Source organism: Taudactylus pleione, unplaced genomic scaffold (genome assembly GCF_031769625.1).
Source record: "Taudactylus pleione unplaced genomic scaffold, aTauple2 ptg000435l, whole genome shotgun sequence".
Classification (NCBI taxonomy): Eukaryota; Metazoa; Chordata; class Amphibia; order Anura; family Myobatrachidae; genus Taudactylus; species Taudactylus pleione.
The window spans coordinates 1,625,529-1,697,617 of NW_028284837.1; the positions used below are offsets into that span (position 1 = coordinate 1,625,529).

The following is a 72,089-nucleotide window of genomic DNA, read 5'->3' on the forward strand; positions in this document are numbered from 1 at the left end:
TGATACAAATACAGGATATTGATATCAGTAGCCAACAACACTTGCAAACTGCTTGATATTGGCTTTTTTGTGAGTGCTCTCCTTACACTGATTGGTCCACTCCTCATCACTTGTGCGTAGAATATGATACTAAGAGAATATTTAAGTTATTTCTGCTGTATTAAAGAAGGTTTATCACTTTAAATTATGCTTAATAACAAACTTGTTTGTTTCATGTACAAGAAAAGACAAGCTGGCCACACACATGGCGATCTGCACACGATCAGCCGATGTGTACGATTTCCCTTGAAACTCTCCCCGGCAGCTCTGCACACGATCTCCACACGATCTGCACACAATTTGGTGTCCAATCTTCATACGATCTCTCCTGCATCCAGAATTTCACAGTGCATCGCCTCCTAGATTGTCAGATCTGCCCTACTGCATGGCAGATCTGACGATGCGATGTGCGACCAGCGGGGATGCGCATCACATCGTGATCATGAGTGGGGACTCGCGATTTACTTAGGATTTGACCATATTTTACACGATCTGTAACTCCAATGTGTCGGAATCGGCCAGATCGGGTAAAATATCGCTATGTGTGTGGCCAGCATTAGAGCTTGGTCCCACGTGTATATAACATGAAGCTAGCATAAAGCAGACCAGAATTTATATTTGTTGGGGGGCCTTCTTTCTTTTTAAAATTTTAATACTATATAAATAAATACAGAATTTCAGAAGCAAACCAGTTTAATACAAATCTAGTCTTTGAAAACTATTTACTGTAAGGTAAACTGGATTTCTCAGTCCACTTTTTAATTAGACACTTTCCTTTCAAAGTGCATCAGAGAAATGATACAATACAAAGCATATTTTTATTACATGACAGTTTAACTGATAGCAGTAATATCTAATTATTGACAATAATTATATCTATATCTGATCTTGGGCTCTTCTCATAAGATGCACTCTGGAGTTCATGTCAGGCCTGAACACTATGATGAAACATTTAGGAAGAAACATAGAGATCACCAGACCCCAACTGGATGCCAGGATGGCGAATATTTCCATGGCCACAGTGTATTTTCCCTGAGCACTAAGGGAGGCTGGGATAAAGGAGACCCAGACACTGAGGAAAGCCAACATGCTGAAAGTGATAAACTGGGCCTCATTGAAGCTGTCAGGGAGTCTCTGAGCCAGGAAGGCAACAATGAAGCTAATGGTGGCCAGAAGAAACAGATAACCCAGCATGGTCCAGAATGCAATGGCGGAGCCCTCATTACACTCAACAATAATGAGTCCTGGTTTAGTTTGAGTGTTGTATTGTGGGAAAGGAGGGGCGAGTGACAGCCAAGTGACACACAAGAGGAACTGTAAAAGAAAACAAGTACAAATGATCATGTAGGACACTTGAGGTGTGGTCCATCTCCTCAGGCTGCTGCCTGGTCTGGTGGCCATGAAAGCGAACACTACCATGATAGTTTTTGCCAAAATGCAAGAGATGCAAATAGAAAACAACAGGCCAAAAGCGACTTGGCGTAGGAGACAATTCTCTGGTTGGGGATACCCAATGAAAACTAAGGAGCAGAGGAAACACATAGACAGGGACACCAGCAGAAGGCAGCTTAGAGAATAATTGTTAGCTTTCACTATGGGAGTATACTTATAGTGGACAAAAAGTCTTAAAATAAATGCAGGAATGGAGGAGGACAGTATGCTTGATGCTGCCAATGCTGCTCCTAATGGATCTTCATAGTACAGGTACTCTATAGGCTTCTGTAGACATTCTGTTTTCTGGAGATTTGGCCACTGGTCCCATGGACACTTCTGGCAACCAATAGAATCTAAAATAATGACATTACATAATGTTTTTTAGATTTTGTATGGAAGGGAGAAAGTAAATAAAACTATTATACAAAGAGACTATTTACATGGAAACATTTACAGTATCTCTATTCATGCAGAAAAATTAGCTAACAAATATTATTAAAAATCTTATTGGAAAAGTCAAATATCACTTTTTGCCTCACATACAGTATTTTATGAGAAAGGGACCATAATGACTTTCAGGTCAAGAAGAAAATTAAAATTATTTTAAAGTACGTGCAGAGCACAAGATATCCCAAAATAGGCTTCTCAAACTTTGCAGGGAAGCGAGTTCGAAAGAGTAGGAACCACAAAGCTGAAATAGGAGTACTGTACAGCAAAGTCATGTATCTATTCTGATTTTCTACATTACTGGAGTAAGAAAATTCAGAACAATCAATCTCTCACCCTGTGTTATTAGAATATCACTTTTTATGCTATCAATTATAAGGGGAGATAAGCACAAAGAAGAATATTTTGGTAAGAAACCATATTTTTCACTCCGTCAGCCCTTTGATATAGTACTCTAATGCACATCCTAATATCTGTTCAATCACTGTGTCTCATCCTTGACTCCACCCTCCCTTTCACCACTCTTGAGTGTATTACTCAATATTCTTGCATTCACCTCCAATACATCTGCAAACTCAGACACTTTCTCTCTCTGGAAGCCACTAAGACTATCTTGGTTATCCCATGCTTGCCTTGCTCATCTTTATTCCATTCTCCACTCCATTGCCTGCTTCATTTTCTCTATCAGCACTCCACCTCTACTTCCCCACTCTGTCAGTCCCTCCACTGAGTCCCTATGCTTTTCAAAATTAAATTCAAAGTCATCTCACTAATCAATGAAGCCCTCAACCACTCTTCCCACCACAATATCTCCAACCTCATTAAACGCTCTCCATCTCATCCACTTTGCCAATGACCCCCTTCTTTCCTCCTCCCTTATATCCTACTTACACTCCATCTTCAGAACTTCTTTCACACTCCTATCAAACTCTGGAATATACCCTCATACTCTACTGTATGTGATTTTCACCTTGCCTCACAGTCTTTAAAAATGCCTTTAAAAATTTGCATTTCATGGTACCCTATTATGCCTAATTCTACTATCTTGAATGTAAGCCTTACTGCTCCTCACAACATCTTTGTATCCACTCATTTCTCTGTGGAATGTAAACTCTTGGAGAAGTGAGTTCCATAGATTTGGAACCACAAAGCAGAAAACTTAACCCCCAAATTAAATCTGGAAGATTCTAGGTACTGTTAATAGTCCTTTGTCAATGGATAACAGTAATCAAGTGGAGCAGTAAGGGATCAGAAGCTGCTTCAAGTACCTTGGGCCCTGGTCATGTAGGTCTTTGAAAGTCAGTAAGCCAATCTTGAAAATGATTAGCCATTTTACAGGCAGCCAGTAAAGAGAATAAAGAATGGTTGCTATGTGGATGCAACAGGACTGGTTAGTTAATAGCCTGACAGCTGCATTTTGTACAATCTACAAGCAGTACAATTCTTTTGCTGGAGACCAAGGTAGAGGGCATTGCAGTAGTCTAGGTGTGAAAATATATTCTAAAATGTTTTTTTTATATGCTTGTAAAACTGTATGTTCTACAGATAAGTACATTAGTGGTAGTAATGTTAATAATAATAATAATAATAATAATAATAATAATAATAATAATTAATGCTAATAACAATAATAACAATAATAATAATAATAATAATAAAGGCTGATAATAAAGGCTGATAATAATAAAGGCTAATAATAATTATAATAATAATAATAATAATAATAATAATAATAATGGCTAAAAAAATAATAATAATAATAATAACAACTAATTATTATTATTATCATTATTACATTTTATTTGTAAGGTGCCACAAGTAGTCTGCAGCGCCATACATACAGCAACAGTAGGACAGTAGAGAGTACACAGAACATTACATTACAGTACAGTAGAAAACATGATCAGATCACAAGTAACAATTAGCACCACAATTCTCAGTACAAGGTGATGGCTGTCATTGAAGTGCTAGAGAAAAGGGCTGTGAGAAGAAGAAGAAGGGCCCTGCTCCTAGGAGCTTACAATCTAGGGTAGAATGACAGATCACATGAGGTGTGAGCATGGGATCCATGGTGCCCTATAAATAAACACTGATGATGATTACACTCCAAACATTTAATATTTTACTAATGTCTCATGTGTCTCAGGATGTCAGCAGGTCTGTAACTCACCTGTCTGGTTAGATACTTCTCCTTGTAGACAGGGGACACATTGAAAACAACACACAGGTTGTCCTCTTATAGCCGCCTTCCTCGTACCTGGGATACAGCTGTCACTGCAGACTGAGCGGGGGACCTATGGAAATAATGGAGACAGGCTTAGATTTTGTTCTTACTAGCAAATATTACAAATTATTGTATCACCAGTGTTTGCCTAGTCATTCTTTGCACCTATAAAAAAATAAAGATCTCATAAAGTATTATTTAGAACAATTCTAATACATAGCTCACTTTGGCTCCCCTGCCCCCCTCAAAAAAACCCACCTACACACACACACACCCACACACACACTAAGGATGACAGATTCACAGCTTCATTAAGTTGGACACACATCTGAATATTATCTTTCCAACCAAAATCTGGTAATTGGAGCCGCTTGCTCCCAAACAGGGACATCAGAACATTTATAGGTTTGGGGCAAGACGTAAGTTAATTTTGGCACCCCTAAATTGCTAAGTTTTTCTATAAAGCAAGTCTTTGACCCTGGGCATGAGTGCCAGACACGATGCAACTGCAGCTGCTTAATGCGAGAATGCAGCTGGAGCACCAGCGCCAGAGTAGTGACTCAAACAAATAATTTCATTAGTGGCCACATAACATGGGAGCAAATTCTCTCAATTTTCCCATAGAGGGCAGTTGTAAGATCACTATATAATAAAGTGTATTTTTGTTTAGGACACACAACATTATCCCTTCATTAGAAAACAATTAAAAATTTCCTTTCAACAAAATTATCCAATGTATAATAATTAGCTCCCTTATAACCAGCATTAATGCCGGATACACACTGTATGGTATTTCGTTCAGTGCATCTGGCCATGTGTACATACAGTATATCTGAGAATAATTTTGTTCACATATATATCGTGTTGGCCGTGCAGCATGGCAGATGCAATATATCTTGCATATATAATGTGCACATATGCCAGTGTGTACGGACGACCAATCAGTCAGTTATGCTGGCTGCAGGAATCCCGACAATGACATCACAACTAGACAGGCAAATTGAAATGCCTGCCCAGTTGTGATGTGTGTTATAATGAGAACATGAGCGCTGTAGCATAATATGAACTGAGGGAACTGTGTGGCATATTGTGAACTGGAGGCAGTGTGGCGCAATGTGAATTGGGAGAACTGTGTGGCATAATATGAACTGGGTGAACTGTTTGGTATAATGTCATCTGAGGGCAGTGTGGCAGAATATGAAATGGGCGATGTGCGTAGACTATCCCCTTCTGTATTCATTACAAGGATGATCTACCATAAAGTGCCCTGTGATCCAGAGGTTAATTGTGATTGAGGCGTTAGACATGACTATTATATAAAACATGAAATATTCTGAACTACAGGGCATTTATGTGGGTTGGGTACAGATTGCCGGCAGTCAGGATGCCACTGGTCAGAATACCGACAGCTGCATCCCGACAGTCAGAATCCCAACTTCCATCAGGAAACAAGGTAAGCCTAAACCTACCCTAACTCTCCCTCCCTGATGCCTAAGCCTAACTTCCACCTCCCCGCACCCTTACCCTCCCTCCCGGTGCCTAAACCTAATCTCCCCCTAGTACCTAAACCTAACCTCCCTCTATCCACACCCTAATTCTCTCTCCCTGGTGCCTAAACCTAATCTCCCCCCTAGTTTCTATGCCTAAACTCCCCACACCCTAACCCTCACTCCCCGGTGCCTAAAACTAATATCCCCCCTAGTACCTAAGCCTAACCTCCACCTCACCGCACCCTTACCCTCCCTTCCCGGTGCCTAAACCTAATCTCCCCCCTAGTGCTTAAGCCTAACCTCCCTCTCCCCGTTCCCTAACCCTCCTTCCCCAGTGCCTAATCCTAATCTCCCCCCTAGTGCTTAAGCCTAACCTCCCACTCCCCGCACCCTAATTCTTCCATCCCCGGTGCCTAAACCTAATCTCCCCCCTAGTTTCTATGCCTAAACTCCCCCTCCCCACACCCTAACCCTCCCTCCCTGGTGCCTAAACCTAATCTCGCCTCTAGTACCTAAGCCTAACCTCCCCCTCCCAACACCCTGGCTCTCCCTCCCCAGTGACTAAACCTAATCTCCCCCCTAGTATCTAAGCCTAACCTCCCTCTCTCTGCACCCTAACCCTCCCTCCCCAGTGCCTAAACCTAATCTCCCCCTAGTGTCTATGCCTAACCTCCCCCTCCCCACACCATAACCCTCCCTCCCCGGTATGCTGTCAGGATTTCGGAGCCAGTATTTAGACAGTAAGCATTCTGCACGCCGGTATGCCAACCACATCCCATTTATGCTACTATGTAGTAGAACACAATATTTCAGTTTGCATTACAATTTCTTCATAAATAATCTTTATATCAGTCCTTATTACACAATAGCCTATGTTAAAATGTCATGCATCTTTCCCTTAATATAACACTTTAGAATTGAATCTTACAATCTTTACAATTTCCCACCTCTTTTGCTCCCATTGACCACAACAACAGACTAGAGTTGAGGTTGAGAACTTGTCCAGAAGATGCTACATTGTCATAGCTGCCAACCTTGACCTGTCCCATAGTCCCTTCTTGGGTCAGCCTCCAGTTCACAATGTCATAGACTGCAGGGATGTCTCCATTATCATCAAAGTAAATGTCTCTTCCGCTGCTCAGGGTAACCCTGACTTTCCTTATATAGTGCAGGAGCTGTAAGATATTGGTTAGTTTTTTTTTTTTGAAAATAGGCTTTACTTTATAATTGTGTATCTTTAATTGTGTGTGCGTGTGTGTGTGTGTGTGTGTAATAAACCATAAATATTTAGTGTAGACAATCTTCAAAATATGTGTACAACAGTAATAACATAAGGTAAAAAAATAGATATAAAATATTAATGCAGTATATAATAGTGGCCACATTTAAAATATTAAGAGTACATTCTATATGACATGTAAGTGAAGAATGTTCTTTATTGAGTTAACTGGTAGTGAATAAATCTTTAAATAATATTAAAGGACAAATGTCTAATTGAGTAAAATGTTTGGAGAGCAACAAATATATGTACAGACTGTAAAAAGTATGACATGTTCACTGTCATGCTTGAGTATGTTTGATTGTGGAGCCGGACTAGAGTCGCTAGTTGGAATGGGTTCTAGAGCACGAGTCTGAAAACTGGATGGTCTTATATAGTTAAGGCACATGAGATGTAGTCCTAGGCTGAAAGAAACTGGACAGTACTAGGGATTGGCTGAGACCCAGTACAGGGGAGTGGAGTCTAACACGGTTTTCAACAGGGACTCCCACAAGCGGGTTTGGGATTAGCGGCGCCCCCGATGTGCAGGTCGCAGTCCTCTGCTTGGGTTTCCCTGTGCTGGCAGCTGACAACTGAATCTCATGGTAGGAACCGAACTGGACAACCCCGGGATGGAACCGGGTTGGACGACACTGGGAAAGAACCAATGGTAGAGGATATTGGACTGAAACCAATGGTACAGGATAACGGACTGGAACCGATGGTGCAGGATCTCAGATTGGAACCAATGGTGCAGAGTATCGGACCGGAACTGATGGTGCAGGGTATCAGACTGGAACCGATAGTAGAGGATATCAGACTGGAACTGACCATAGAGGATATCAGACTGGAACCAATGGTGGAGGAAATCGGACTTGAACTGATGGTACAGGATCACCGGGATGGAACTGGATACTGGAGCTAGCAGTGCAGCGAGATGATAATTTGTACTGAAGAGCAATTGAACTAATAAACACAGGAACTCAGATGAAATCACACAGCTAGGCTGAGGATAGCATTGCACTGGCAAGTGCTCAATGCTCAGAGAATCCTTATATACTCTTGGGAGTGCAGGGATTGGCTGGAGACATCAGGTGACAGCAAACTGGTCTCCTGTTGTAGGATGGACAGTCACCTTACACAGACTGTCATGGCCAGTGAGTATGTCGGAAGCTACAGGGAGGAGGAGTGGATACGATGGTGACCACAGGCATGCCGAGACAGCTGAGACCTCACCCGGAGAGGTAAGTGGTGGGATCTGACTCTGGTGTCTCTGGCTGGGATCGTGACACCCACTTTCCAAAGTAATAAAAATGTCAGGACTGTACAACCCATTTATCATTAAATATTTGTGGCTTATTACCCGATAACACCCATTTTTGGGGAGTAACTGCAAATATTTAGTATTGCCCAATGTATGAAGGAGGGACTACAGCAGATATCTCCTATACCTGCTGCAATCCCTCCATTCCCTCTGACAAGCGCAGCCCCCATAGTTATCTATGGGAGATGTGATGCTGCCAGATTTATCAAATTCCACAATGCATTAGCCCTTTGTAGCCTATGGGCTACACTTTTTGTAATAAGCCGACAGAGGGTTCCCCAAGGCAAAGGGCCTTTGTTTGCTGGATGATATATTCCAGTGCTATGATCGCAAATTGCAATGCAATGGTGGGCTGTAATACCAGATCATTTAGCAAATGTGATAATTAATAAATGGGCACCTATCTGTTTGTTATGTAGCCACAGTCCTGGCTGACTCTACTCCAAAAGAACCAGATGAAAAAAGCCACAATAATTCCATATATACGTTTAATCTTTACATGACTTTACAGTGGAGTAACATATTACCCTGATGAAGTTTGATATAATCAAAATGCATAAACGTCACTAACTGAGCAGCAGCTTTTCAAATACTGTAGATGCTTGTTGGCAGTTCTGGCTGTGGGATTTAAAAGGGCAATCATTTTAAATGTAAATCACACTTGGTTTTGCATTTCATATTATTGGCCTTTAAATACCATGTCCAGAACTGCCAACAATTGTTGGTTTTGAAAAGCCGCCATTGTGTAAATATTTCCATATTCTTATTAAGGTGCACAACAATCTGTGGGCATATTGAATTCGGTGCAAGTTACCAAAACATTTCGCATTAGAGGGTTTTTCCCCCAGGTGTGAGATTTTTGGTATTTAATTGGGTGAGAGAATTTTTTTTTTTTTTGGGTGCTAAAATTTTTTTGGACACCTTTAGAACAAGTCCAATTTTTCCTAAAATCTTTATTTTTAGGAAGAATTGTCTGGACTTGCTTCAGAACTGCTAAGACACCACCCAATGACTTTACAATGAGCTTACTTACCTTCTTGTAGCACTGTACGCCACCTCTGCTTCCTTGACACGCTGGAAGTCTTCCTCATCATCTTCCGCAGCATGTGTGTAAGATACCTCTCATGTGTGAGACCCCTGTCAGTATTTTTGAGTCCGCCGGTGTGTGTATGACCCCCCTTTAGTGTGTGTGGGACCGCCGGGGTGTGTGTGACGGTATGCAGTTGGGAAGCCAGCGGACCTAATCCCGACAGCCAGCTTCCCGACTGTCATATCCCGGCAAGGGTCTAAAGACAGACTTCAATATGCCGTGGCCTGTCATTAGACATACGCCGGGAGCCTGACGCCCGGCATCCCGATCAAAAGGACACAGGGTGCCGAGCGTGGATAGCCGCGGGGGGGAGGGTTAGGTTTAGGGATCCCGGGGGGGACTTAGGGCTAGGCACCCCCCTGGGAGGTTAGGTTTAGGCTAGGGGAAGAGGGGGTTAGTGTTAGGCACCCCCTCCGGGGGACTTCAGTTTAGGCGGTGGGGAAGAGGAGGTTAGGTTTAGGCACTTAGAGGGGGGATTAGGGTTAGACACTGGGGGGAAGGTTAGGTTTAGGCACCCCTAAGGGAGGGTTAGGGTTAGGGGGTAGAAATAGGTTAGTATATACTTACCTTTGACGATCGGGATTTCCTCCTCTGCCGGGATGCCGCTGTCGGGATTCCAACCGCCGTGCATGGGTTTCACGATAAATCATACCGATTCCTGTGTGACTGCTGTCAGAGTATGTGAGCCTTTTGTGACCCCTGGTGTGTGTGATACCCTACCAGCCAATGTCTACAAAGTGTGTGTGAGACCTGTCAGGAGTGTGGAGTTGGGCACACCAGACAGAGAAGCGGCCAAAACACTTTGGTGAGTGCATGTTTTTTTTTTCTTCCTCATAAGTTTTTTACTTAAAAAATGTTATGACCATTTTTTAATTGAATACCGCCATCTGGAGTCATGGTATTTGAAAATTGGTTGCGATGTCCGCATAATTATTTTGACACTATTCTACTTTATTGAACTTTATTCTGTATTTTAAATTATTGAGTTATTGAAGAAAGTCTCACTTAGCAAACATCTTTTATACAGGATGCCATCAGGATGCCAGCGAACAGGAAGCTGGATGTCAATATACCAATGCCGGAATCCCGACCCCGGGGATGGGAGGGTTAGATTTAGGGACCTTCCTGGCAATAGCAGCTTCAGACATGGGCAAGCCATGCAGGAAAAAGGGTTATGGTTAGGCTGCGGGATGTGGGTGTTAGAGTAAGGCACCACTGGGGGAAGGATAGGGTTAGGCACCACACGTGGAAGTTTAATTTTATGGTGCTGGAAGGGGGGGTTAGGTTTAGGCAACACCGGGAGGAGGTTAGGGTTAGGCACCACCAGGGGGAGGTTAGGTTTAGATACCACTGGGGGAGGGTTAGGGGGGAGAGGGGGGGTTAGGCTGCTTACTGGCTCCTGTCGGGATCCTGAACATCAGGATGCTGCTGTAGGTCTTCTGACCGCAGGCATCCTGACTGCCTGTCAGTCATATGTATTCTCTTTTATACACATATTGTATGCACTTGTTGAGCATATCATTCTAAAACATATTTTTTTGCTATGAAGGGCTCCACTTTTTTAGGAAAGCTTTTCGATATATTTTCGAACATGACTGAGGATACTGATGTTCTGTGGTAAGGCTGGCTCACAGTTTGCATTCCAATTCATTCAAAATGTGTACAACTTAGAGTCAGGGCTCTATGCAGGCCACACAAAAATAATCAAACATTTTCCAATGTAGTAGCTTTGTGCATGAGGGCTATTTTAATGCTGAAATATATATGAGCCTTCCCCAAACTGTTGCCACAAAGATGGAAGCACATAACAAGCATGTCATACAATGTCATCCTGTGCTATGGCATTAGGATTTTCCTTCAGTGGAACCAAAAGGCTCCAGCAAAACCATTATTGATCACCCCCAGACCATTTTATCTACTCCACCATAATCCACCACCACTATCTCTGATAGAAGTACATGAGCAGAGTTGCTGAGTGATCATTTTGGCCCAAATACTGGTGGAATAACAAATAAGTACTTAAAGATTCCCCATCCGGTGCCATTTAAAGAAGCAATGAATGGGGGGCTGTCTTGAAAAACCTGTACCCCCAGACATAGCCCCTTGGCACCTCTGTAGGTGGGCAGCTTGTGATAATTGTGGCCTGTGACAGTCACAAGAAATCTAGGCTGAATAATGAAAATTTTGGCATATAGATAATCACTGATGTATATATGATGCACTGCCCACATATGCTGATAATAACCAGGTACAATTTCCATTGTTTAGCTTGGCATGCAGCCAAAATACTGTATTCAAATTCCATGTAGAAACATAGAATTAAATACTAACTATTGGCTTTACATTAACCTTATGTGTTTACCTCCAACATATCCTGCACTGTTTCATTTTTGATGGCTCCACTCAATCCAGTCCTGTTTGTTTGGTTCCCCTACTATGTTGGTACTTCCTCCCTTTCTAAGTTAGCATTGGCTGCACTCACTTTCTAGAGAAAGTAGTGGAGAAAATACCATGAAGAACATTACCACTTATGTACTGTGGCAATATCAAGCTAGGTGGTGATAGTTAGCCATGTATTCTACGTGGAACTGGAAGGATCCACCCACACATGGAACAAAAAGGAGGCAGGACCACACATAAGAGCTGCCTTGTGTTCAGAGCCCAGTTGAGGCTAATAAGGCAGACCAGTCAGGCTGCATGTGGAGTCAGTCTAAGGAGGACAGAGGCAGCCAAAGAGCCCAGTTTGCCAAGCCAGGCCAGTGGGAGGACAGGAGGCCACATCCAGACCTGCAAGGTAGGGAGGGCCATGTCACTTACTGTGTATGTGAAGTTATAGCAGCCAAGCTACAAGCCAAGATGTCGTGTTCAGACATGCAAGGAGGCAAAGAGGATCACAAGAGAGACTTTGGGCCAAGTGAAATAGGGCAAGAGTTTAGAAAATGTGAGAGTTTAGCAGTAAACTCTCACAGTATTACATTGGTCTAGTTCTATCTTCAAAATAGGAAAGCATCTGGATAAGAGTGTAAATCGTGAGATTTTTTTGAGCCTGAAAAACATGCAATTATTCCTGTTCTTGGACTATATTACATTGGTCGAATGTAAAAAGTGTGAGAAAACATTTGGCCCTTTGTGTGACTTTGTGGCATACAAGCCAGGCCAGTAGGCTGTGTCTACAGTATATCTGTGAAGACAGGACAAAGACTGACTGCCCATGATAGCGAGGGGCCAAGAAATGAGGTAGTGTCCTGCTTGGAGGCTAGGTTAATTATTATTTTGTTCCTAACTATAGTAAATCACCATTTGTTTCATTTAATCCTGAAAGTTGCGTGTGGACCCTTATTGTGCACCTAGATACTGCACCACTAACCCATATACTGAGCTAAATTACCCCAGTTTATCACAGAACACACACACACGTCTCTCCTGTTTCCATATCTATTCTGTGCAATATGTCTTTACTTCATACCCCAGGGAAAAGTCTACCTTCTGGACCATTGATCATACTGCCATCATATGAGGTTACCTTCCTAAAGATACCATAGAAAGTGCTAAAGTTTTTGGTATGATTATAATAAGTTTTTGGTATGCACATTACTTTTGTCCACTTGTATCTTTAATCTACTTTCAAACCAAGATTCAAAAACATACTGTTTGGTCATGTGTGTGCTACATGAATATATAAATAACTGTTGAGCATTATGGGTAGTTACAGTAGCTTTTCATACGACATTCTGGACATAACATTACCTGCCATGGCTTAAAAGTAAAAATGTCTTTACAGATCCCATTAGACAATGTTCCTTCTTTTGATTTGCATTTGTTCATATCCTCCAAAGCTTTGGCCAAAACATGGACAGCAGCATAATAACTGTGTGTATAGTTTAATCCGCTAGTATACATAAAGCTGTTCCTGACGCTGTCTATACTCTCCGCTCCTGTGCACTCTTTCACTGTAGGACCCATAGTTATGTTTTCCTGATAGCGAAATTGGCAGTTAAAGAGTTTCTCCCAATATACGTTCACCCAGGACTCTACCAATGAAGGGCGGACCTCGTTCAGGTAGTCACTGAATCCTGGAATCACTCTATTGTTGATAAACAAACCAATGGATCCTGATAAAACCTGAGAAAAGCCTCCAGCTGAGAACAAATTAGACATTGACCAACCAGCATTGGAGACAAAAATCTTCCCTTTAATTTCCTGTTTCAACATCTCATTCATGATAGGAACCAAATCAGCATCAGATGCGAAGATAATGATGACCTTAACTGATGACTCTTTGATGACTTTGACTATGTGTGGAGCATTGCGGTCTTGTTGAGATAATCGAATATATTCAGTGAAGGCCACGCAAGTTCCAGCCTTTGTTATTTCCTCCCTGATTGGCTGAATTCCTTGTAGGCCATAATCATTTTCCGTAGCCAACATACCGACCCAGGTCCAACCAAAGTGCAGAATGAGCTTTGCCAGTCCCTTAGACTGTTCCTTATCACTGGGAACAGTCCTGACAAAGGAGGGGAACATTATTTTATTACTTAGAAGAGAGATACTTGAAAATGCACTGATCTGGAAAAAGACAGAAAATTACACATATGTACAGTAATACAATATAAAATTATGTTCTCCCTGTTTACGCAGGGGAAATCTGAATGATCTGCCACCTAACATAGAGTGTGTGTATGATTCTAATGCGGCCAGGTAGAGCAGAGTGCGCCCCAGACAACTAGATTCGAGTTATTACCTAGTCTCAAAATTAGCATGCAGGAGGACATTAACATCTGGTCTGAGCATGAGTTTGGGCCAAACCTAGACCTTGTTACATAGATGACGTCCTCTTCATCTGGCAAGGGGAAAAAAACCATCTTCTACAATTCCACACATACATAAACAGTGACAACAATAACCTCATCTTTACAACTGACTGCAATAAAAAAATATGGACATTTTCTGGACATCACCATTTTCATTGAAGATGATCAAATCTGCACCGCAAACCAGTGGGTATTAATAGCTATATCATTACAAGTAGTGGCCACCACCCTAGCTGGATGGATAATATGCCCCTAGGGGTCATGCATGTGCACAGCCACCAGGGAGACCGTTAGTAGGCAGTGGAGGGATCCCCTCGGATCCCTCTTTGCACCCCCGGAACTCCTTCCCATAGGAAGAAGCGGGGCTGTGAGAGAAAACATCGTCTGAAGATGGCGCTTGTTCTCGGCAGCAAGCTACAAAAACTTTCAGTTTTTGGAGTTTGCAGGATACTACGGGGGTACTATTGGACCCCTGATGATGAATGGCCTGGTAACTAAAATATGCGGAAACTATGATATCTGCATGGTTACCGGGCCATTTATCGTTTGATGAACAGGCCCCATAGTCTCTCACATCACTTCAAAGAGAAACATAATAAAGACTCAAAGGGCCTACAGTTCATAAGAATTCAAGTCTTAACAAACAGCTGGAAAGGGGGAAATGACATTAGAAAGATCACCAAGGAAGAACTGAAGTGGTTGGTGACCCATAAAACCATAACACCTTATGGATTGAACCTGGATAATGAGGTGAAGTCTGATATCACAGATTAATTCCAACACATAACACGTAACTTAGTACCTCCATATCCCATCCTTTCCTCTGAGTAATGACAATCACCAATTGTCAACCCTCTTTCCTTCATATTTTTCATAATTTATTTATATTGTTTCTGCTTTTTGGTTCACCGACACCCCTCCTTATCTTATTCTCATTTGCAGTCATTCATTCTATTTGTTTATTTAAATTTTATTTTTATTCAAATCTCATTTTATTTTTTACAACTTCGTCAGTATAAAAGATATCTGAGTATTCCCATTACTCTCTCAGGTTTTATTCCCTATGCCCTTTCAATCTTTAAGAGTTAAGGTGCCTACACACTTAGCGATATTTTACATGATTTGCCCAATTCCGACGCATTGTGACGACAAATCATGTAAAATATGCCCAAATTGTGTGTCCACTCATGATCACGATGCCGATGCACATCCACGCAGGTCGCACATCGCATCTTCAGATCTGCCGTCCTGTAGGGCAGATCTGACAATCTCAGTCATGGTGCACTGGAATAGTTAGGAGGCACGATAGATCGTTTGTCATATTGGACAGTTTTTAACACCAACTCATGCCCACAACTGTCGGGGAGCTGCTGGGGAAAGTTCAAGGGGAAATCAGACACAATGTCGGATCGTGAGCACATCGCCAAGTGTTTAGGCACCTTAAGCATACACTGATACACGTCCCCCATCTAAGGTATAATCAGCTCCCTGTTATCACCCAACTCACTACAATATGTTGTCAGATTACACCAGTATCACTGCACCATGGAAACATCAATCACCAACTTTGAGAACCGGACCCACCCAAACATAACGGTCCAAGCTGGATCTGAGTCGGGCTTGGGTCTTTCCGCCTGACTGGAATCCAAAAATGAGGCAAAACATCATCAATCCCAAGTCAAATTCTTGCTGGTTTCGTATTGCATTTAAGTGCTGCAATACTCTGTTGTGTGGGGCTGTGCTGTGTCTGTCTGAGGGTTGTGTTCTGTCCATCCAGGGGGGCTGTCTCCATCCACAGAGGCCATTCTGTGTCCATCCAGGGGGCTGTGCTGTGTCCATACAGGGGCTAAGCTGTGTCCATCTATGGATGTGCTGAGTCCTTCCAGGGGCTGTACTGTTCCATCCAGGGGCTGTACTGTTCCATCCAGGGGCTGCACTGTTCCATCCAGGGGCTGTGTCCATCTAGGGCTGTGCTGAGTCCATCCGGGGCTGTGTCCATCTAGCTGTGCTGCTGTGTCCATCCAGGGCTGTGTCCATCCACTCAATGTCCTCTGTCGCACACTGGTACTGCAGTGAATCCACAGGCCATAAACCATTGCATTCAAAAGCTTCAAATAAGCAGCTCTGTGACTCCAAGCAGAGTCGGTTGGTTGTAAAAAAACCACCAGTTTAAATTAAAAGAAAGTGTAAAAAAACTGTTTTAATAAACGTTTTACCAAATATATATATTTGCTGGTTTGGTGTTGTACTATTCCTTCCATAAGTACTGTGTCCATCCAGCTATTTTGTGTCCAAACACTCCCTGTGCTGTCACATTGAGTCTGCAGGCCATAGCCCACTGCATTCAACAACTTCAAATAGGCACTGTGACTCCGAGCAGTGCAAGATAATTGTAAATAAAAGTAGCTTGTAATGCAGCTATGGCTCCTCTTTCAGTTTCTCTGGCAAGTGCGGCTGCCAGAAAAAAACTCAGCTGTCCTTGGTGACCCACTGGTGATGCAGATGAGTCAAAACAAACTTTTGACATCTGGCCAGGTCTAAAAGAATTGCCTTCAATTAATGAGACCTCTACATGACTCCATCTGATACGGTCACCATTAAAATAATGGTTGAGGATTATTTTAATCATAGCATCCAAATAGGCATGTCAGACAGTCTGTTTGCTACTGTCAGGGGAAAAAAAAGGCAATTTGGAGGCACTTGCACAAACTGGCTTTGCTCTACTTGAGCTGCCCACCCTCCAGTGTGTACTCAGAAAGAGTTTTCAGTGCAGCCAGGAACCTTGACAGCGAACAGCATGGGAGGCTACTTCCATAAAATGTGGAAAAGGTGATTTTCATCAAAATGAACTACAAATTATAAGAGGAAGACCTTTACTGCCAATTACATAACAAAATACAGAGGCACCTGTAATGGTGGATTCCAGCGGGGACAAATTAATATTGTGTGAAGATGATGTACACACTGATGAGGATGAGGAATTAGATAATGATGGTGGCAAGTTCAACATCGTCACATGTCACAATCGATGTAAGGAAATTGGGTATCCTCTCTGACCTTCGAACGGTGTTCTTGCACATTTCAACTCGTTATTGCATCTGTGAGATTTCTGGGTAACCACCTGGCACACACGTGTTGTATTTTTAGTTCCTTTGTCACAATATGCTGAACCCGTTCGAATGTGATGCCAAGTCAAGCCAAGAGTTTGTGTAAAGTTAACCTTCTGTCATTTTGCAACATATCTGCAGCTTTAGCAATGCTGACATCTGTAACCATGGTGGATGGTCTCCCAGAACGCGATTCGTCAATCACTCGCATATTACCCTCTTTGAAGTGCTTCCACTACTGAAACACTTTTATTCACAAATGACGCACTTAGCTGACACAAGTTGTCATATTTAACAGTTTAAACTAGAGATGTGCGCCGACCCCCGTGTTTTGGTGTTGGTTTTGGATCTGGATATACACTGATTTTGGATCTGGAGGATTTTGCCAAAACCTCACCTCCGTGTTTTGTTTTCATGTTTTGGTTTTGGATCTGGATTTTTTCTTAAAAAATCATAAAAACAGCTAAAATCACATAAAATGGGCCTGTTTTGCTCCTACAGTATAATAAACCTCAATAACATTTATTTCCGGTAATTTCCTATCAATTTTGACAACCTCACAATATTATTTGCTTCATCTAGTGAAGGCCAAAAGGTTGCATCCAGCTAGCTGGCTGACTAAGCTAAGTGACACAGTGGGCGGCACTAACATGTGGCAGTTCAGTTTCTAATTTCCAGCATGGATACAGTGTGTTATACAGTGTGGGTTGGATACACCAATAGTGCACTTACTGTGACAGCAGTGTTGGCAGAGTGGGGTTGCTGACGGTGTCCTCAATACATGGAATGGCAGTGCTGCGGTGCTGGCAGTGTCCTCAGTGCTGCCGGTGGGGGTGCTGGGCGTGTCGGCAGTGGGGGGTGCTGGCAGTGTCAGGTGGTGGGGGATGGTGGGCGCAATTTTCTTTTCCTCTTTTGTGCTGTTTTCAATGGGCTTAACGCTGATTGGCTGAGAGTTGTGACAGACGGCTCTCTCAGCCAATCAGCTTTAAGCCCACTCAAAACAAAACCTTGTGACTCGACAGAGGGGTCACGAGGTTTTGCCTTGGGTCAGGGTTCCGGGGCAGGCAGGAGATCCGAGCTGCACTCGGATCGCCCAGGAGCCCCGAAATTCGGGTGGGTTCGGATCTCAGAGATCCGAACCCGCTCATCTCTAGTTTAAACCATGAGCATCACTAGTTCATATTGTTATATATAGTGTAAGCTGGTGAGCAGGACCCTCTTACCATTATGTCTGTCTGTTATCACTTGGTTTTGTTCTACTACTGTTTGTTCCAAATTGTAAAGCGCAAAAGAATATGCTGGAATTATATAAGTAAGTGATAATAAATAAGTAAAATAAAGTTAATGTAAGGAACAATCTTCATTAAAAAAGTACTCTTCTAGGGACTACATAATAAAAAAACTATTCTTACCTGAGGGTATCTCAAGACGCCCAAAATATTTGCCAACATCATTGAGTTTGTGGAAAAGAATGATCCTATGACAGCACTGAAGGCTGATTGCCCACGACACCTGTAGTTGGGGATGACCATGCTGGATTCAGATAACAAGTGTAAAGCTCCTTGTACCTCATAGTGAGGCACATTACACGTCTTATACACCTGTAATCCTAACGTCATGTTACCGAGGACACTGGGGTTCATGTTAATCTCTTTTACTGCAAACATAATGGTTAGAAGTTGTTGGTAGGAGTCCAACCGGAATCTTCAGGATGGAAAGAAATATAAGACAGGGTTAGTAAATGCAGTTACAGTAGCTGCATAGAACACAATATAGAAATAGTAAATTAGTAGCACAGTGTAAATATAACTAGAAAAGCAGATAGAAATTTGAGCTGCACATTAACAGTCTGACAAGAGTCCAAACAATTTTGGTTTCCCTGTCCTGATGGAATCCTACACTGAGGGGCTTATTTCTGTAGACCCCTACACTAACTGAAAATCTATATTGCAGAAATACTGATCTCTCTATTACTGCAGTTCTTCGTTTGCAGCCCCGGTAGAAACCCAACACCGCTTTGGGGGGTTTTATCTACTTAACAATCAGCTTAGCACTGCCTGTGGAGAGTCTCTGTGAATGTGTATGTGAGGCCAGCACAGAAGTTTCTTTTAGCAGGAATCAAGTAATGTATTTCCTTCTTCACAGGTCTCCCATTGCCAGGGATAGATAAAGTTTTCTGACCCTTGTTAAAATGATCAGTCAATGCAGTCACCATAGCAGGGTGTGGGGACATTGTAAACTGTGGAAATACAGGGACTGCAGGAGAACACAATGACTAATCTACAAAGAAGGATGAAGAGATGATTAACTGGTAACAAATACTGGAGAAATGGGTTATCCCTGCTTCATAAATATAACCTGGTATCTTGCTTATAGAAATCTTTGTTTGCCTTCAGCCTCTTCCCTGGAGGCCAAGTATTATTATGTGGTCTATGTACTAAGGTAAATGTGTAGTACACAGATATGCAATGCATTACCATTCTATTATCCATATATGCTGAAGCGAGTGAAGGGAGCCAGTCTGGTATGTATTATGTATTTACAGTTTGTAGTATTGTTAAAATGTTGCCGTGTGGTTTTCTGGGTTCTACTGTAATTATTAGCAAGAACATTAAGGGGTCTATTTACTAAGCAGTGTTAGGAGACAGTGAAAAGTGATAAGGAAGTGATAAGGTGCCAGCCAATCAGCTCCCAACTGTCATTTTTCAAAAACAGCCTGTGAGATGACAGTTGGGAGCTGATTGGCTGGCACCTTATCACTTTCTTATCACTTTTCACTTTGTCTACTAACACTGCTTAGTAAATAGACCCCTTAAAGACAAAATACTTACAGGGTATTTTCCTAGTTACTAGTGCATGGTAGTCCTATGAGCATGCAAAATATTTTTGCTGGGAAAGGTGATAATTTATATGAAAATTAAATTAAATCTAAAATAAAATTAATTTAGCTCAATCAGGTCAGGTTTTTTTGCTTTCTCAAGTTTAAAAAAAATCATATTTTGTAAATAAATAATATACTATGTATTATCGACCCATTTTTGATAACAGTGTGACAATATGTGATGATAGTCAACTCAAACAGATTGTTATTTTGGAATATTGATATACCGCCGCACATGCTTGCAGGAGACCGGCATCTTCACCAAAAGAATAGCATTAACTAATATGATATAATATTACTGCCATTATTATTATTATTATTATTATTATTACTATTGTCGTTTATATGGTGCCACAAGGGTTCCGCAGCGTCTAACAAAGAACATTATTATTATTTTTATTATCATTATTATTATTATTATTATTATTATTATTATTATTATTATTATTATTATTATTATTATCCTTTATATGGTGCCACAAGGGTTCCGCAGCGCCTAACAGAGCACATTATTATTATTATTATTATTAATAACCTTTATTTATATGGCGCTACAAATGTTTTGCAGCGCTTTACAAAGTACAAAGTACTAAAAGTACAAGAGTGAGCAAGAAACCAGTGACTTACAGTACAGTAAAATGCAGGACAAGGTTTATATACATTGCTGCATAAGCGATCATAACACTCAAATAAGTAACAAGACATAAGCAACCGAGTGTAAAGTGCCCAAATGGGGAGTGAGGAGTAGATGAAGATATAAGTAAGGAGAAGCACAAGAGGGTAAAGGGACTGCTCGTGAGAGCTAACAATCTAATGGGGAGGGGAAGACAAATAGGTGTGACACAGATGGAGTAGACATGGAGGAGGGAGCAGGTAGCAGCAGAACAAGAGAACAGTGTTTATAATACAAGACAATACAGGATAAATACATGATATATAAACATTGCTGTAACAACTGTTGAAAGGAGTATAGAGTAGATAGTAGTGTAATTCATACTTACCAACATTCTTGCAGCCCCCTCCGGGAGGGGGCTGCCAGGTCGGTGCATCAGGGGGGGTCAAGCAGCTTAAGTTGGTGGTGTTTGGGCGTGCATTGTAAAGCAGGGGTCAGGGCTACGATGACGCAATTCAGCAAGAATCAGTTCATCGCCCCTCTTCCCCGGGCCGCCCACTTTCACATGGGGGCACGGGGGGAGGCAGCCATTCCTGGAAACTTGTCTACGCTTACAGCGGGCAGGGGACAGCACCTGATTTTCAGGAGGCTCCTGGCCTTGTGAAACACCTACCATTGGTGGAAGAGGAGGGGGAAAGGAGAAGGGACAGAGAGGTAGGAGCACAGCCAGGAGAGGGCAGTATAGTATATATACTGTATATATATATATATATATATATATAGATGTATATATATATATATATATATATACATATACATATATACAAATTATATTCTATATATGTATATATATATATATATATATATATATTTATATATATATATATATATTCAAACAAACGTCATAATCATGGCAAATACATGTTTCGACGTTTCAAGGCACATAGGCCTTTTTATCAGGACATAAACAGAAGTGTTTAATTCATAAAAAATATTGTGACACTGTTCAGTAGGTCATTGATATCGCAGTGTAATATTTAAAATTGGTACAAATTGACATATAATTGCTGTACCCACTTCGTTTGTGTCTGTTGATATGGAGAATGATCAGTTGAGAGGAGAGCAGGAGCCACATACTAATGATAGTGCTGCTGCCATTGCCACCAGTCATGATGATGCTAGTCCATCTACGTAATCTACTAAAGCTGATGCTCAAGGGTATACATGCCTTGGCTTTTAGTTATGACTGGTGATTCTGCCTCTTATGATGATATAAGCCCTTCTTCCTGTAGACATTTCAAAAAAATTAAAAAGAAAAAGGCACAGGAACCAACTGTGCGCTCAGAAATGTCACAAATCCCTGAGGAGAGTCTAAGGGGTAAATTTACTAAGATTCGTATTGGTCCCGATTTGCATTTTCAGGTGATAATATAACTTTTTTGTAAATCGGGAATTTACTATGATTAAAGTCGGGTGATTTATTCAGTTTTTCAGGTTGAAATCAGGTAGTTTAATGTCGCAAATTCGGCCGTTTTGAACAATAGAAATGATATCACCATTGGCTCAATTCAGAAGTACTTTTCACTTTTTTAATACAAATCGTGAATTTACTAATATTTGTTTTGCTAAAGTCGCCCGTTTTACACTCAAATTGGGGACTGAATAGAAGTTTTAAATGCACCACTTCCTGAGCTGTGAGTTTCCATCGAACATACACAAATCAGTGCGATTTGTGTATGTTTCTGAATGGCAAGTGTGTTCTAAGGGTTAATTTAAAAAAGAAATGACATGAGGCCCCCCAAAAGGCTGATCAGCCCCGGACTTGCCAGCCTGTCCTGGTACCTAAAATTACGGGGAACAAAACATGTAGGGTTCCACCGTAAATAAGGTACCAGCACCTGGCTGGAGAGCCAGTCCTGGTTTTAATTATAGGGGGAAACAATTTGCGTAGGGGTCCCCCTATGATTAAAACCAGCACCGGACCCTTTCTAGCGAGGGGCTGATGCCACAACCAGGGGGGCCATTTCACCGGACCACCTAGCCCATTCTGGTCACAGAAGGTTATTTTTCTTGTTCCTGTGTGGCCTCATTGGTTTTTGGTGTTGTCTCCTCTTTAGGCTTTTGTTCCTTCACCAACTACAAATTTTTTTTTCTCCTGTTGCTCCACAGACTGTACCTGTGGGGGATGTGTTGGAATGGCAGGTGATAGACCTGACAAGACAAGCAAATGGACAGTATTACACTGCCCCATGTAAATTTGTTTGGTGGAAAAATACATATTAGAGAGCTTAGTTTCCATTATTAATGAAAAGCATTCATATTGGTTTGTCATCCTTAACAACCAGGGCAAAAAAGACTAAAATTTTGAGTTACTATATAACACTTAAGTAGGATATGTAAGGAAAATCCCCCCTAAAAATAAAAATAAACACCATGGCATTGGATTCTATTGTGATGTAATATGTCTAAACTAGAGATGTGCGCCGACCCCCGTGTTTTGGTTTTGGTTTTGGAACTGTATCTCCTTCAAGGTTTTGGATCTAGATTTAGTTTTGCAAACCACCCTCAAGTGTTTTGGTTTTGGATCTGGATTTTGTAAATAAAAAAATAGAAAAAAAGTTTTTAAAAACAGCTAAAATCATTTATGCAATCCAAAACCTGAAATTCGGATTTAAAATCCGAATTCCAAACCACGATCAGAACCGCGACCCGGATTTACCTGGATCTCCTCAGGAGATTATAGCCACGACTCGGATTTACCCGGATTCACGAAATTCGGGTGAATTCGGATTTCTGGAGAACCGAACTGCACATCTCTAGTCTAAACAAATAATGAATTCTACAGCACTTGCCCAAAACATGCCGTATATATTCATATTATATTTATGAAATTAAAAAAAATGGATTATTCCTAAATATTTTATATGTAGCTTGCTGTATATAAACTAAATTTTCAGTTTAAAAAAACCTCACAATGTGTCAGTCCCACAGCGCTGAAACTGAAATGTCCAATATTCGTAGATAATCTCTTAATTTTCACCACAGTACAATGTTAATATACCAGTAAACTAATATGGCTCAAGAGGCAGCAGCAGGTGAGAGCCGTGAGGAGACAGCCATGGGTGAGAGCCACGATAGCTACGTCCAGGGAACAACTACCATCCCGCTTCTACAACATTCGGGAGTTATAGGTGTTGAACCTGGGACAGTACTGCTAAAGACATCTGCTGTTTTCTGCAGAACAGTTTTGAGGTCCCTGCAGGTCCACTAAGCTCTACCCACACACTTGATTTGAACTTGAAGAATTTTTGTTTGGGATTTTTTAAGAATATTCTGTTTTAAATAAAGACATTTGTTATGGTTACTTTGTATACATATCCTTGCTTGGATGGATTGGCATACTGTATAAATTTTGAGACTATTATTATTATTATTAGCGTTTATTTATATGGTGCCACAAGTGTTCCGCAGCGCCTTACAAAGTACATAAACAAATAGATTGATTTACAGTGACTTACAATACAATACAATACATTACAGGACATGGATAATATACATTGTTACATTTGCGACCATAACACCCAGGTAAGCAACAATGCAAAGCAACCAAGTGTTAGGTGCTCTGGTAGAGAGTAAGAAGTAGATTAAGGTAGAGTAAGGAGATGCAGAAGAGGGTAGAGGGCCCTGCTCATAGGAGCTTACATTCTAAGGGGGAGGGACAGACAAACAGGGGTGACACAGATGGGGTAGGCAGGGAGGAAGCAGCATGTAGCAGCAAGTTAAGATTAACACTTGGACTAATTAGAATATAAATAAGTTTCCTTTGAACGGCTGGAGGATGAATTTTTATATTTATTTCTATTTTTTCTATGGGAACTTGTTTTCCTTATATGAACAGTGAGAGAGATAATTTTTACTGAAAAGGAACTAATATATGAATTGGTGATTGAGCCATATTAGTTTACTGGTATATAATTGCAACAATATTGGACATTTAAATTTCAGTGTTGTGGGACAGATACGTTGTGGGGTTTTGTAGTCGTATCTTGAGCAGCTTGTTGAAAGTTGTTTGTGTCAGAAGAATCTGTAGTGATTAAAGAGCGCTTCAGAGAGAACCCTACTATATATGTCAATTTTCATTTTTGGTGAAGAGCATGAGTTTATTACATTGTAGAATTTAGTTGTTTTTAACATTTTAACTTTAGGACTATTCATTTTCACCATCATCCTGTTGAGCTGCGTCTTGGTAGTGGAGTTTTGAAAAAAAGAAAAACATCACTAAAAAAAGGCAATTAAAGACCATATTTTTGGACTTTTAAGAAAATAAAAATGTACGTAGGGCCAGTACAACAAGACCAAAGTCACAGCCATTACTAGTGTCCTAAGATCAGATTGTGCTATTTTAATTTTTTTTAATAGGCCAAGAAAAAAAAATAATAATTGTATTTGTTTTTGTTAAAAAAATTACCTTTTAAAATAATTTAGTATATATATTGGGAGACTGATGCATTGTGCTTTTTTGGTTACAATTATTCCTTCAAAATAGTTTTTTGTAAAATGAAAAATTAAAGACATGCTATGATATGAAAAAGTGTTTGTTACTCACCAGGCTGGGACTGAGAGAGTGGTCAATCTACGTCCCACACATGTAGGCCAGGGAGGATCCTAGGTTGGAATTCTGTGTCTGCAGCAGCTCCTCCTCATAAGAGCAGAACTCAATATGGAGTATTTGGTCCTTGCAAGTCCCATCTTCTGCCCTTCCCTCATTTTCCCTTTAAGGATTTTTAATATCAGAGTTCTCCACACTCCAGAATCGCACACAGATGAAAACTGTCTCTTCCTCTGTAAGGATGTTTTATGTACCAGAGTGCAAATGTTTTTGTCATAGGGGCCTATTTACTAACATCATTTTTACTAAAATATAGTGAGAAAGGGTGTTTTCACACCCTTTTTACATTATTTTATTATCATGTAAATTTACTAAAGGACAATTAGAGTAGAATTCATGAAATTCTACTCCAAGCCCTAATTATCACATATTTTTAGTAAGCAGATCACATTTCCCATAATTGTAATGGGAAATGTGTTCTGGCTAGAATTACTAAAATATTTACTGTTAAAATAGACCGGGAGAAGCCCTGTGATAATAACGCCTCCTGGAGATGGCGTTATCCAGGATTTCCCCTGGTTTCCCTACTCTTGCTCTGCTCTAACAGGCAGAGCAGAGCTGGGAGCCAGGTACCAGTGATCAGCTGTGTGGTCTAAACAGATCACAAGCTGACCACTGCAAAAAAAAAACTTACCTGCATCCAGGGTGCTCGGTGATGACCTCCGGGACTCTAGGTCAGCTGGTCTCCTGGGTCCTGCACTGGAATCCTGGTCAGCTGCTGCATAGAACAGCTGACCAGGGTTGCAGTGCAGGATGGGAGACTAGCTGACCAGAACCCCAGAGGATGGCTATTCATCATCGCGCTGAATTGAATTCCCCCCATGGAAAGAGGAAAGAAAGTTTCTTTGTTGGCACACTAAAGAGATAAGACTAAAATATAACTTTTATTAATTCTCAAATAAAATTACATGCCTCTCCAGTGAAATATTAAAAGAAAAATGTTGTGTAAACAATAATATGTGAAAATATGAATAAAGTAAATAAAGTATGACTAAAATAAATCTTGCTTGTCAACTCTTTATTTTACGATCTTGTTCTGGTTACAACTTATATATACTTTACATGGATTCAAGCTCACTGTTATTGTCCCAATATGGAGAGTTCACAGTGTATGGACTATTATACTCAAATCTCACTGTAAATGCTTTATTTCATTATTCATTTACTAGCATATATATTATTATATTATTATATTATATTATATATATATTATTTTTAGTGCTTGAGATACTTATCTCTCATATATGTGTCAGGGTACCAATTGAGAGTACTTTATTGTGAAATATTTTTAGAAACAGATCAAATAGCACAATAATGCTTTTATACCTCATTAGGCATCTTTTACCTTCCTCATATATAGTATATCTTATAAGGTTGTGTATGCTTTTTCAAACAAGGTTGTTTGGGACTTATTATGTGATTTACAACTGCTTAAAAGGAAAATTCATTAGTATCCCAAACATAAGGGTAAATATGTTCCACAATTAGGTATCTCAAACATGAGAATAAATATGTTCCCCATAGAGCATATTATCTTTGTTGTGATTATCCAATGTTATTGGGTACAGCCTAAAATGGGTATGTAGACAGGAAGCCGACTGCCGGCTTCCCGACTGTGAAATGCCAGCATGGGATTAATGATAGGCATCTAAGTACTGATGCCTATCATCAGACCCACGCCGAAATCCCGACACCTGGTATACCGAACGTAGGTAAGACGGGCATCAGGACCTGTTAGCTGTGGGTGGGGGGTTGGTTTAGGGACTCTCAGGGAGACTTAGGGTAAGGCAACCCCCCCGGGAGGGTTAGGATTAGGGAAGGTGGGGTTAGGGTCAGGCACCCCCAGGGGTGGAGGTTAGGGTTAGGCACCCCCCCGGGAGGGTTAGGTTTAGGGGGCAGGGAGGGGGAGTAAGGTTTAGGCACCCCTTGGGGGGAGGTTAGGGTTAGGCACTAGGGGGAGGTTAGGGTTAAAGCACCCCTAAGGGAGGGTTTAGGGGGGAATGGGGAGGGTTAGGATACTTACCAGGTGCCGTCGGGATCTTCAATCTTCATCTGCTGGAATTCTGGCATCGGTATTTCATCCGCCAGGCTTAGGTCCGGCAGTATGTCATACCGATACCCCTAAAATTATATATACACTGTGCTTGTTATGTATCTGAGATACAGTAATGAATGTATTCATTATGTGGTATACTGTACATTTGAATATTAGGTATGCAGCCGGGAAGCCGACGGACCTTATCCCGACAGCCAGCTTCCCGACTGCTTAATCTCTGCAAGGCACTAATGATAGGCATTGAAATCCCGATGCCTGTCATTAGACCTATTCCGGGAGCCCGACACATGGCTGATCAAAGGTAAGCCGGGCGCCAGGCGCGGACAGCCACGCAGGGGAGAGGGTTAGGTTTAGGGCTCCGGGGGGATTTAGGGTTAGGCACCTCCCCTGGGAGGTTAGGTTTAGGCCAGGGGAAGGGGGGGTTAGGGTTAGGCACCCCCGGGGGGAGGTTAGGGTTAGGCACCCCCCTGGGGGACTTAGGTTTAGGCTGTGGGGAAGGGGGGGTTAGGTTTAGGTACTTATAGGGGGGTTAGGGTTAGGCACTTGGGGGGGAGGTTAGGGTTAGGCAACCCTAAGGGAGGGTTAGGGTTAGGGGGTAGAATTAGGTTAGTTAGTACTTACCTTAGGACGATCGGGATTTCCTCCTGTGACGGGCAGCCATTGTCGGGATTTGAACCATAATCATACTGATTCCAAATATTGGGATTGTTCAAAAAACATGTGGTAGCTTAAGAATACTTATAAATTGTGCTATTCAGGCACTAGGTATACGATGTCTCCTGCTTGCTATTGCTCATAAATCTATCAAGGATTAATTCAACTCAGAACCAAGTATGGAAATAAATTCAATTGGAATTCAAATAGTATCATATATGCCTTAATACAACCATTGAGCTATTGGTTCCTATAAATAGATCTAGAAAGGATCACTTTAACTATTTATTGGTTCTTAAAATAAATCTAGATAGCATCACTACTAGATTTTCAAATAGCAGTATATTTATAGAAAGCTTTCTTATATTCCGAGGATACAATAATCAATGTGTTTATTATGTGGCATATATATAATAATCATGCACACTATGGGCCTCATTCAGACCCGCTTGCAAGCGCCTATGCGCTCGCAAGTGGGTCGATGTTGAGGCCCTGCGCACGTGCAGTGGCCGCACTGTGCCTGCGCAAGCCCCGGAGCGAGAGAGAAATTCTCTCCCTCCCGGGCTCACGACAAAAGGGGCGGCTATCTATGGTGATCGACAGCTCGCACCATTTTGTAGGCAGGGTGTGGGGGTGTCTAGCCAAAAGGAGGCATTCCCGACGGAATGCCTGCCAAAAGCTCACTGGGGCTTGCGGTAGAGGAGACCCTACCACAAGGGTCTCGTCACAAACCCTGATGACCACGATGGTCTTGACCATCGCGACCATTAACCTGGCCGCTCGCTAAAGCTCTGGGTGTTCACCCTCAGCCTAGTGAGCGGCCAGGAGGCCGGCTCTGAACATAGAAGCGGCCGCCCTCTTTCAGAGCGAGCCCTCACATTTTGCGAGCAGCTCTGGATGAGGTCCTATATCTGTTGGATTTGTTCAATAAATATATAATGGCTTAGGGATGCTTATAGATTGTACTAATCTGTCACTGAAGCTGTGCTTGCTTGTGCCTGCTATTCTCATAGAGCTCTCAAGGTTTAATTGTAGCTCATAACCATTTGTAAAATAATGAAGCCATTAGAGTTATAGCATAATCTATATGTCAATATATGAATACTCAAATTTAGCACATGAACGCTATTGCATTAGTAATTCATATAAATAAATCAAAAGAGAATCACTACTGGGTTCTCAGATAGCGCTGGACTTTTGTAAGGTCATCTTTACTGCAAAGCATACAATGAAGATAGAACCACAGGAGTAGTAGACCCAAGACTTGTTCACAGATATGATACTTCAGCTTGTCTCTCCTCAGGGCCACAACTAGGGGGGGGCTAGAGGTGCACGTGCACCGGGTGCTGGAATGCTGGGGGTGAAAAAGGGATGACTCATGGTGGCTTGGGGGCTGCAGAGTTAGAAAACTGCAAAAATGTCCGCCGCCAAAAAGGAGACAGATGCTAGAGGTCCGTACTGGACCTCTGGTGTCTGTCTCCTCCTTGGTGGCGGCCATTTTTGGATGGTCATTTTCAGCAGATTCCATGTGGACTGGCCATGGCAATGAACATAAACCCCATGGCAATGAGCATAAACCCCATAGCAACGAGCATAAACCCCATAGCAATGAGCATGAATCCCCCTGGCAATGAGCATGAAACTCCATGGCAACGAGCATAAACCCCATGGCAACAAGCATGTAACCCCTGGCAATGAGCATAAACCCCATAGCAATGAGCATAAACCCCATAGCAACGAGCATGAAACCTCCTGGCAACAAGCATGAAACCCCCTGGCAACGAGCATTAAAAGCCCTGACAACAAGCATGAAACCCCCTGGCAACGAGCATGAAACTCCCTGGCAATGAGCATGGAACCCCCTGGCAATGAGCATAAAACCCCTGACAATGAGCAGGTAATTTTAAAGTAATTAGAAGCCTTACTGTGGGGCATAAAATGGTGTCAGGCAAATATGTAAGTGGCACTTTGGTAATAGGCATTATAGTGTGTGGCATAATGTGTAATGGGCATGATTGTGTGTGGAATAATGTAAGTCACTATACCAGGGACGTTTGACTAGTGCACTGCCTTATGGAGGAGCGAGGACAAAATCCAGGTACAGGAAGGGAGGGGGCACAAAATTGCTACCTTGCACCGGGTGACGGATATCCTAGTTTTGGCCCTGCTCTTCTCATGAATTACATTCACATTGCAGGTTATATTTTACTGCATAATTATTAGTTATATCCAAAGGAAACAACAACAGTAATCACAAGTGAAATTGTATCTCATCCAAAAAGGGCAAAGCCCCTATTAATACTGCAAGGGGGCATCTATGTCAGATGTATATGCTAATTGGCTTGTGCATTCATAAAGGTAACAGTCGCTATTTCAGAGGGTAATGCTGTGCCTCTGCTGTTCTGGGATTCACAGATATTTTCTCACAGTCTCTATATTAATGATCTGTTTCACTGTATCATATATCATATATGTTTCAAATATGACAAAATAATATGACTAAAATTAAAAGTAAAATTAAATAATAAGCAAGCATTTATATTGTGTATATACAGTATATATATTAGGGGTGAGCGGGTTCGGATTTCTGAAATCCGAACCCCCCCGAGCCCCCCCGATCCGAGTCCGATCCGAGTCAGGCTCGACTTTTCCCGCCTGACTCGGATCTGAAATCGAGGCAAAACGTCATCATCCCGCCTTCCGAGTCTCGCGGGTTTTGGATCCTATATAAGGTACCCGCGTCGGCGCCATTTTCTCACTCGGCTGTGGACAGTGAAGAGGGAGGGTGGGAGTTAGGGCTGTGTAGTGTAGTGTAGTGTAGTGCTGCTGTTGTCCACTACTTCAAAGTCCATAGGGGCTGGCTGTGTTGTGCTGTGCTGCTGTTGTTAATAGGGGCTGTGTCCACTACTTCAAAGTCCATAGGGGCTGGCTGGACTGTGTTGTGCAGTCAGTTCTCCATAGGGGCTGTGTCCACTCCAAAGTCCTGTGCAGTGTCCCAGTCCTAAAGGGGTGCTGTAGTGTTGTCCAGGGGGTGCTCTGTCCATCAGGGGTGCTCCCCCCAAGTGCTAAAAAAATAATATATTTTCTGTGTTTGTGAATTGTGTGCGCAGTAGCCGCACATGCATCAACAAAGTAGTGACAAGCGTGCGCCTGTGTCATAAGTAAAAGGCCGGCTGGCTTGACCGTTAAAGGGTGCTGTAACCCCCAAAGTACACTCCAGTCCAAACCAAAAAAAAAATTATTTTCTGTGTTTGTGAATTGTGTGCGCAGTAGCCGCACGTGCATCAACAAAGTAGTGCCAAGCGTGCACCTGTGTCATAAGTAAAGGGCCGGCTGGCTTGACCGTTAAAGGGTGCTGTAACCCCCGAAAGTACACTCCAGTCCAAACCAAAAAAAAATTTATTTTCTGTGTTTGTGAATTGTGTGCGCAGTAGCCGCACGTGCATCAACAAAGTAGTGCCAAGCGTGCGCCTGTGTCATAAGTAAAGGGCCGGCTGGCTTGACCGTTAAGGGTGCTGTAACCCCCGAAAGTACACTCCAGACCAAACCAAAAAAAAAATTATTTTCTGTGTTTGTGAATTGTGTGCGCAGTAGCCGCACGTGCATCAACAAAGTAGTGCCAAGCGTGCGCCTGTGTCATAAGTAAAGGGCCGGCTGGCTTGACCGTTAAGGGTGCTGTAACCCCCGAAAGTACACTCCAGTCCAAACCAAAAAAAAAATTATTTGCTGTGTTTGTGAATTGTGTGCGCAGTAGCCGCACGTGCATCAACAAAGTAGTGCCAAGCGTGCGCCTGTGTCATAAGTAAAGGGCCGGCTGGCTTGACCGTTAAGGGTGCTGTAACCCCCGAAAGTACACTCCAGTCCAAACCAAAAAAAAATTTATTTTCTGTGTTTGTGAATTGTGTGCGCAGTAGCCGCACGTGCATCAACAAAGTAGTGCCAAGCGTGCGCCTGTGTCATAAGTAAAGGGCCGGCTGGCTTGACCGTTAAAGGGTGCTGTAACCCCCAAAGTACACTCCAGTCCAAACCAAAAAAAAAATAATTTTCTGTGTTTGTGAATTGTGTGCGCAGTAGCCGCACGTGCATCAACAAAGTAGTGCCAAGCGTGCGCCTGTGTCATAAGTAAAGGGCCGGCTGGCTTGACCGTTAAAGGGTGCTGTAACCCCCAAAGTACACTCCAGTCCAAACCAAAAAAAAAATTATTTTCTGTGTTTGTGAATTGTGTGCGCAGTAGCCGCACGTGCATCAACAAAGTAGTGCCAAGCGTGCGCCTGTGTCATAAGTAAAGGGCCGGCTGGCTTGACCGTTAAGGGTGCTGTAACCCCCGAAAGTACACTCCAGTCCAAACCAAAAAAAAAATTATTTTCTGTGTTTGTGAATTTGTGCGCAGTAGCCGCACGTGCATCAACAAAGTAGTGGCAAGCGTGCGCCTGTGTCATAAGTAAAGGGCCGGCTGGCTTGACCGTTAAAGGGTGCTGTAACCCCCGAAAGTACACTCCAGTCCAAACCAAAAAAAAAATTATTTTCTGTGTTTGTGAATTGTGTGCGCAGTAGCCGCACGTGCATCAACAAAGTAGTGCCAAGCGTGCGCCTGTGTCATAAGTAAAGGGCCGGCTGGCTTGACCGTTAAGGGTGCTGTAACCCCCGAAAGTACACTCCAGTCCAAACCAAATAAAAAATTATTTTCTGTGTTTGTGAATTGTGTGCGCAGTAGCCGCACGTGCATCAACAAAGTAGTGCCAAGCGTGCGCCTGTGTCATAAGTAAAGGGCCGGCTGGCTTGACCGTTAAGGGTGCTGTAACCCCCGAAAGTACACTCCAGTCCAAACCAAAAAAAAAATTATTTTCTGTGTTTGTGAATTGTGTGCGCAGTAGCCGCACGTGCATCAACAAAGTAGTGCCAAGCGTGCGCCTGTGTCATAAGTAAAGGGCAGGCTGGCTTGACCGTTAAAGGGTGCTGTAACCCCCAAAGTACACTCCAGTCCAAACCAAAAAAAAATTATTTTCTGTGTTTGTGAATTGTGTGCGCAGTAGCCGTACGTGCATCAACAAAGTAGTGCCAAGCGTGCGCCTGTGTCATAAGTAAAGGACCGGCTGGCTTGACCGTTAAGGGTGCTGTAACCCCCGAAAGTACACTCCTGTCCAAACCAAAAAAAAAAATATTTTCTGTGTTTAGCCGCACGTATATATCAAATTGATATAACATAAATGGAGGACCAAACTTTCTCCGATAAAAATAAAATAGAGAAAGATCAAGAACCACTTCCTCCTAGTGCTGAAGCTGCTGCCACTAGTCATGACATAGACGATAACATGCCATCAACGTCGTCTGCCAAGGCCGATGCCCATTGTCATAGTAGAGGGCACATACAATCCCAAATGGCAAAGTTCAGGAAAATGACCTTGAAAAAGACATCTAAATCAGCTGAAGAGAAACGTAAACTTGCCAATATGCCATTTACGACACGGAGTGGCAAGGAACGGCTAAGGTCGATCCCTAGTATGTTCATGACTAGTGGTTCAGCTTCCCATGACGATGGAAGCCCTCCTCCCACTAAAAAAATCAAAAGAGTTAAGCTGGCAAAAGCACAGCGAAGAACTGTGCTTTCTAAGAAGATATCACAAATCCCCAAGGAGAGTCCAAGTGTGGTGGTGGTTGCGATGCCTGACCTTCCCAGCACTGGACGGGAAGAGGTGGCTCTTTCCACCATTTGCACGCCCCCTGCAAGTGCTGAAAGGAGCACCCACAGTCCACTTGCTGATATGCAAATTGAAGATGTCACTGTTGAAGTACAACAGGATGAGGATACTGGTGTAGCTGGCGCTGAGGAGGAAGTTGGCGAGGAGGATTCTGATGGTGATGTGGTTTGTTTAAATCAGGCTCCGGGGGAGACAGTTGTTGTCCGTGGGATGAAAAGCCCATCACGGTCATGCCTGGGCAGAAGACCAAACATTCCACCTCTTTAGTCTGGCAATATTTCTATCCAAATCCGGACAACAACTGTCTTGCCATATGTACCATATGTAAAGGTGAAATAAGTAGGGGTAGGGACGTCAACCACCTAGGAACATCCTCCCTTATACGGCACCTGCAGCGCGTTCATAAAAAGTTACTGTCAAGTTCAGAAACTTTGGCTAAGACCGTAAGCAGTCCAGGGACACCTAAATCCCATTGTCCTGTTGTATCCAAGCGCCTGCAAACCACACCGTCAACTCCCTCCTCGTCAATTTCCTCCTTAGTCAGGATCGGAAGTAGTCCTGCAGGCCATGTCACTGGCATGACTGACTCTCCTATCCGGGATTCCTCCGGAGGATCCTGCATTGCTACGCCTACTGCTGCCGCTGCTGCTGTTGCTGCTGCTCGGAGTCGTTCATCATCCCAGAGAGGAAGTAGGAACACCACTACTTTTACTAAACAATTGACCCTCCAACAGTCCTTAGCGAGGAGGATGAAGTACGACAGCAGTCATCCTGAAGCAAAACGTATAACTGAGGCCTTGACTGCTATGTTGGTGTTAGACGTGTGTCCGGTATCCACCATTAGTGCAGTGGGATTTAGACAATTGATGGAGGTAGTGTGTCCCCGGTTCCAAATCCCGTCTAGATTCCACTTCACTAGGCAGGCGATACCGAGACTGTACAGAAACGTCAGAAAAAGTGTCCTCAGTGTCCTGAAAAATGCCGTTGTACACAATGTCCACTTAACCACGGACATGTGGACAAGTGGAACAGGGCAGACTAAGGACTATATGACTGTGACAGCCCACTGGGTAGATGTATCACCTTACGCAGCAACAGCAGCAGCGTCACCAGTAGCAGCATCTCAGAAACGCCAGCTCGTTACAAGGCAGGCTACGCTGTGTATCACCGGTTTCAGTAAGAGGCACACCGCCGACAACCTCTTAGAGAAACTGAGGGAAATCATCGCCCAGTGGCTTACCCCACTTAGACTCTCCTGGGGATTTGTGATATCTGACAACGCCACCAATATTGTGCGGGCATTACATCTGGGCAAATTCCAGCACGTCCCATGTTTTGCTCACACAATAAACTTGGTGGTGCAGAATTTTCTGAAAAGCGACAGGGGCGTGCAGGAGATGCTTTGGGTGGCCCGAAAAATTTCTGGCCACTTTCGCCATTCAGCGACTGCGTGCCGAAGACTGGAGCTCCAGCAAACACTCTTGAACCTGCCCCGCCATCACCTGAAGCAAGAGGTTGTGACGCGGTGGAACTCAACCCTCTATATGCTTCAGAGGATGGAGGAGCAACAAAAGGCCATACAAGCCTATACATCCACCTATGACATAGGCAAAGGAGGGGGTATGCACCTGACTCAAGCGCAGTGGAGAATGATTTCCGTGTTGTGCAAGGTTCTCCAGCCCTTCGAACTTGCCACACGTGAAGTCAGTTCAGACACTGCCAGCTTGAGTCAGGTCATTCCCCTCATCAGGCTTTTGCAGAAGCAGCTGGAGAAAGTGAAGGAGGAGCTAAGACGGAGCGATTCCGCTCGGCATGTGGGACTTGTGGATGAAGCCCTTCATTCGCTTTGCCAGGATTCCAGGGTGGTCAATCTGTTGAAATCAGACCACTACATTTTGGCCACCGTGCTCGATCCTAGGTTTAAAGCCTATGTGGTGTCTCTCTTTCCGGCCGACACAAGCCTGCAGAGGTGCAAAGACCTGCTGGTGAACACACTGTCAGCTGAAGCGGAACGTGACATGTCAACGGCTCCTTCTTCATTTTCTCCCGCAACTGGGGCTGCCAGGAAAAAACTTAGGTTTCCTAAGCAACCCGCTGGCGGTGATGCAGGGCAGGCAGGACCAAGTTTGGACATCTGGTCCGGACTGAAGGACCTGGCAACAATTTCTGACATGTCTACTGTCACTGCATATGATACTGTCACCATTGACAGAATGGTGGAGGATTACATCGGTGACAGCATCCAAGTAGGCATGTCAGACAGTCCATACCTGTACTGGCAGGAAAAAGAGGCAATTTGGAGGCCCCTGTACAAACTGGCTCTATTTTACCTGAGTTGCCCCCCCTCCAGTGTGTACTCCGAAAGAGTGTTTAGTGCAGCCGGGAACCTTGTCAGCGAAAGGCGTAGGAGGTTGCTTCCACAGAATGTGGAGAAGATGATGTTCATCAAAATGAATTATCAGCTCTTCCAGGGAGACCAGCCTCCAGAAGGTACAGAGGGACCTGTGGTGGTGGATTCAAGTGGGGACGAGTTAATACTTTGTGAGGATGAGGATGTACACACTGAAGAGGGTGAGGAATCCGTGGATGAGGAGGATGAGGATGACATCTTGCCTCCGTAGAGCCAGTTTGTGCAGGGACACATTAATTGCCAGCTTGTTTTGTGGGGGCCCAAACGAACCAATCATTTCAGCCACAGTTGTGTGGCAGACCCTGGCGCTGAAATGATTGATTTGTTAAAGTGTGCATGTCCTGTTTATACAACATAAGGGTGGGTGGGAGGGCCCAAGGACAATTCCATCTTGCACCTCTTTTTTTTCTTTGCATTATGTACAGTTTGGGGCCTAGTTTTTCTAACTGCCATCCTGTCTGCCACTGCAGTGTCACTCCTAGATGGGTCACGTGTTTGTGCCGCCCACTCGTGTCGCTTAGCATAGTCATCCAGCTACCTCGGTGCAACCTTTTGGACATAAAAACACTATTGTGAGGTGTGAGGTTTTCAGAATAGACTGGAAATGAGTGGAAATTAAGGTTATTGAGGTTAATAATAGCATAGGAGCAGAAAAACCTACAAATTCTGTGATTTTAGCTGTTTTTATGCTTTTTTTCAAAAAAATACAGATCCAAAACACAAAACCCAGAACCCAAAACACGGAAGGGTGGTTTTGGCAAAACCAATCCAGATCCAAAACACGAAGAAAGATCCAGATCCAAAACCAAAACACAAAACACGAAAAGTGGCCGGTGCACACCCCTAATATATATATATATATATATATATATATATATATATATATAGCAATATATATTATATAAATATATATAAGTGACAACACAGTCCCATTTGCTGTGAGCGCTGTCAATCAGAAGGCTTACCACTTTGTGGTCACTTACCTTGATATAAGCACATTCAACCCAGTATTCGGTTTTGCCCTTGACGAAGCTATAAGTAAAATGCGCATAGGCTAATAGCAGCGTCCATCACTCAGGCCGCTGCATGTTTTTAACTAACACTATTCCTTGTAAGTGTATTAAATTAACTGTGATGGTATCTAAAAGTGTGAATATTACGCGGATGTAACAGAGCCTCTGTGGTGATATCGGCACTGCCATATAAGTTACAAAGCCAGGAGCAGAATCCGTGACTCAGGGAACTGTATGCCTCTAACAAATAATATTGACATATGTACTCATTTAGGTGATTAGCAGCGTCCTTGACATAGGGGTCCATTTATCACTGATCGCTTTTGTAACGCGATCAGGGCATGCCAGTAGCACCCCTGACCGCATTGCAAAAAGCGATCTCTTCGGCCAGATGTATCATCTGGGACATGCAGGGGCACGGGCTCCGACAGGAGCCCATCCCTGCGACGTCTCCAGAGAGCTGCCGGCCACTACAGGGGGTGGTGCATCCGGGGGATATTTAGTATTTCAGGTAAACCTCTGGGATTTTACCTCAAATACATTTTGATAAAGGGCCCCTCAGAGTGCTACACGCTTGTAACAAACACTATTCCCTACATGCGTAGAACACAAATTGTGATGTTATCCAAAAGTGGAAACACCACGCTGATGTAACTAAACCTCTGTGGAAATACCGGCATTGCTGTTTATGCTATGAAAGAAATAACAGAGGGCCTGATTCAGACCCGGATGCTATTTGCGGATGCTCATTCTGAAAAAGGGGCCGGATATTTAAATTGAGCGCGCTCTTTGCGGTCTGTTGACGCCTCTATGTCTGAGCGAGACCTGAAAAATGCGCTCGCTTTTTTGTAAAGATGCCCCTTTGCCGTTCGCATCATACTTCATCTCCTGTATTTATTAGATTAATCGGGAACATCGAAAGGCATCTGAACTGCTCGCAGTGCTTGTGGTAGGATTTACTTCCTGCTATCACTGCGAGCAGTTCAGGCTAAAAGACAACCAAGTGACGTGGTCGATGACGCTCCTTTACTAATTATGCACTCCCATAAAACGCCGTTTTGACCGTTTGGCACGCCTGCATTCGGATCGCCACTCCCCCGTTTTCAAGGACCTTCCCCTGTTACCACCCACAAACGCCTCATCCTGTCACTCAAATTAGCAGCCGCTCACTGTTTTATCAGCACACGATTTCCGACCGCAATGACTGGTTGGAGCATGCGCATTACAACCCATACGCATGCGCAGTTGTGCGAACATCGCTCGGAGCGAATGAGCGGCCGCTTATGAGCGGCTCTGAATCAGGCCCTCAGTCCGTGATTCAAAAAATTGTATGCTTGTAACAAATACAACTGATGCATGATTACATTTATTAAAGAATTATCAATATACAACAAGCTAATATTGTAAGACAGTTATATGATCGTGTAATTGAACATGATACATCTGATTCATTAGCGATAAACAGTGTGAATTAGAACCTCTGCCCTTTGAATTCGATGACAGCAGTACTGTAGAGATTTCTAATGCCGTGGATTCTGCCTTCAGCTGTTGTAGGCATTACATTTAGTAATAACTGATTACTGGAAATGATCTTGATATATACATATCCCCAGCAAATAGTTATTATACTTCGTTGTTTATTTACCTAATATTATTATTGTATTAAGCAAAGAATATGTATTCAGCTATATGGGCAGTATTCAATTAGTTTTGCCTGCCGGACTTTTCACCTACATGTCTTTTGGACACGGAAACTTATCATGTGTGTCCCCGCTATTCGCCGTATTCAATTCCAAAAAACATGAAAATAGCGATCAGAACAGTCAGAAAGTGGTGGCAGAATCGGGGAAATAAGCCTGAACCCCCAAAAAAGACGCACTAACATTGGGGATCAATGTAGTAGTGCCCGAATAGTCCTAATAAATTGTTTGGGGTACTTAAGTTGGTTCACTAGCCTCTAATTAGTGTTTTTGCACAAGTGGTGAAGAATGGCATTAAGCAGTATTTTTGGAGAAAATAAGTAGTCCTGTCAAATTTGGGGTACCTGAAAATGGGTGCAAGCAAATTTTAATGTCTCTAAAGTGAAGTTTTCATAAAAGTGAAATTCTTCCATCATGAAAGCACTTGCAACCCCCAAACCACTTGGTCCCTTCTTAGATCATCCCCTGAACCTTATTTCACTAGTTTTTGCAGTTGTCTCCCCACTTTGTACTCTTTCACCCCCAAAATAAAAGTACTTTTTTGGGGTGTTCTTAAGTTTTCTCCTGGAAATTTCTTGACACAGTTGTCCTTTGGGAGGCTGTTCCTAGGCTCCTGAGTGGGCTCCCCACCTTTGCACCCCAAAATAAAAATGTTGCACTTATTTTCTCCTGCTATTCAGAGGCAAATCTTTTTCGACTATTACATTGCATTGACTTTACTTGTAAATTTCCGCCACGAGAAAAGACGTAATTGGCGATACTTTATCGCGGATCTCGGCTTTTTGCATCTAATTGTATATGGTCCTATGTGTCAGTTTCCAGTGACAATCACACGGCAGCACCAGCTACCATTACATGTATCGATTGAGAGATTGTTATTAGTGTTTGTGAAATAGCAACAACATTTGGATACACGGAAGGAAGATAACTGATACCCCTTTCAGACAGAGAAAAGAACCCGGTAATTTTCCAGCTCTAGCCGGGTCGACCCGGGTTTTTTTTCTGTCTGAAAGGGTCAACACGGTACCTAATTCCCGGTACTTCGACCCAGGTATTTACCTGGGTTTTTCCAGGGTCTTACATGGGTTTGTGGCTGTCTGAAAGGCGCTGACCTGGGTTTTTCTACTCCGGACATAGTAAACAGCGCTTATTGGCTGAGATGGCAGTGCACAGGCTGATTGGCTGAGCGGCTGGGTCTCCTTGATTGGCTGAGCGAGCGGGGCAGTGGCGCTGGCGTCTGATGTCACAGTTGTGCTGCAGAAAAGGAGATAGAGAGAGAGACATGGTGCACTGGAAGGAAGAGGAGATCCGTGAGCTGCTGGCAGTCAGAGGGGAGGGAGGAGAAGATCCGCAAACAGATCAGTGGCACAGTGAAGGACTCAATAGTCTACACAAACATAGCTAAGATCCTCACCTCAAGGGGCATTGTGCGGACCCAGCAGCAGGTAGTGAACAAACTGAAAGCTCTACGCAAAATACTACAACAAAGTTCACGACCATAACAGGCGGAAAAGTGATGCTGCCAGAATGGAATGGGTTTACTACGATCAGTGTAATGAAATCTTTGGCAATTCTGCACTGGTTAATCCCATTGCCATATCATCGTCTAGTTGTGCATCTTCACGAAGTGTTAACCCAGAGAACAGCCAATCCTGCCCAATGACACCACCAATACTCTTTGATGACATCACAGAGATAAGTGACACAGATCCAATGGCTGCCATGGGGGTCCCAGACACCAATACACTTGAGGGTGTGGTTGAGGCGAGTGGAAGCAGTGCGAGTGGGATGCCAACTCCTGCCCAGACTGAGACTCCGACATTGCGCAGGAACAGTAAGTTACTATACACCCACTTATTAATTTTTGGGAATGTTAACATTGTCCTGTATAGACTTGTCATTATAGTATGACTATGCTGATTTTACTATGCTGAAATCCAAACTCAATGTAATGTATCTGTTGCAATGTGAAGCTAGTGTGCAGTAGGCCGCAAGCACATATATGTTGACATCACTGCTTTGATTTAATTTGTAAATGTATTTATTCTTTTCTTCTATTCCTAGTCTTTCAAGTACCAGAGCGGAAGAAAAAAACTAGCAACGCGCACAATGACCAGAATCCTGGTAAATTAGCTGCGAGATTCCGATGCTGAATTCCAGGCACAGGAGGATGCCCGACTCCAGCACTTCTTTGACAATGAGAGAGAGTTACAAAATTAATTTGTCAGTCAGCTCGTTGGTCTACACGAACAAATTTCACGTGAAAACAGAGAGGCACAGATGTCCTTCCATAACTCCACAACCTTAATGTATCCTCCTCAGTACTCTGAGGGTCCTATTAGAAATTACCAACAGCATAGCAGAGGGCTACCATTTCTGCAAAGTAACCCCTCCAATCCACCTCATGCTACTCCTCATAGCACAGTGCAAAGTTATCCAGATGGCACAGGGAATAGTAATCCACATGTCACTGTACAGAGCAGTCCACATGCCAATACCAGTCCAGAGGGCACAGTGCCTAGCACTCCACATGTCACTGTGCATAATAGTCCAGACGGCACAGGAAATACTAATCAATATGGCACTGTGCATACATATGCAGATGGCTCGGGGATTAATACACAAAATGGCAGAGTGCATAGTTATTCAGATGGCACTAATCAAAACAGTCCACTTAGCACTATTGTCAGCACTGCCTACATACAGTTGTAGACTTGTAATATGTTTTTCATGTTTGCTATCCAGTTTATGTTTCTTTTTTGTTCAAGTTTGTTTTTTTTGACAATCTTGTATATCCTGCACTTAACAGGCCTAGCAAGAGCTCAGGGCAATGTGTGGGCGCCCTTTAACTCAGCTACTGTATATGGTGGTGTACATAATTTACAATATACACACATTACGTCTTCTATTTGGTGAATGTGCCAAAGAAATATTGTTGTTTTGTAGTTAATAATTTGTATACTGCACTTAACAGGCCAGTCTAGAGCTTTCTGCCATGTGTGGCCGCTATATTACCAAATGTATACTGTATATGTGTCATTTCAAAGGGTGGGCCTGAAACACAGTTCTAATAGTTGGGGTGCCTCCCCTATTATATTTTAGAATTCCATGACAGCAGAACCTATTCTTCTATTCTCTGTATACACATTTAAATTGTTGAATGCATTAAGGTCATGTTGTTAAAGGCTAATGCATATTTGTTCAATAATAAAAGAAGCACTTTAAATGTAAAGAATTAATACTGAAGGTGTTACATGTGAGATAACATGTGCATAACATGAGCCTAACAAATAAAACAAAAATTTGTTTGCAAGACAACCCTTGTGTCCTCTACTGTGTCATTGTATGTAAGTTTCCAGTGAGGGTGTTACGGATGACCTCAGCACTGGCACTAGTTGGATCACCCTCATAGGTTGCTGCTTCTAAAGGAGTATCACATAGGTCACAGTCCACCACATTCCACTCTGGTAAAAAGTGTTCTTTGTTAAGCTCGCAGCAAGCAGCAACCACATCAGGTACCAGGGTGAGGGAAATGTCATTGCACTTCAGTAGACACCGCCAACGCCCCTTCAGTCTTCCAAACGCGTTTTCCACCACCATCCTGGCAGAGCTAAGAGTGTGGGTGAACTGTACTTTTTCTGGAGACAGTAGGAAATGTTGAGTGAAGCCCTTGCTGAGCCATAGCCTCAAAGGGAACGCAGCATCTCCAATAATGTGGATCGGGATCTCCACCCCATCTACAAATTTGGATTTCTGTAAAGGTAAACAAAAAATATATATATAGAATATATACGTGGCAATCTGTATATCACACCTGGCTAACCTGTGGCTCTCCAGCCACACACATCAGCATGCCTTAACATAGTTTGAGCTTTGCCAAGATTGAGAACTGTGGTAGGGCATGCTAGGATGTGTAGTTTCACAAAAGCTGGATAGCCACAGGTTCCCCAGACCTGCTCTATATGTTGGTAGGGTATAATCTGTAACAGGGTATGCTGGGATATAGGGCAACCCTGTACCAAATTTGAAATATATTGCATTTTGATCGTACACAGAAGGAAACAAAAGAGAACAATTTACCTCTCTAGGGAACAGCCATCCATCTTGCCTCTCCTCCACAATGTGGAACAAGTCAGAATTGGCAAGTATACATGAGTCATGTGCACGGCCAGACCAGCCAATACATACATCTGTGAAACTAATTTGTACATGTTTAGTTGTGGATAATAAATACATATTATGGGCCCAACATATCTCTCACTTTAGAACGTAACATACAACTTACCAATACTTATGGTTCACTACAGCCTGCAGGATGATAGAGTGCCAGCCTTTACGGTTGTGGTAATCCGCTGGGTTCTCTGTGGGGCAATAATGGGTATGTGGGTTCCATCTATGGCCCCACCACACTAGGGATATCCACGTTGCAGGAATCCTTTGATAGTATCATCCAGCCGATCACCTTGTTGTAAGGAGATGAAGCCGTGGTAAAGGGTCTCCAACAATGCCTGTGTCACTTCCCGCACTAACACACACACCATTGAAATGCCAACACCAAACAAACAGGAGATGGTACAGTATTCCCCCGGGTTGCATACCACCACAACACAATCTCCAGTCTCCTGCATGGCTTGATGGTCTTGCGGTAGTTGGTGCTTCCCTTGCTGAGTGCTGGGATGAGAAGTTCCAACAGGTAGTTGAAGGTCCCACGCGACATACAAAAGTGTACCATCCACTGCTCTGCTGCAAAAGCTTCCACAGTTGCCCAGAAAGCTTCTCCATGCCTACGGTCTCTGGTCCACAATGAGCGATTAGACGCACTGGTAAGCCTCAGTGTGGACATAATGCTGACCAAAATCAGGGCTCTCCTTCTCCGCAAATGCCTGCGTCGACTAGAAGTCCTCTCCACCATAAATTGCTCCCTTCTCCTCCTGGCATAAGATTGTGCCAGGTAGCACAGTGTAAGCACCTGCATCACGCTTTCATTTGCTGTGTAAAACAGCAATAACTGAGGAGCACTTGGCTACTGTGTAGTAACTCATCAGCCATGGTTAATGCAATGCAGTGAGCAGTCACCACCCACTTTCATGACCTCATCTCTGTGTGCCATAAAACAGTCCATTTATTATGACACACAGTATATTGCAGGGATAATCTGTGTTCTGTGTGAAAGGGGTCGACCCAGGAATTTCCAGGGAATTATGTGCTATGTGAAAGGTGTTTAGGAGCAAATTCCCGGGTCCTTCCCGGGTTGAACGATACTGGAAAAACCCGGGTTTTGGGGATTTTTCTGTCTGAAAGTGGTATGAGTGACAATTTATTGGTTACACTGTGAACGATCTGCTGCTGAGCCATAGTAATACATAACACACACTACAGCCTAATACTTAGGACTGGATAATCGTGCCTGGAACAAGAATTTTATATTATTTTATGTTCTTGCATGGTAATTTTTCTCAGTGTCTCTCAGTAATTGATTGGTTCCAATAGCATAAAGATATAGGCTAGGAATATTAAGACCTTAAGCTGCGTACACACGGTACGACTTAAATGGACAATATGAACGATAACGATATCAATCATATCGTTATTGTTCATATCGTGATTTTTTGTCCACCAATGACCTGCGATGCTCGGGCACGTATGGTCGATATCGACCATCGCCCATGCATGCAGGCCAACCTGGTCGATATCGACCAGGTTACTATAGGGACCCACGATCGTTGATCTAACAATGATATCGTTATCATTGTTGATAGTCCCATCTGTATTCACCATTAGAGTTATTACTTAAACATGCAGCTATGGAGTGTAAAGAACATTTGGCGGATTCACTAACTTTAGAAAGCACCACCGAGTATAATCAATTAATATATATATATATATATATATATATATATATAGAACATCCTACTATTATAAATATCATCTATTTTTAAGTGAAAGTGACAACTTTTGGTGAGGTAGGACCACACAGACTCAGCTATTAGGATAAATTTAGGGATCCTTCATAGATTGGCCAATTTAGGTAGGCTCCTTAGTATTATAATTATTATACTGAGTGGCTATTATTTATTCTAATGGTGCATTTTCCGCTATACTGTATGTGAAAATCGAATAAATAGGTCTGCAAATCTACAACAATACAATAATATACAATGAGATTTACATCACATGACAATTTAAATGAGTAGGTCAAACTATTGAAGAACAATAAACAAGTGAATAATGTTGTTTTTTAATCACTTTATTTCAGATAAAGAGACAATTATTCACCAATCACAATATTTCGCTAGCTTTTAAAAAAAATTAATTTAAAAATAAAAATCAACAATAAAAGAATAGTATTTTTATCGAAAATAATAAAAGTTACGTTTTACTTTATCTTGTACATCTGGACCTCTATATTTTCAGATATAATTCAGTTACATATACTGTAGTACAATTTATCCAGTGAGCGGCCCTTATGGGAATACTTTTTTCTTTTTCTATTTAAAAGATTTTTGCCATAAATTCATAATTGCTCTCATGCAAAGCCGGGGTGGGTTGCTAGAATACATATATTAAATCATACTTACGGTGCACATTTGATTGTTGGTGGTCTCTCAGTGAAGTAAATTTTTTGGTAAACTTTATCCATGAAAATTGGCATCAAAACTCCTATCATGACATTTCCAGGTCGTGTTAATCCCTCAAGAGCAGGGACAAACAGTTTGCATTTTTGGTCCAGGGAATTAATCAATTGAAGGATAATAAACATTATCATTGCCCGGGTTATTGAAGAGAAACTGATCATTTTATATAAATTGGTTTAAAATAGCCTACAGTATAGACAAGCATGACAAATCAAACTTACACTGTAACACCAAAACCGCAGGAAACAATTATATACATAATACAGTGAGTGTACTGCATTTTATTCTATTAAACATAAATAACATATATATATATATATATATATATATATATATATATGTACAAAGTACATTATGTGTAATTAAAGTGGAGTAGATATTACTGATGGTGTATGATGGAGGTGTAGTGACAGTGATGTGAATAGATGAGGGTGTATGATGGAGGTGTAGTGACAGTGATGTGTATAGATGAGGGTGTATGATAAAGGTGTAGTGACAGTGATGTGTATAGATGAGGGTGTATGATAAAGGTGTAGTGACAGTGATGTGTATAGATGAGTGTGTATGATGGAGATGTAGTGACAGTGATGTGTATAGATGAGGGTGTATGATCGAGGTGTAGTGACAGTGATGTGTATAGATGAGGGTGTATGATGGAGGTGTAGTGACAGTGATGTGCATAGATGAGGGTGTATGATGGAGATGTAGTGACAGTGATGTGTATAGATGAGTGTGTATGATGGAGATGTAGTGACAGTGATGTGTATAGATGAGGGTGTATGATCGAGGTGTAGTGACAGTGATGTGTATAGATGAGGGTGTATGATGGAGGTATAGTGACAGTGATGTGCATAGATGAGGGTGTATGATCGAGGTGTAGTGACAGTGATATGTATAGATGAGGGTGTATGATGGAGATGTAGTGACAGTGATGTGTTTAGATGAGGTTGTATGATGGATGTGTAGTGACAGTGATGTGTATAGATGAGGGTGTATGATGGAGGTATAGTGACAGTGATGAGTATAGATGAGGTGTATGATGGAGGTGTAGTGACAGTGATGTGTATAGATGAGGTGTATGATGGAGATGTAGTGACAGTGATGTGTATAGATGAGGGTGTATGATGGAGGTGTAGTGACAGTGATGTGTATAGATGAGGGTGTATGATGGAGGTGTAGTGACAGTGATGTGTATAGATGAGGTGTATGATGGAGGTATAGTGACAGTGATGTGTACAGATGAGGGTGTATGATGGAGATGTAGTGACAGTGATGTGTATAGATGAGGGTGTATGATGGAGGTGTAATGACAGTGATGAGTATAGATGAGGTGTATGATGGAGGTGTAGTGACAGTGATGTGTATAGATGAGGTGTATGATGGAGATGTAGTGACAGTGATGTGTATAGATGAGGGTGTATGATGGAGGTGTAGTGACAGTGATGTGTATAGATGAGGGTGTATGATGGAGGTGTAGTGACAGTGATGTGTATAGATGAGGTGTATGATGGAGGTATAGTGACAGTGATGTGTACAGATGAGGGTGTATGATGGAGCTGTAGTGACAGTGATGTGAATAGATGAGGGTGTATAATGGAGCTGTAGTGACAGTGATGTGTATAGATGAGGGTGTATGATGGAGGTGCAGTGACAGTGATGTGTACAGATGAGGGTGTATGATGGAGGTGTAGTGACAGTGACGTGTATAGATGACGTGGTGTGATGGAGGTGTAGTGACAGTGATGTGTATAGATGAGGGTGTATGATGGAGGTGTAATGACAGTGATGTGTATAGATGAGGATGTATGATGGAGGTGTAGTAACAGTGATGTGTATAGATGAGGGTGTATGATGGAAGTGTAATGACAGCGATGTGTATAGATGAGGGTGTATGATGGAGGTGTAGTGACAGTGATGTGTATAGATGAGGGTGTATGATAAAGGTGTAGTGACAGTGATGTGTATAGATGAGTGTGTATGATGGAGATGTAGTGACAGTGATGTGTATAGATGAGGGTGTATGATCGAGGTGTAGTGACAGTGATGTGTATAGATGAGGGTGTATGATGGAGGTGTAGTGACAGTGATGTGCATAGATGAGGGTGTATGATGGAGATGTAGTGACAGTGATGTGTATAGATGAGTGTGTATGATGGAGATGTAGTGACAGTGATGTGTATAGATGAGGGTGTATGATCGAAGTGTAGTGACAGTGATGTGTATAGATGAGGGTGTATGATGGAGGTATAGTGACAGTGATGTGCACAGATGAGGGTGTATGATCGAGGTGTAGTGACAGTGATATGTATAGATGATGGTGTATGATGGAGATGTAGTGACAGTGATGTGTTTAGATGAGGTTTTATGATGGATGTGTAGTGACAGTGATGTGTATAGATGAGGATGTATGATGGAGGTATAGTGACAGTGATGTGTATAGATGAGGTGTATGATGGAGATGTAGTGACAGTGATGTGTATAGATGAGGTTGTATGATGGAGGTGTAATGACAGTGATGTGTATAGATGAGGTGTATGATGGAGGTGTAGTGACAGTGATGTGTATAGATGAGGTGTATGATGGAAATGTAGTGACAGTGACGTGTATAGATGAGGGTGTATGATGGAGGTGTAGTGACAGTGATGTGTATAGATGAGGGTGTATGATGGAGGTGTAGAGACAGTGATGTGTATAGATGAGGTGTATGATGGAGGTATAGTGACAGTGATGTGTACAGATGAGGGTGTATGATGGAGCTGTAGTGACAGTGATGTGTATAGATGAGGGTGTATGATGGAGGTGCAGTGACAGTGATGTGTACAGATGACGGGGTGTGATGGAGGTGTAGTGACAGTGATGTGTATAGGTGAGGGTGTATGATGAAGGTGTAATGACAGTGATGTGTATAGATGAGGATGTATGATAGAGGTGTAGTGACAGTGATGTGTATAGATGAGGGTGTATGATGGAAGTGTAATGACAGCGATGTGTATAGATGAGGGTGTAAGATGGAGGTGTAGTGACAGTAATGTGTATAGATGAGGGTGTATAATGGAGATGTAGTGACAGTGATGTGTATAGATGAGGGTGTATGATGGAGGTGTAGTAACAGTGATGTTTACAGATGAGGGTGTATGATGGAGGTGTAGAGACAGTGATGTGTAAAGATGACAGGGTGTGATGGAAGTGTAGTGACAGTGACGTGTATAGATGAGGGTGTATGATGGAGATGTAGTGACAGTGATGTGTATAGATGAGGGTGTATGATAGAGGTGTAGTGACAGTGATGTGTATAGATGAGGGTGTATGATGGAAGTGTAATGACAGTGATGTGTATAGATGACGGTGTATGATGGAGGTGAAGTAACAGTGATGTATACAGATGAGGGTGTATGAAGGAGGTGTAGTGACAGTGATGTGTAAAGATGACGGGGTGTGATGGAGGTGTAGTGACAGTGATGTGTATAGATGAGGGTGTATGATGGAGATGTAGTGACAGTGATGTGTATAGATAAGGGTGTATGATAGAGGTGTAGTGACAGTGATGTGTATAGATGAGGGTGTATGATGGAGGTGTAGTGACAGTGATGTGTAAAGATGAGGGTGTATGATGGAGGTGTAGTGACAGTGATGTGTATAGATGAGGGAGTATGATGGAGGAGTAGTGACAGTGATGTATATAGATGAGGGTGTATGATGGAGATGTAGTGACAGTGATGTTTATAGATGAGGGTGTATGATCGAGGCATAGTGACAGTGCTGTGTATAGATGAGGGTGTATGATGGAGTAGTAGTGACAGTGATGTGTATAGATGAGGGTGTATGATGGAGGTGTAGTGACAGTGATGTGTATAGATAAGGGTGTATGATGGAGGTGTAGAGACAGTGATGTGTATAGATGAGGTGTATGATGGAGGTATAGTGACAGTGATGTGTACAGATGAGGGTGTATGATGGAGCTGTAGTGACAGTGATGTGTATAGATGAGGGTGTTTGATGGAGGTGCAGTGACAGTGATGTGTACAGATGACGGGGTGTGATGGAGGTGTAGTGACAGTGATGTGTATAGGTGAGGGTGTATGATGAAGGTGTAATGACAGTGATGTGTATAGATGAGGATGTATGATAGAGGTGTAGTGACAGTGATGTGTATAGATGAGGTTGTATGATGGAAGTGTAATGACAGCGATGTGTATAGATGAGGGTGTAAGATGGAGGTGTAGTGACAGTAATGTGTATAGATGAGGGTGTATAATGGAGATGTAGTGACAGTGATGTGTATAGATGAGGGTGTATGATGGAGGTGTAGTAACAGTGATGTTTACAGATGAGGGTGTATGATGGAGGTGTAGAGACAGTGATGTGTAAAGATGACAGGGTGTGATGGAAGTGTAGTGACAGTGATGTGTATAGATGAGGGTGTATGATGGAGATGTAGTGACAGTGATGTGTATAGATGAGGGTGTATGATAGAGGTGTAGTGACAGTGATGTGTATAGATGAGGGTGTATGATGGAAGTGTAATGACAGTGATGTGTATAGATGAGGGTGTATGATGGAGGTGTAGTAACAGTGATGTTTACAGATGAGGGTGTATGAAGGAGGTGTAGTGACAGTGATGTGTAAAGTTGACGGGGTGTGATGGAGGTGTAGTGACAGTGATGTGTATAGATGAGGGTGTTTGATGGAGATGTAGTGACAGTGATGTGTATAGATGAGGGTGTATGATAGAGGTGTAGTGACAGTGATGTGTATAGATGAGGGTGTATGATGGAGGTGTAGTGACAGTGATGTGTATAGATGAGGGTGTATGATAGAGGTGTAGTGACAGTGATGTGTATAGATGAGGGTGTATGATGGAAGTGTAATGACAGTGATGTGTATAGATGAGGGTGTATGATGGAGGTGTAGTAACAGTGATGTTTACAGATGAGGGTGTATGAAGGAGGTGTAGTGACAGTGATGTGTAAAGATGACGGGGTGTGATGGAGGTGTAGTGACAGTGATGTGTATAGATGAGGGTGTTTGATGGAGATGTAGTGACAGTGATGTGTATAGATGAGGGTGTATGATAGAGGTGTAGTGACAGTGATGTGTATAGATGAGGGTGTATGATGGAGGTGTAGTGACAGTGATGTGTAAAGATGAGGGTGTATGATGGAGGTGTAGTGACAGTGATGTGTATAGATGAGGGAGTATGATGGAGGAGTAGTGACAGTGATGTATATAGATGAGGGTGTATGATGGAGATGTAGTGACAGTGATGTTTATAGATGAGGGTGTATGATCGAGGCATAGTGACAGTGCTGTGTATAGATGAGGGTGTATGATGGAGTAGTAGTGACAGTGATGTGTTTAGATGAGGTTGTATGATGGATGTGTAGTGACAGTGATGTGTATAGATGAGGGTGTATGATGGAGGTATAGTGATAGTGATGTGTATAGATGAGGTGTATGATGGAGGTATAGTGACAGTGATGTGTATAGATGAGGGTGTATGATGGAGGTGTATTGACAGTGATGTGTATAGATGAGGTGTATGATGGAGGTGTAGTGACAGTGATGTGTATAGATGAGGTGTATGATGGAGATGTAGTGACAGTGATGTGTATAGATGAGGGTGTATGATGGAGATGTAGTTACAGTGATGTGTATAGATGAGGGTGTATGATGGAGGTGTAGTGACAGTGATGTGTATAGATGAGGTGTATGATGAGGTATAGTGACAGTGATGTGTACAGATGAGGGTGTATGATGGAGCTGTAGTGACAGTGATGTGTATAGATGAGGGTGTATAATGGAGCTGTAGTGACAGTGATGTGTATAGATGAGGGTGTATGAAGGAGGTGCAGTGACAGTGATCTGTATAGATGAGGGTGTATGATCGAGGTGTAGTGACAGTGATGTGTATAGATGAGGGTGTATGATGGAGGTATAGTGACAGTGATGTGCATAGATGAGGGTGTATGATCGAGGTGTAGTGACTGTGATATGTGTAGATGAGGGTGTATGATGGAAATGTAGTGACAGTGATGTGTTTAGATGAGGTTGTATGATGGATTTGTAGTGACAGTGATGTGTATAGATGAGGGTGTATGATGGAGGTATAGTGACAGTGATGTGTATAGATGAGGTGTATGATGGAGATGTAGTGACAGTGATGTGTATAGATGAGGGTGTATGATGGAGATGTAATGACAGTGATGTGTATAGATGAGGTGTATGATGGAGGTGTAGTGACAGTGATGTGTATAGATGAGGTGTATGATGGAGATGTAGTGACAGTGATGTGTATAGATGAGGGTGTATGATGGAGGTGTAGTGACAGTGATGTGTATAGATGAGGGCGTATAATGGAGGTGTAGTGTTAGTGATGTGTATAGATGAGGGCGTATAATGGAGGTGTAGTGACAGTGATGTGTATAGATGAGGGTGTATGATGGAGGTGTAATGACAGTGATGTGTATAGATGAGGTGTATGATGGAGGTGTAGTGACAGTGATGTGTATAGATGAGGTGTATGATGGAGATGTAGTGACAGTGATGTGTATAGATGAGTGTTTATGATGGAGGTGTAGTTACTGTGATGTGTATAGATGAGGGTGTAAGATGGAGGTGTAGTGACAGTGATGTGTATAGATTAGGTGTATGATGGAGGTATAGTGACAGTGATGTGTACAGATGAGGGTGTATGATGGAGCTGTAGTGACAGTGACGTGTATAGATGAGGGTGTATAATGGAGCTGTAGTGACAGTGATGTGTATAGATGAGGGTGTATGATGGAGGTGCAGTGACAGTGATGTGTATAGATGAGGGTGTATGATCGAGGTGTAGTGACAGTGATATGTATAGATGAGGGTGTATGATGGAGATGTAGTGACAGTGATGAGTTTAGATGAGGTTGAATGATGGTTGTGTAGTGACAGTGATGTGTATAGATGAGGGTGTATAAAGGAGGTGTAGTGACAGTGATGTGTATAGATGAGGTGTATGATGGAGGTATAGTGACAGTGATGTGTACAGATGAGGGTGTATGATGGAGCTGTAGTGACAGTGATGTGTATAGATGAGGGTGTATGATGGAGGTATAGTGACAGTGATGTGTATAGATGAGGTGTATGATGGAGGTGTAATGACAGTGATGTGTATAGATGAGGTGTATGATGGAGGTGTAGTGACAGTGATGTGTATAGATGAGGTGTATGATGGAGATGTAGTGACAGTGATGTGTATAGATGAGGGTGTATGATGGAGGTGTAGTGACAGTGATGTGTATAGATGAGGGTGTATAATGGAGGTGTAGTGACAGTGATGTGTATAGATGAGGTGTATGATGGAGGTATAGTGACAGTGATGTGTACAGATGAGGGTGTATGATGGAGCTGTAGTGACAGTGATGTGTATAGGTGAGGGTGTATAATGGAGCTGTAGTGACAGTGATGTGTATAGATGAGGGTGTATGATGGAGGTGCAGTGACAGTGATGAGTACAGATGAGGGTGTATGATGGAGGTGTAGTGACAGTGACGTGTATAGATGATGGGGTGTGATGGAGGTGTAGTGACAATGATGTGTATAGATGAGGGTGTATGATGGAGGTGTAATGACAGTGATGTATATAGATGAAGGTGTATAATGGAGGTGGAGTGACAGTGATGTGTATAGATGAGGGTGTATGATGGAGGTGTAGTAACAGTGATGTTTACAGATGAGGGTGTATGATGGAGGTGTAGTGACAGTGATGTGTAAAGATGACGGGGTGTGATGGAGGTGTATTGACAGTGATGTGATTAGATGAGGGTGTATGATGGAGGTGTAGTTACAGTGATGTGTATAGATGAGGGTGTATGATGGAGGTGTAGTGACAGTGATGTGTATAGATGAGGTGTATGATGGAGGTATAGTGACAGTGATGTGTACAGATGAGGGTGTATGATGGAGCTGTAGTGACAGTGATGTGTATAGATGAGGGTGTATAATGGAGCTGTAGTGACAGTGATGTGTATAGATGAGGGTGTATGATGGAGGTGCAGTGACAGTGATGTGTATAGATGAGGGTGTATGATCGAGGTGTAGTGACAGTGATGTGTATAGATGAGGATGTATGACGGAGGTATAGTGACAGTGATGTGCATAGATGAGGGTGTATGATCGAGGTGTAGTGACAGTGATGTGTATAGATGAGGGCGTATAATGGAGGTGTAGTGACAGTGATGTGTATAGATGAGGTGTATGATGATGGTATAGTGACAGGGATGTGTACAGATGAGTGTGTATGATGGAGCTGTAGTGACAGTGATGTGTATAGATGAGGGTGTATAATGGTGCTGTAGTGACAGTGATGTGTATAGATGAGGGTGTATGATGGAGGTGCAGTGACAGTGATGTGTACAGATGAGGGTGTATGATGGAGGTGTAGTGACAGTGACGTGTATAGATGTCGGGGTGTGATGGAGGTGTAGTGACAGTGATGTGTATAGATGAGGGTGTATGATGGAGGTGTAATGACAGTGATGTGTATAGATGAGGTGTATGATGGAGGTGTAGTGACAGTGATGTGTATAGATGAGGTGTATGATGGAGATGTAGTGACAGTGATGTGTAAAGATGAGTGTGTATGATGGAGGTGTAGTTACTGTGATGTGTATAGATGAGGGTGTAAGATGGAGGTGTAGTGACAGTGATGTGTATAGATGAGGTGTATGATGGAGGTATAGTGACAGTGATGTGTACAGATGAGGGTGTATGATGGAGGTATAGTGACAGTGATGTGTATAGATGAGGGTGTATGATGGAGGTGCAGTGACAGTGATGTGTATAGATGAGGGTGTATGATCGAGGTGTAGTGACAGTGATGTGTATAGATGAGGGTGTATGATGGAGGTATAGTGACAGTGATGTGCGTAGATGAGGGTGTATGATCGAGGTGTAGTGACAGTGATATGTATAGATGAGGGTGTATGATGGAGATGTAGTGACAGTGATGTGTTTAGATGAGGTTGTATGATGGAGGTGTAGTGACAGTGATGTGTATAGATGAGGGTGAATAATGGAGGTGTAGTGACAGTGATGTGTATAGATGAGGTGTATGATGGAGGTATAGTGACAGTGATGTGTACAGATGAGGGTGTATGATGGAGCTGTAGTGACAGTGATGTGTACAGATGAGGGTGTATGATGGAGGTATAGTGACAGTGATGTGTATAGGTGAGGTGTATGATGGAGATGTAGTGACAGTGATGTGTACAGATAAGGGTGTATGATGGAGGTGTAATGACAGTGATGTGTATAGATGAGGTGTATGATGGAGGTGTAGTGACAGTGATGTGTATAGATGAGGTGTATGATGGAGGTATAGTGACAGTGATGTGTACAGATGAGGGTGTATGATGGAGCTGTAGTGACAGTGATGTGTATAGGTGAGGGTGTATAATGGAGCTGTAGTGACAGTGATGTGTATAAATGAGGGTGTATGATGGAGGTGCAGTGACAGTGATGAGTACAGATGAGGGTGTATGATGGAGGTGTAGTGACAGTGACGTGTATAGATGATGGGGTGTGATGGAGGTGTAGTGACAGTGATGTGTATAGATGAGGGTGTATGATGGAGGTGTAATGACAGTGATGTATATAGATGAGGGTGTATAATGGAGGTGGAGTGACAGTGATGTGTATAGATGAGGGTGTATGATGGAGGTGTAGTAACAGTGATGTTTACAGATGAGGGTGTATGATGGAGGTGTAGTGACAGTGATGTGTAAAGATGACGGGGTGTGATGGAGGTGTAGTGACAGTGATGTGAATAGATGAGGGTGTATGATGGAGGTGTAGTTACAGTGATGTGTATAGATGAGGGTGTATGATGGAGGTGTAGTGACAGTGATGTGTATAGATGAGGTGTATGATGGAGGTATAGTGACAGTGAAGTGTACAGATGAGGGTGTATGATGGAGCTGTAGTGACAGTGATGTGTATAGATGAGGGTGTATAATGGAGCTGTAGTGACAGTGATGTGTATAGATGAGGGTGTATAATGGAGGTATAATGACAGTGATGTGTATTGATGAGGTGTTTGATGGAGATGTAGTGACAGTGATGTGTATAGATGAGGGTGTATGATGGAGGTGTATTGACATTGATGTGTATAGATGAGGTGTATGATGGAGGTGTAGTGACAGTGATGTGTATAGATGAGGTGTATGATGGAGGTGTAGTGACAGTGATGTGTATAGATGAGGTGTATGATGGAGGTGTAGTGACAGCGATGTGTATAGATGAGGGTGTATGATGGAGATGTAGTGACAGTGATGAGTTTAGATGAGGTTGAATGATGGTTGTGTAGTGACAGTGATGTGTATAGATGAGGGTGTATAATGGAGGTGTAGTGACAGTGATGTGTATAGATGAGGTGTATGATGGAGGTATAGTGACAGTGATGTGTACAGATGAGGGTGTATGATGGAGCTGTAGTGACAGTGATGTGTATAGATGAGGGTGTATGATGGAGGTATAGTGACAGTGATGTGTATAGATGAGGTGTATGATGGAGATGTAGTGACAGTGATGTGTATAGATGAGGGTGTATGATGGAGGTGTAATGACAGTGATTTGTATAGATGAGGTGTATGATGGAGGTGTAGTGACAGTGATGTGTATAGATGAGGTGTATGATGGAGATGTAGTGACAGTGATGTGTATAGATGAGGGTGTATGATGGAGGTGTAGTGACAGTGATGTGTATAGATGAGGGTGTATAATGGAGGTGTAGTGACAGTGATGTGTATAGATGAGGTGTATGATGGAGGTATAGTGACAGTGATGTGTACAGATGAGGGTGTATGATGGAGCTGTAGTGACAGTGATGTGTATAGGTGAGGGTGTATAATAGAGCTGTAGTGACAGTGATGTGTATAGATGAGGGTGTATGATGGAGGTGCAGTGACAGTGATGAGTACAGATGAGGGTGTATGATGGAGGTGTAGTGACAGTGACGTGTATAGATGATGGGGTGTGATGGAGGTGTAGTGACAATGATGTGTATAGATGAGGGTGTATGATGGAGGTGTAATGACAGTGATGTATATAGATGAAGGTGTATAATGGAGGTGGAGTGACAGTGATGTGTATAGATGAGGGTGTATGATGGATGTGTAGTAACAGTGATGTTTACAGATGAGGGTGTATGATGGAGGTGTAGTGGCAGTGATGTGTAAAGATGACGGGGTGTGATGGAGGTGTATTGACAGTGATGTGAATAGATGAGGGTGTATGATGGAGGTGTAGTTACAGTGATGTGTATAGATGAGAGTGTATGATGGAGGTGTAGTGACAGTGATGTGTATAGATGAGGTGTATGATGGAGGTATAGTGACAGTGATGTGTACAGATGAGGGTGTATGATGGAGCTGTAGTGACAGTGATGTGTATAGATGAGGGTGTATAATGGAGCTGTAGTGACAGTGATGTGTATAGATGAGGGTGTATGATGGAGGTGCAGTGACAGTGATGTGTATAGATGAGGGTGTATGATCGAGGTGTAGTGACAGTGATGTGTATAGATGAGGATGTATGACGGAGGTATAGTGACAGTGATGTGCATAGATGAGGGTGTATGATCGAGGTGTAGTGACAGTGATGTGTATAGATGAGGGCGTATAATGGAGGTGTAGTGACAGTGATGTGTATAGATGAGGTGTATGATGATGGTATAGTGACAGGGATGTGTACAGATGAGTGTGTATGATGGAGCTGTAGTGACAGTGATGTGTATAGATGAGGGTGTATAATGGTGCTGTAGTGACAGTGATGTGTATAGATGAGGGTGTATGATGGAGGTGCAGTGACAGTGATGTGTACAGATGAGGGTGTATGATGGAGGTGTAGTGACAGTGACGTGTATAGATGTCGGGGTGTGATGGAGGTGTAGTGACAGTGATGTGTATAGATGAGGGTGTATGATGGAGGTGTAATGACAGTGATGTGTATAGATGAGGTGTATGATGGAGGTGTAGTGACAGTGATGTGTATAGATGAGGTGTATGATGGAGATGTAGTGACAGTGATGTGTAAAGATGAGTGTGTATGATGGAGGTGTAGTTACTGTGATGTGTATAGATGAGGGTGTAAGATGGAGGTGTAGTGACAGTGATGTGTATAGATGAGGTGTATGATGGAGGTATAGTGACAGTGATGTGTACAGATGAGGGTGTATGATGGAGGTATAGTGACAGTGATGTGTATAGATGAGGGTGTATGATGGAGGTGCAGTGACAGTGATGTGTATAGATGAGGGTGTATGATCGAGGTGTAGTGACAGTGATGTGTATAGATGAGGGTGTATGATGGAGGTATAGTGACAGTGATGTGCGTAGATGAGGGTGTATGATCGAGGTGTAGTGACAGTGATATGTATAGATGAGGGTGTATGATGGAGATGTAGTGACAGTGATGTGTTTAGATGAGGTTGTATGATGGAGGTGTAGTGACAGTGATGTGTATAGATGAGGGTGTATAATGGAGGTGTAGTGACAGTGATGTGTATAGATGAGGTGTATGATGGAGGTATAGTGACAGTGATGTGTACAGATGAGGGTGTATGATGGAGCTGTAGTGACAGTGATGTGTACAGATGAGGGTGTATGATGGAGGTATAGTGACAGTGATGTGTATAGGTGAGGTGTATGATGGAGATGTAGTGACAGTGATGTGTACAGATAAGGGTGTATGATGGAGGTGTAATGACAGTGATGTGTATAGATGAGGTGTATGATGGAGGTGTAGTGACAGTGATGTGTATAGATGAGGTGTATGATGGAGGTATAGTGACAGTGATGTGTACAGATGAGGGTGTATGATGGAGCTGTAGTGACAGTGATGTGTATAGGTGAGGGTGTATAATGGAGCTGTAGTGACAGTGATGTGTATAGATGAGGGTGTATGATGGAGGTGCAGTGACAGTGATGAGTACAGATGAGGGTGTATGATGGAGGTGTAGTGACAGTGACGTGTATAGATGATGGGGTGTGATGGAGGTGTAGTGACAGTGATGTGTATAGATGAGGGTGTATGATGGAGGTGTAATGACAGTGATGTATATAGATGAGGGTGTATAATGGAGGTGGAGTGACAGTGATGTGTATAGATGAGGGTGTATGATGGAGGTGTAGTAACAGTGATGTTTACAGATGAGGGTGTATGATGGAGGTGTAGTGACAGTGATGTGTAAAGATGACGGGGTGTGATGGAGGTGTAGTGACAGTGATGTGAATAGATGAGGGTGTATGATGGAGGTGTAGTTACAGTGATGTGTATAGATGAGGGTGTATGATGGAGGTGTAGTGACAGTGATGTGTATAGATGAGGTGTATGATGGAGGTATAGTGACAGTGAAGTGTACAGATGAGGGTGTATGATGGAGCTGTAGTGACAGTGATGTGTATAGATGAGGGTGTATAATGGAGCTGTAGTGACAGTGATGTGTATAGATGAGGGTGTATAATGGAGGTATAATGACAGTGATGTGTATTGATGAGGTGTTTGATGGAGATGTAGTGACAGTGATGTGTATAGATGAGGGTGTATGATGCAGGTGTATTGACATTGATGTGTATAGATGAGGTGTATGATGGAGGTGTAGTGACAGTGATGTGTATAGATGAGGTGTATGATGGAGGTGTAGTGACAGTGATGTGTATAGATGAGGTGTATGATGGAGGTGTAGTGACAGCGATGTGTATAGATGAGGGTGTAAGATGGAGGTGTAGTGACAGTGATGTGTATAGATGAGGGTATATGATGGAGGTGCAGTGACAGTGATGTATATAGATGAGGGTGTATAATGGAGAAGTAGTGACAGTAATGTGTATAGATGAGGGTGTATGATGGAGGTGTAGTAACAGTGATTTTTACAGATGAGGGTGTATGATGGAGGTGTAGTGACAGTGATGTGTATAGATGAGGCTGTATGATAGAGGTGTAGTGACAGTGATGAGTATAGATGAGGGTGTATGATGGAGGTGTAGTGACAGTGATGTGTAAAGATGAGGGTGTATGATGGAGGTGTAGTGACAGTGATGTGTATAGATGAGGGAGTATGATGGAGGAGTAGTGACAGTGATGTATATAGATGAGGGTGTATGATGGAGATGTAGTGACAGTGATGTTTATAGATGAGGGTATATGATCGAGGTATAGTGACAGTGCTGTGTATAGATGAGGGTGTATGATGGAGTAGTAATGACAGTGATGTGTTTAGATGAGGTTGTATGATGGATGTGTAGTGACAGTGATGTGTATAGATGAGGGTGTATGATGGAGGTATAGTGATAGTGATGTGTATAGATGAGGTGTATGATAGAGGTATAGTGAGAGTGATGTGTATAGATGAGGGTGTATGATGGAGGTGTAATGACAGTGATGTGTAAAGATGAGGTGTATGATGAAGATGTAGTGACAGTGATGTGTATAGATGAGGGTGTATGATGGAGGTGTAGTTACAGTGATGTGTATAGATGAGGGTGTATGATGGAGGTGTAGTGACAGTGATGTGTATAGATGAGGTGTATGATGGAGGTATAGTGACAGTGATGTGTACAGATGAGGGAGTTTGATGGAGCTGTAGTGACAGTGATGTGGATAGATGAGGGTGTATAATGGAGCTGTAGTGACAGTGATGTGTATAGATGAGGGTGTATGATGGAGGTGCAGTGATAGTGATGTGTACAGATGAGGGTGTATGATGGAGGTGTAGTGACAGTGACGTGTATAGATGACGGGGTGTGATGGAGGTGTAGTGACAGTGATGTGTATAGATGAGGGTGTATGATGGAGGTGTAATGACAGTGATGTGTATAGATGAGGATGTATGATGGAGGTGTAGTGACAGTGATGTGTATAGATGAGGGTGTATGATGGAGGTGTAATGACAGCGATGTGTATAGATGAGGGTGTATGATGGAGGTGTAGTGACAGTGATGTGTATAGATGAGGGTGTATGATGGAGGTATAGTGACAGTGATGTGTATAGATGAGGGTGTATAATGGAGATGTAGTGACAGTGATGTGTATAGATGAGGGTGTATGATGGAGGTGTAGTAACAGTGATGTTTACAGATGAGGGTGTATGATGGAGGTGTAGTGACAGTGATGTGTAAAGATGACGGGGTGTGATGGAGGTTTATTGACAGTGATGTGTATAGATGAGGGCGTATGATGGAGGTGTAGTTACAGTGATGTGTATTGATGAGGGTGTATGATGGAGGTGTAGTGACAGTGATGTGCATAGATGAGGGAGTATGATGGAGGTGTAGTGACAGTGTTGTGTATAGATGAGTGTGTATGATGGAGATGTAGTGACAGTGATGTGCATAGATGAGGGTGTATGATCGAGGTGTAGTGACAGTGATATGTATAGATGAGGGTGTATGATGGAGATGTAGTGACAGTGATGTGTTTAGATTAGGGATGTGCAGGCTTGGTTTTACTCGGATTTACTCGGTCCTTATCGCCACTTTACCGCAAATTCGGATTTATTATATTGGCTATCCAAAACACATGATAGGCGATAGCCAATAAAATGCCGTTTAAAGATCCGAGTAAATCCGAGTAAAATCGAACCCGCTCACCCCTTGTTTAGATGAGGTTGTATGATGGATGTGTAGTGACAGTGATGTGTATAGATGAGGGTATATGATGGATTTGTAGTGACAGGGATGTGTATAGATGATGGTGTATGATGGAGGTATAGTAACAGTGATGTGTATAGATGAGGTGTATGATGGAGATGTAGTGACAGTGATGTGTATAGATGAGGTGTATGATGGAGGTATAGTGACAGTGATGTGTATAGATGAGGTGTATGATGGAGATGTAGTGACAGTGATGTGTATAGATGAGGGTGTATGATGGAGGTGTAGTGACAGTGATGTGTATAGATGAGGGTGTATGATGGAGGTGTAGTGACATTTATGTGTATAGATGAGGTGTATGATGGAGGTGTAGTGACAGTGATGTGTATAGATGAGGTGTATGATGGAGGTGTAGTGATATTGATGTGTATAGATGAGGGTGTATGATGGAGGTGTAGTGACAGTGATGTGTATAGATGAGGGTGTATGATGGACGTGTAGTGACAGTGATGTGTATAGATGAGGGTGTATGATGGGGGTGTAGTGACAGTGATGTGTATAGATGAGGGTGTATGCTGGAGGTGTAGTGACAGTGATGTGCATAGATGAGGGTGTATGATGGAGGTGTAGTGATAGTGATGTATATAGATGAGGGTGTATGATGGAGGTGTAGTGACAGTGATGTGTATAGATGAGGTGTATGATGGAGATGTAGTGACAGTGAAGTGTATAGATGAGGGTGTATGATGGAGGTGTAGTGACAGTGATGTTTATAGATGAGGGTGTATGATGGAGGTGTAGTGATATTGATGTGTATAGATGAGGGTGTATGATGGAGGTGTAGTGATAGTGATGTATATAGATGAGGGTGTATGATGGAGGTGTAGTGACAGTGATGTGTATAGATGAGGTGTATGATGGAGATGTAGTGACAGTGAAGTGTATAGATGAGGGTGTATGATGGAGGTGTAGTGACAGTGATGTTTATAGATGAGGGTGTATGATGGAGGTGTAGTGATATTGATGTGTATAGATGAGGGTGTATGATGGAGGTGTAGTGACTGCGATGTGTATAGATGAGGGTGTATGATGGAGGTGTAGTGACTGTGATGTGTATAGATGAGGGTTTATGATAGAGATGTAGTAACAGTGATCTATATAGATGAGGGTGTAAGATGGAGATGTAGTGACATTGATGTGTATAGATGTGCCACCATCACCAGATGCAATCTTGAGTCTCACGACCCTGCTGTCCTGTCTTCCTCACTTGATACTCTCCTTTCTCCTCTATCAAGCATGGCCTGCCCTAACCATGCAGCCTCCTTCTATAACATCACCCTCGTTTCTGCACTTGACTCCGTTGCCCCCTCCTCCTCTGTCCCCCTCCATCAGTCCAAACCCAGCCCTGGCACTCTAAACTGACCTGGTTTCTCCAAAAATGCTTGCGCACAGCCGAGCACCTCTGGAGGAAATCTCGCTCTTTGGCGGACTTCCTTCACTTCAATTTTGTCCTCTCTTCCTCCAGCTCAGCCCTCTCCCTCGCCAAGCAATCCTTCTTCCAGTCGCTCATCTCCTCTCAGTCCTCCAATCCCGCCCCCTCTTTGGTACTTTCAACACTCTCCTCCGCCCCCCACCTCCACCCCTTCCATCCTCCCTCACTGCATTTGACTTTGCCTCCTTCTTTTCTTCCAAAATTGAGGCAATTCGTCACAGTATATCCTACAATCTCCCTGCTGCAACTCCACTTCCCCCACCATCCGCACCTCCCGGCCACCCCATCTTGTGCTCCTTCAACCCCACCACGGGTGATGAGGTCCACTCCCTCATCTTGTCCTCTCCCCCTTCCACCTGCCCGCTTGACCCCCTCCCTTCTCGATTTCTACGCTCCCTCTCCTCCACTGCCTGCTCCCACCTTGCTCACCTTTTCAACTTACCTTTCTCCACTGGCATCTTTCCCTCATCGTTCAAACTTGCTCTTGTCACACCTATTCTTAAAAAAAACAACCTCTACCCGTCCTCACCTGCCAATTACCGCCCCATTTCTCTTCTCCCTTTTGCCTCCAAACTACTTCAGTGGCTTGTTTACAGCCGCATCACCAGCTATCTCTCTGACAACTCCATCCTTGATCCTCTCCAATCTGGCTTTCGCCAACGTCACTCCACTGAAACTGCCCTGGCCAAAGTCACCAATGACCTGCTTGCAGCCAAATCCAGGGGCCACTTCTCTCTGCTCATCCTCCTGGACCTCTCTGCTGCCTTTGACACCGTGAATCATACTCTCCTCCTTCGCACCCTTCAGACCTTTGGCATCTCTAACACCGTCCATGCCTGGTTCACTTCTTACCTCACCAATGGCTCCTTCTCTGTGTCTGCCTCCAGCTCCACCTCCCCCCCCTTCTTCCCTCTTCCCGTTGGTGTCCCACAGGGTTCTGTCCTGGGCCCACTGCTCTTCTCCCTGTACACTTCAAAACTAGGAGAACTCATCAGCTTCCTTTGGCCTCCAATATCACCTCTATGCCGATGACACAGAACTATACCACTCCTCTCCTGAACTGTACCCTTCTGTCCTCTCTCAGGTAACCAGTTGCCTCTCCGCCATCTCTTCCTGGATGTCCAAGTGCTCTCTGAAGCTCAACATGGCAAAACCGAACTCATCATCTTTCCCCCTAATATTGTCTCCACTATAAAACCAAACTCGCTATCACTGTTGACAACACAATCATCTCCCCTGTCCCCCAACTTCGCTGCTTGGGTGTCACCCTTGACTCCACCCTCTCCTTCACACCCCACATTCAATCTCTGGTTCAATCCTGTCGGCTCCATCTTTGCAACCTTGCTCGTATTAGGCCTTTCCTCTCCCAGAATGCTACCAAACTGATTATTCATTCACTAATCATTTCTCGGCTTGACTACTGCAACCTTCTCCTTACTGGCCTCCCAAGTTGCCATCTTGCTCCCCTCCAGTCTGTTCTCAATGCGGCAGCTAGACTTATCTTCCTCTCCCGCCATTCCACTTCTGCTGCTCTCCTCTGCCAAAACTAGCACTGGATCCTATTCCCCTACAGAATCCTATTCAAACTCCTCACCTTCACATACAAGGCCCTATCTTACTCTACTGCTCTCTACATCTCCCACCTCATCTCCTTACATACTCCCTCCCACTGACTTCAGTCTGCCAATGACTGTTCCCTCTCCTCCACCCTGGTTACTTCATCTCATGCACGTATGCAAGATTTTGCTCGTGCAGCCCCCCTTCACTGGAATGAGCTCCCTCACTCGATTAGGCTCTCCCCGACCTTGCAGAGCTTCAAATGTGCACTGAAAACCCACCTGTTCATCAAAGCAAACCCTTATACCAAATAAACGTCACCAAGTCTCTGTCCCTCGTGCCTCAGCAATCTCTACCTCGCCTACTTCCTGCATTCAGGTCCCCCTCATGTCATCTGTCTGTCTCCCCTCTCCCCTAGATTGTAAGCTCCTAGGAGCAGGGTCCTCCTCTCCACTGTCTCATAGCCTTCTTCTCTAGCACTTCTATGACAGCCTTCACCTTCCCAGCTGTATTGTGCATGGAGAATTGTGTTGCTAATTGTTACTTGTGCTCTGTTTATAAGTTGGTCACTATATTGTAATGTATTGTTCTGTGTACACTTTAATGTATGTACGGCGCTGCAGACCTCTTGTGGTGCCCTTTAAATAAAATGTAATAGTAATAATAATAGATGAGGGTATATGACGGAGGTATAGTGACAGTGATATGTATAGATGAGGGTGTATGATGGAGGTGTAGTGATAGTGATGTGTAAAGATGAGGGTGTATGATGGAGGTGTAATGACAGTGATGTGTATAGATGAGGTGTAAGATGGAGGTGTAGTGACAGTGATGTGTAAAGATGAGGGTGTATGATGGAGGTGTAGTGACAGTGATGTGTATAGATGAGGGTGTATGATGGAGATGTTGTGACAGTGATGTGTATAGATGAGGGTGTATGATGGAGATGTTGTGACAGTGATGTGTATAGATGAGGGTGTATGATGGAGGTGTAGTGACAGTGATGTGTATAGATGAGGTGTATGATAGAGATGTAGTGACAGTGATGTGTATAGATGAAGGTGTATGATGGAGATGTAGTGACAGTGATGTGTATAGATGGAGGCGTATGATGGAGGTATAGTGACAGTGATGTGTATAGATGAGGGTGTATGATGGAGGTGTAGTCACAGTGATGTGTATAGATGAGGGTGTATGATGGGGGTGTAGTGACAGTGATGTGTATAGATGAGGGTGTATGATGGGGTTGTAGTGACAGTGATGTGTATAGATGAGGGTGTATGATGGAGATGTAGTGACAGTGATGTGTATAGAAGGAGGCGTATGATGGAGGTATAGTGACAGTGATGTGTATAGATGAGGGTGTATGATGGAGGTGTAGTCACAGTGATGTGTATAGATGAGGGTGTATGATGGGGGTGTAGTGACAGCGATGTGTATAGATGAGGGTGTATGATGGAGGTGTAGTGATATTGATGTGTATAGATGAAGGTGTATGATGGAGGTGTAGTGACTGCGATGTGTATAGATGAGGGTGTATGATGGAGGTGTAGTGACTGTTATGTGTATAGATGAGGGTGTATGATAGAGATGTAGTAACAGAGATCTATATAGATGAGGGTGTATAATGGAGATGTAGTGACATTGATGTGTATAGATGTGCCACCATCACCAGATGCAATCTTGAGTCTCTCGACCCTGCTGTCCTGTCTTCCTCACTTGATACTCTCCTTTCTCCTCTATCAAGCATGGCCTGCCCTAACCATGCAGCCTCCTTCTATAACATCACCCTCGTTTCTGCACTTGACTCCGTTGCCCCCTCCTCCTCTGTCCCCCTCCGTCAGTCCAAACCCAGCCCTGGCACTCTAAACTGACCTGGTTTCTCCAAAAATGCTTGCGCACAGCCGAGCACCTCTGGAGGAAATCTCGCTCTTTGGCGGACTTCCTTCACTTCAAGTTTGTCCTCTCTTCCTACAGCTCGGCCCTCTCCCTCGCCAAGCAATCCTTCTTCCAGTCGCTCATCTCCTCTCAGTCCTCCAATCCCGCCCCCTCTTTGGTACTTTCAACACTCTCCTCCGCCCCCCACCTCCACCCCTTCCATCCTCCCTCACTTCATTTGACTTTGCCTCCTTCTTTTCTTCCAAAATTGAGGCAATTCGTCACAGTATATCCTACAATCTCCCTGCTGCAACTCCACTTCCCCCACCATCCGCACCTCCCGGCCACCCCATCTTGTGCTCCTTCAACCCCACCACGGGTGATGAGGTCCACTCCCTCATCTTGTCCTCTCCCCCTTCCACCTGCCCCCTTGACCCCCTCCCTTCTCGCCTTCTACGCTCCCTCTCCTCCACTGCCTGCTCCCATCTTGCTCACCTTTTCAACTTACCTTTCTCCACTGGCATCTTTCCCTCATCGTTCAAACTTGCTCTTGTCACACCTATTCTTAAAAAAAACAACCTCTACCCGTCCTCACCTGCCAATTACCGCCCCATTTCTCTTCTCCCTTTTGCCTCCAAACTACTTCAGTGGCTTGTTTACAGCCGCATCACCAGCTATCTCTCTGACAACTCCATCCTTGATCCTCTCCAATCTGGCTTTCGCCAACGTCACACCACTGAAACTGCCCTGGCCAAAGTCACCAATGACCTGCTTGCAGCCAAATCCAGGGGCCACTTCTCTCTGCTCATCCTCCTGGACCTCTCTGCTGCCTTTGACACCGTGAATCATACTCTCCTCCTTCGCACCCTTCAGACCTTTGGCATCTCTAACACCGTCCATGCCTGGTTCACTTCTTACCTCACCAATGGCTCCTTCTCTGTGTCTGCCTCCAGCTCCACCTCCCCCCCCTTCTTCCCTCTTCCCGTTGGTGTCCCACAGGGTTCTGTCCTGGGCCCACTGCTCTTCTCCCTGTACACTTCAAAACTAGGAGAACTCATCAGCTTCCTTTGGCCTCCAATATCACCTCTATGCCGATGACACACAACTATACCACTCCTCTCCTGAACTGTACCCTTCTGTCCTCTCTCAGGTAACCAGTTGCCTCTCCGCCATCTCTTCCTGGATGTCCAAGTGCTCTCTGAAGCTCATCATGGCAAAACCGAACTCATCATCTTTCCCCCTAATATTGTCTCCACTATAAAACCAAACTCGCTATCACTGTTGACAACACAATCATCTCCCCTGTCCCCCAACTTCGCTGCTTGGGTGTCACCCTTGACTCCACCCTCTCCTTCACACCCCACATTCAATCTCTGGTTCAATCCTGTCGGCTCCAGCTTTGCAACATCGCTCGTATTAGGCCTTTCCTCTCCCAGAATGCTACCAAACTGATTATTCATTCACTAATCATTTCTCGGCTTGACTACTGCAACCTTCTCCTTACTGGCCTCCCACGTTGCCATCTTGCTCCCCTCCAGTCTGTTCTCAATGCGGCAGCTAGACTTATCTTCCTCTCCCGCCATTTCACTTCTGCTGCTCTCCTCTGCCAAAACTAGCACTGTATCCTATTCCCCTACAGAATCCTATTCAAACTCCTCACCTTCACATACAAGGCCCTATCTTACTCTACTGCTCTCTACATCTCCCACCTCATCTCCTTACATACTCCCTCCCACTGACTTCAGTCTGCCAATGACTGTTCCCTCTCCTCCACCCTGGTTACTTCATCTCATGCACGTATCCAAGATTTTGCTCGTGCAGCCCCCCTTCACTGGAATGAGCTCCCTCACTCGATTAGGCTCTCCCCGACCTTGCAGAGCTTCAAATGTGCACTGAAAACCCACCTGTTCATCAAAGCAAAACCTTACACCAAATAAACGTCACCAAGTCTCTGTCCCTCGTGCCTCAGCAATCTCTACCTCGCCTACTTCCTGCATTCAGGTCCCCCTCATGTCATCTGTCTGTCTCCCCTCTCCCCTAGATTGTAAGCTCCTAGGAGCAGGGTCCTCCTCTCCACTGTCTCATAGCCTTCTTCTCTAGCACTTCTATGACAGCCTTCACCTTCCCAGCTGTATTGTGCATGGAGAATTGTGTTGCTAATTGTTACTTGTGCTCTGTTTATAAGTTGGTCACTATATTGTAATGTATTGTTCTGTGTACACTTTACTGTATGTACGGCGCTGCAGACCTCTTGTGGTGCCCTTTAAATAAAATGTAATAGTAATAATAATAGATGAGGGTATATGACGGAGGTATAGTGACAGTGATATGTATAGATGAGGGTGTATGATGGAGGTGTAGTGATAGTGATGTGTAAAGATGAGGGTGTATGATGGAGGTGTAGTGACAGTGATGTGTATAGATGAGGTGTAAGAAGGAGGTGTAGTGACAGTGATGTGTAAAGATGAGGGTGTATGATGGAGGTGTAGTGACAGTGATGTGTATAGATGAGGGTGTATGATGGAGATGTTGTGACAGTGATGTGTATAGATGAGGGTGTATGATGGAGGTGTAGTGACAGTGATGTGTATAGATGAGGTGTATGATAGAGATGTAGTGACAGTGATGTGTATAGATGAAGGTGTATGATGGAGATGTAGTGACAGTGATGTGTATAGATGGAGGCGTATGTTGGAGGTATAGTGACAGTGATGTGTATAGATGAGGGTGTATGATGGAGGTGTAGTCACAGTGATGTATATAGATGAGGGTGTATGATGGGGGTGTAGTGACAGTGATGTGTATAGATGAGGGTGTATGCTGGAGGTGTAGTGACAGTGATGTGCATAGATGAGGGTGTATGATGGAGGTGTAGTGATAGTGATGTATACAGATGAGGGTGTATGATGGAGGTGTAGTGACTGTGATGTGTATAGATGAGGTGTATGATGGAGATGTAGTGACAGTGATGTGTAAAGATGAGGGTGTATGATGGAGGTGTAGTGACATTTATGTGTATAGATGAGGTGTATGATGGAGGTGTAGTGACAGTGATGTGTATAGATGAGGTGTATGATGGAGGTGTAGTGATATTGATGTGTATAGATGAGGGTGTATGATGGAGGTGTAGTGACTGCGATGTGTATAGATGAGGGTGTATGATGGAGGTGTAGTGACTGTGATGTGTATAGATGAGGGTTTATGATAGAGATGTAGTAACAGTGATCTATATAGATGAGGGTGTAAGATGGAGATGTAGTGACATTGATGTGTATAGATGTGCCACCATCACCAGATGCAATCTTGAGTCTCTCGACCCTGCTGTCCTGTCTTCCTCACTTGATACTCTCCTTTCTCCTCTATCAAGCATGGCCTGCCCTAACCATGCAGCCTCCTTCTATAACATCACCCTCGTTTCTGCACTTGTCTCCGTTGCCCCCTCCTCCTCTGTCCCCCTCCGTCAGTCCAAACCCAGCCCTGGCACTCTAAACTGACCTGGTTTCTCCAAAAATGCTTGCGCACAGCCGAGCACCTCTGGAGGAAATCTCGCTCTTTGGCGGACTTCCTTCACTTCAAGTTTGTCCTCTCTTCCTACAGCTCGGCCCTCTCCCTCGCCAAGCAATCCTTCTTCCAGTCGCTCATCTCCTCTCAGTCCTCCAATCCCGCCCCCTCTTTGGTACTTTCAACACTCTCCTCCGCCCCCCACCTCCACCCCTTCCATCCTCCCTCACTGCATTTGACTTTGCCTCCTTCTTTTCTTCCAAAATTGAGGCAATTCGTCACAGTATATCCTACAATCTCCCTGCTGCAACTCCACTTCCCCCACCATCCGCACCTCCCGGCCACCCCATCTTGTGCTCCTTCTACCCCACCACGGGTGATGAGGTCCACTCCCTCATCTTGTCCTCTCCCCCTTCCACCTGCCCCCTTGACCCCCTCCCTTCTCGCCTTCTACGCTCCCTCTCCTCCACTGCCTGCTCCCACCTTGCTCACCTTTTCAACTTACCTTTCTCCACTGGCATCTTTCCCTCATCGTTCAAACTTGCTCTTGTCACACCTATTCTTAAAAATAACAACCTCTACCCGTCCTCACCTGCCAATTACCGCCCCATTTCTCTTCTCCCTTTTGCCTCCAAACTACTTCAGTGGCTTGTTTACAGCCGCATCACCAGCTATCTCTCTGACAACTCCATCCTTGATCCTCTCCAATTTGGCTTTCGCCAACGTCACTCCACTGAAACTGCCCTGGCCAAAGTCACCAATGACCTGCTTGCAGCCAAATCCAGGGGCCACTTCTCTCTGCTCATCCTCCTGGACCGCTCTGCTGCCTTTGACACCGTGAATCATACTCTCCTCCTTCGCACCCTTCAGACCTTTGGCATCTCTAACACCGTCCATGCCTCGTTCACTTCTTACCTCACCAATGGCTCCTTCTCTGTGTCTGCCTCCAGCTCCACCTCCCCCCCTTCTTCCCTCTTCCCGTTGGTGTCCCACAGGGTTCTGTCCTGGGCCCACTGCTCTTCTCCCTGTACACTTCAAAACTAGGAGAACTCATAAGCTTCCTTTGGCCTCCAATATCACCTCTATGCCGATGACACACAACTATACCACTCCTCTCCTGAACTGTACCCTTCTGTCCTCTCTCAGGTAACCAGTTGCCTCTCCGCCATCTCTTCCTGGATGTCCAAGTGCTCTCTGAAGCTCAACATGGCAAAACCGAACTCATCATCTTTCCCCCTAATATTGTCTCCACTATAAAACCAAACTCGCTATCACTGTTGACAACACAATCATCTCCCCTGTCCCCCAACTTCGCTGCTTGGGTGTCACCCTTGACTCCACCCTCTCCTTCACACCCCACATTCAATCTCTGGTTCAATCCTGTCAGCTCCAGCTATGCAACATCGCTCGTATTAGGCCTTTCCTCTCCCAGAATGCTACCAAACTGATTATTCATTCACTAATCATTTCTCGGGTTGACTACTGCAACCTTCTCCTTACTGGCCTCCCACGTTGCCATCTTGCTCCCCTCCAGTCTGTTCTCAATGCGGCAGCTAGACTTATCTTCCTCTCCCGCCATTCCACTTCTGCTGCTCTCCTCTGCCAAAACTAGCACTGTATCCTATTCCCCTACAGAATCCTATTCAAACTCCTCACCTTCACATACAAGGCCCTATCTTACTCTACTGCTCTCTACATCTCCCACCTCATCTCCTTACATACTCCCTCCCACTGACTTCGGTCTGCCAATGACTGTTCCCTCTCCTCCACCCTGGTTACTTCATCTCATGCATGTATCCAAGATTTTGCTCGTGCAGCCCCCCTTCACTGGAATGAGCTCCCTCACTCGATTAGGCTCTCCCCGACCTTGCAGAGCTTCAAATGTGCACTGAAAACCCACCTGTTCATCAAAGCAAACCCTTACACCAAATAAACGTCACCAAGTCTCTGTCCCTCGTGCCTCAGCCATCTCTACCTCGCCTACTTCCTGCATTCAGGTCCCCCTCATGTCATCTGTCTGTCTCCCCTCTCCCCTAGATTGTAAGCTCCTAGGAGCAGGGTCCTCCTCTCCACTGTCTCATAGCCTTCTTCTCTAGCACTTCTATGACAGCCTTCACCTTCCCAGCTGTATTGTGCATGGAGAATTGTGTTGCTAATTGTTACTTGTGCTCTGTTTATAAGTTTGTCACTATATTGTAATGTATTGTTCTGTGTACCCTTTACTGTATGTACGGCGCTGCAGACCTCTTGTGGTGCCCTTTAAATAAAATGTAATAGTAATAATAATAGATGAGGGTATATGACGGAGGTATAGTGACAGTGATATGTATAGATGAGGGTGTATGATGGAGGTGTAGTGATAGTGATGTGTAAAGATGAGGGTGTATGATGAAGGTGTAGTGACAGTGATGTGTATAGATGAGGTGTATGATGGAGGTGTAGTGACAGTGATGTGTAAAGATGAGGGTGTATGATGGAGGT

At 43.5% G+C, this 72,089-nt stretch overlaps 2 protein-coding genes across 2 annotated transcripts; both read right to left on the reverse strand.

Moving 5' to 3' along the window:
* Positions 1-915: 915 nt before the first annotated feature.
* Positions 916-27,457, reverse strand: LOC148505884 (extracellular calcium-sensing receptor-like). Its single transcript, XM_088447600.1, has 7 exons — positions 27,411-27,457; positions 25,356-25,490; positions 18,637-18,928; positions 13,054-13,872; positions 6,582-6,809; positions 4,091-4,214; positions 916-1,826 (listed from the first exon to the last, which is right to left on the reverse strand). The coding sequence occupies exons 1-7, from the start codon at positions 27,455-27,457 to the stop codon at positions 916-918; spliced, it is 2,556 nt and encodes an 851-aa protein (XP_088303726.1).
* A 14,792-nt stretch (positions 27,458-42,249) lies between these two features.
* On the reverse strand, positions 42,250-43,894 carry LOC148505885 (uncharacterized). Its single transcript, XM_088447602.1, has 3 exons — positions 43,518-43,894; positions 43,000-43,117; positions 42,250-42,672 (listed from the first exon to the last, which is right to left on the reverse strand). The coding sequence occupies exons 1-3, from the start codon at positions 43,892-43,894 to the stop codon at positions 42,250-42,252; spliced, it is 918 nt and encodes a 305-aa protein (XP_088303728.1).
* Between the last annotated feature and the right edge of the window lie 28,195 nt (positions 43,895-72,089).

Excerpts from the sequence above, each read along its gene's own strand:
- LOC148505885 (XM_088447602.1), bottom strand. The coding sequence starts at position 43,894 with ATGCAGGTGCTTACACTGTGCTACCTGGCACAATCTTATGCCAGGAGG. Across the intron at positions 43,118-43,517 it reads CTGGAGATTGTGTTGTGGTG|TTTCACAGATGTATGTATTG; the intron begins GTATGCAACCCG and ends TGTACAAATTAG. Across the intron at positions 42,673-42,999 it reads GATGGCTGTTCCCTAGAGAG|AAATCCAAATTTGTAGATGG; the intron begins GTAAATTGTTCT and ends TTACCTTTACAG.
- LOC148505884 (XM_088447600.1), bottom strand. The coding sequence starts at position 27,457 with ATGCCAGAATTCCAGCAGATGAAGATTGAAGATCCCGACGGCACCTG. Across the intron at positions 18,929-25,355 it reads CTGGCCTACATGTGTGGGAC|ATTCCGGTTGGACTCCTACC; the intron begins GTAGATTGACCA and ends TCCATCCTGAAG. Across the intron at positions 13,873-18,636 it reads GCGTCTTGAGATACCCTCAG|ATCAGTGCATTTTCAAGTAT; the intron begins GTAAGAATAGTT and ends GTCTTTTTCCAG.